A 70,509-nucleotide genomic window follows, 5' to 3' on the forward strand; every position below is an offset into this window, starting at 1 on the left:
AGTAAAAAAAAGATGATCTTACTTCTCCTTCTATCTGTAGAAAAGATGCCCAATGTGATATTCGTCCTGACCCAACACGGAGGCCACCTGGGCTTCTTTGAGGGAGCCGTGCTGTTACCTCAACCCCTCACCTGGATGGACAAGGTCATAGTGCAGTACACCAACGCCATGTGCCACTGGGAGAAGAACCTGCCGGCCTGCCAGAAGAGCAGCCACCATGACAGGAACTCATGCCTGCAGAGCACAGTGGTAACACAAAGTGGATAACATGCTATACATAGAAGTCTGGAGACAAAACAAGCGACCAAAAGTACGAAGACTTACATACTCTTCTGTATTTGCTCTACTTCAGTACTAATGGCCTTAAAGTTTAGTAAGTCATTCTGGGAACTGAGGAAGTCACTAAATGGGTTAGAAAAGGCAAATTGGAAGTTGGTACACCAAGTTGTAAATTGAAACTCACATAAGATACCTGGAAATGTAACATGACTCCATGGTGAATTGGTCCTTCCTCTTGTTCCCAGTTAACCTCCAGTGTAACACGAGTTTACCCTCTGCTGGTTTTGGCAGCTGCTGCTTCTTGAGTCTGGAAAGCGGAGTGATATAATTAGGGGGGGGTGGGATGACCTTTTACCTGCATGTGTTTTCCTACATGAATTACTGCTGAGAAATTTCCCAGATACTCAAATATTCATAAGTCAGCTTACACACAAATTAGGCAGATATATAAAAACTGGAAATGTATCTTAGTGTGAAGGACACAGTCTGAAGCCTTAAACTCTCAACCATAATATACTATATAATATACCTGTAGGCCAACATCAGTTATATTTTGAAGCATTTTATTTAAAAAGTCTTTTGGAATTTAACTTGTAAAGTTCACGACCAGATTTTAAGTGCCTTAATATAAATGTGAATCTGCAACAGATGTGGTTTCTGGCTACTCATGAGTCTATGAGCTACCTCCTGATAAGCAGCAGTATGACATGATTTACGGTTTACAGTAGTGATTTCATGTTCCTTTAACGTGTTCAGTCAAACTGTAAATTTAATTTCCTTTATTTTGATATAATCTCGTTTGTTTCCATCAAGAGAAGATTGCTGTTTTATTGTAGGAAAATTCTGTTTAATAACACCCAGTTTGGTGTTATTTCTACTGTGTGTGTATATATAGAGGCATCATTTTGCCCAATTTGACCCCGGTTTTTCACTTTGCATTTCCATTGTGTGCAGTGGACCATCAGCTGGCAATGTTGCTGCTGACCTTCAAAATAAAAGAATCAGGGAGTCAGGTTTTTAAAGAGTTATTAAAAAAACACAGACAGAAAGAAAGGCTTTTCTTTCTTTTATTGATTTTTCTAAAATTTCTTTCTGTGTTGAATGGAAATATGGGCACTTCATACAAACGTGCGTTGACATTGTACTACTCCAGGTCAGAGTGTCCCATCCCATGAATTGCTGCAACAGCATGAGGATGATCAGATGGTATAATTGTGGACTCCTAATTTATGCACTTGGACCAAAGCACTCTTCACTTTTCAATAAAAAAAGTAGCTCAACTTTGTACTTTTTAATGATTCTGCTGCATTTTGGTCACATGTAAACTTATAAAAACAGGCACATGGCTTTGGCTCAAATACAATGGAAGTCTCATGTTAGACACTTTGAACAAGGGCTAATTGTACGTTTTATAAGTGACCAATGTTTTTTGGGGTTTGTTTTAAGCTGCTTATTGCTACATGCTTGATGGGTGGAGTCTGCCATGTAAAACCAAAAAAATAATACAGTTTTTGGTACATTAAAACTCAGAAGGCGCATGAAATGTACCTCTGTTATGTCTCATGATACAGTATATTTCCATGAGAAGTGTACTGATAAAGGTCTCTAATGTTGATAAAATATGTGACGAAATCATTTGCTTTCTGTGGTTTATTCTGGGCCTTTGGTGCGAATGTTGATTTTTAGTCACAGTTTCCTGTGAGTAACATCCTGTCAGACGCTGTAAATAAATTCAGAGGACTCCACCCATGTCCATGCGAGCTTATTAATCAACATTTTAACCGTCAGAATTAATACAACTTTAAATCTCTATCTGTGATTTAAAAGTTGAATGCAACAGCACCACTATTGTGTCTGTATGTGCAATATGTCCTAATTGTTTGATATGGACTTTTTTTGCTTGCACTATTGTTCTTTATGTATCAGCATATGGGTGTAACATGTATAATCTAATCTTAAATGTGTTTTGTACTGATATAGTGCACAGTCATGACTGATTAGTCACATTTGAACTCACTCATTAATAAATATTTTCACATAAATTTTGTTTTATCTGTTTATTGCAACCGGCTCTGGGTTTTCCTTTTATAGCCATGCTATAATCACGGAAATGCCAGTTCACCACTTTGGACTGAAATATTTCAACAACTATCAGATGGATTGCAATCAAGTTTTGTACAGTCATTCATCGACCACAGAGAATGACTCCCACTGACTTTGGAGTTCCCATGAGTTTTACTCTAGCGCCATCATCAGGTCAAAATTGACATGTTCGAAATACTATACTGCAAATTGATGCAAAGACTACAACTTATATTTATATACAGTTTATTGTACATTTATTGACATTATTATTGGTGCACCAGGTAGCACGATGGGTAAAACTTCATAATATTCAAATTGAAGAAACAGCAATCTCAAAAACACATGAGAGACAGGCACTTGTTAGAATATCAGCCTTGTACTTCTAGGAGAGACAGGGAGGGGGGTGCAGAGGGTAGAAACTCAGAAAGCTGGAGCCTGCCAGTGTTCAAACTAGCTGTGTGGGTGAACTACGGTCCAAACAAAGCACAAGTGAACAGGTGAGAGACAGACGGTAAGCACTCTTATTTGGCTTAATGTGGGTCCGCCTGTGTGTTTCAATTAATAAACTATTTTTTCTTCATGAAATGACATAAAAATATAAACTTCACAGTAACGCAGATTTTTTTTCTTCCAACAGCCACTGAAATGACATCAACTTGCAAAACCTTGAAGATATGTAATCCACCACCGAGGACATTTGGTCACTGTAATTTTTTTTGATCAGTCACAGTAACAGTTGTGAGCATGAAAACTTTTCCATGTCAGCGACAATTACTAAAGATTGTGAATTTGGTCTTTTTAGAGCTTCGTTGAAGCCGCCAACAAGGCAGCATCAAAACAGCACGAGCCCAAAACTGCTTTACTGTTATGTGGCAAAAAAATAAATAAAGCCACGTACATTTTTATTGTGATGAATTGTCTATTTCAAGCTTTAAGTCTTTAAACTACGAAGGTTGATTTTCACAAGATGCTGTTGTGAAGTGAAGTCAATGGTTGCCTAAAAGGTCGAAAATCTTAAATCTTAATACACATGCATTGTTAAACAATCCGTCAGTCTGTAATTAATGATCTAAAACTCGAAAATCTCCCAGTGTCTCCAGTCCCATAATGGGTAGAGATCTGGTTTAGGTCACCAGTGCTAAATAAGAGGAACTGTAAAGTGCTTAAGGAGCAACCAAATGGTTTATACAGAGAGGGCTATAATGACTGTTAGACTGTGCTTCATCAGGAACCCTGGAAAACAACATCACTTGAACTTCTCACACACTCGTGCCTTTCATTCATAATGTTTTTTTCCCACAACCACACAGTTAGATTTGACCTTTGAGTCTCCACAGTCTGTGGGGTTTGTAATATATAATGGCTCTTCGCCTGGTTGGTGCAAATGGAGGGAGGAGGTTTAGTCGAACAGCTTGGCTGCTGTGGCATTGCCGTCGTACTTGGAACCTTTCCCATCGAACTCAGAGGGAAGGATGTCGGCGTCAAACTCTTTGTAGTAGTTTTCCAGCTCGTCTCCGTGGACAAACACCTAGAGCAAAGACATTGGCTGTTAGAGGCGTTTGAGACTGTGGGTATTTTCAGCACCCGACTGTCCAACATGTAAACAAGTGGGAATTAAAATTGAGCACCCTGTACCTGAGTCCTATAATACCACTGCATAAAGTTAATTGTAAAGTGGCATTTTGGAGTATTATGAGTATTTGGAGTACAATTGCAGGCCTGAATCAAGCTCCACCAAAAAGAAGCACTGTTACATGAAATATTTTAAACCAACACGTTAGCACTGTTACATGAAATATTTTAAACCAACACGTTATTCAAATGAAATCCAAACACATATAAATCTTCAAATTGGAATAAATCTGCATGTTACAAAATCTAAAGCCTGAATTAAGATAATTAATGCCGACAATTGTGTACTTTTAAATCTGGTACCATGTTATTTCACTACAAGGTCTGAAAGAAAAATAGTTAAAATGCCTCAGAGCTTCATGTAATGACATGTCACCCAATATTTTACATGCAGTTTCTCGATAAAATGATTAAAGCCCATGGTGTTGTCTCAGTTTCAGTCATTATATTTGTCACTCTCACTATTGACTCACTCTCTCTAGCAGCTTGCCCTTCATGAGTGGTTTGACCACATTGTAGGTGGTGGTGAAGTACCAAGGCTGGTGGATGAAGTGCACAGCTTTGAAACGGGCAGGGAATGAATCCTGGCAGAAAAACAAACAAAAAAAGTCAGATTGTTTGGTGATATAACGCTCAATAAAACCTGGCTCAAGGTGTTAGGAGAGGGAAGAGAGGTTTTCTTCACTTTTCCCAAATCTAAAAACATCTCATTCTCTTACCTGCAAACCAATCTAGTTCTACTAGTAATCTAGTATGTAGCCCTGTAGCATTTACACTCTTTAAAAGTTTGGGTATAAAGGTTCTCTGAAACTTAAACGCAAACTGGCTTTTCATCTGCAGCTTTTATTTCTACAATATCCATCTCTCCCACCTGCAACATGTCCACCATCTTCTTGAGCTCGGTGGGTTTGATTCCTGACGCCTGCTGCATGGTGAAGCCCTTAAAGTTCTCAATGATGCAGAACCCGTTGATCTGAGTCTCCTCGTTCTCCAGCAGCTTCTCCAGGATCACGCAGTAGGCACGCAGGATCTACACACACACACACACACACACACACACACACACACACACACACACATTTATTGGCCTTTTATTGATTTAAATCTTGCTGATATTTGTAGTCACATTTTGTCCTCTGTTCATGTTTGAGCAAAATGGGATGATATGAAGAAAATTATGAAGAGATCCTGTGCTGGAATGTAACTAAGTACATTTACTCAAGTACAGTATTTAAGTACAATTTCGAGGTTCTTATACTTTACTTGAGTATTTCCATTTTCTTCTACTTTAAATTTTTACTGCACTACATTTTGGAAGCCAATATTGTACTTTTTACACCACTACATTTACTTGACAACACTAGTTACTTTGCAGATTATTAATACAAAATATAAATCAACTAATAAGTGATGATATTTAATTATTTATAGCAGCATATAAAACAATTAAAATTAGCCCTGTCTTTACCAGCTGCAACATTAGTTGCATCACTAATTGTAATTCCATGAAATGGGTCATTCTGCACGAGTACTTTTACATTTTGTAATTTAGTTATATATTGACGCTGATGGTTGTGTATATTTACTTTATTATGTTTATACTTTATTCTACATTTTTACGCTGTTGTATTGCTACTTTTACTTAAATTGAAATATAAAAATATCTGAATATGTCTTCCACCCCTGACGAGATCTGATTGGTGCAACAAAGAAGTCCTTTACACACTTAAATGAAAAGTGAGATTAGGAATATCGAAATCCCAACTGTTTGCTGTCCTGGTTCCTAAATGGTGGAATGAGCTCCCTATTGACATCAGGACGGCCGAAAGCCTACGCATCTTCCGACGAAGGCTAAAAACACATCGCTTCTGACTGCACCTCGCATAAGAAAAAAAAATTAAATAAATAAATATATATATATATACATAAATATTCTTAAAACTGCATTTTCATATGGCTCTTTGTAGTTTTACTTATTTAAAGCTAATGTACTTGCACTTACTACTTGTTGTCTGGAGTTCGCACCTTCAAGGTTGAAAAGGTTGAAAGCACTTAATTGGAAGTCGCTTTGGAGAAAAGCGTCAGCTAAATGACATGTAATGTAATGTAACGAATATGCACTTCTAGGTACATTGTTGGATATGTGGTCACCCAGAAACCACCCACTTACCTCATCAAACGTGATCTCCTCGTAGTCCCAGTTCTCAATGTTGAAGAGCAGAACCACGCGGCCGTATTTGTCTCTGCTCGGCAGGATGCCGGGGTAGCCGGCCTCGATGGTGCTGCGTACGGCCTCTGGGGTCAGATTCTCAAACAGCTCGGGGTAATCCTTCCTGAAACGCACGTAGCCTGGGTGGAAACACAGGGGTAGATTCCACGGTCACACCAGGCTGTAAATTTGGCATTTTTTCGTAAGTATTGATTGGTCATGCCATCCATAACAATTATGGAATCCTAGTTTTTAATTTGACTTGTTCAATAACACTTCTGAATATTAATTAATAATTTAAAAGTCAAGTGTTTGTTTTTTATATTTATGAAAAGTTAGGTTGGGTCACAATGTCTCTAAAACTATTAATCAGTCTGGTTTTCAGTGGAGAGATTTAGTGTAACATGATGATCTAAATGCTGTTTGACAATGACACCTGTGTGGTGTAAATATAAATCACTGTAATTTTTTAGCATGAAAATGATCAGCCGTAAATTTTTTGACATTTTGTAAGTGCAAAAATATATTCATATTCAGGTATGTGCCCTCATTATGTCCTTCAAAGCTTGTTTCTGATAATATTTTTTGTAAATTAGTTATTATTAGAGAACTCTGGAGCAGTGTCTCAGTCTGTCCATCATTATATTATATTCCATATTATATTCTAAAAAAGTCACTCATACCCAGTGGTAAGTGTTAGTAACATTAACTCAAGTACTGTTTCCTAAGTACATTCATGAGGTACTTGCACTTTACTTGATTATTTCTATTTTATGCTACTTTATACTTCTACTCCACTACATTTTGGAAGCCAATATTGTACTTTTACTCCACTACTTTACCTGACAAAACTAGTTACTTTGCAAATTCAGGTTAATACAAAATATCAAATCAACTAATAAATTCTGATATATTATTATTGATTAAGCTGCCCAGCAGTGAATAAAGTTGAAGGAATGAGCTCCACCATTAGCTGCAACATTAAAGTGATGTACACATTAATGCATCAATAATTTGAATCCAGTATTATAAAGAATATGATTCTGAAATGGCCCATTCTGCATAATGAGTACTTCTACTCTTCACACTTTACGTATATTTTGATGCTTATACTTTTGTACTTTTACTTAAGTAAGTAAGTAAGTTTTGAATGCAGGACTTTTACTTGTAACAGAGTATTTTGAGACTGTGGTATTAAGTTCTTCCACCACTGCTCATATCATACAGATTAGTAGGGGTGTGCAAAAAAATCGATTCATATTCGAATCGATTCAAACTCTACCGATTCAAAATCGATTCATAGAATTCCAAAAATCGATTCATATTTATATATATATATATATATATATTATTTTTTAATTGTATGTCTACTGCAATCACATGGGAAAAGTAACTACATTTACATACTGTGAATCGTTTTTTTTTTATCGAGAATCGTTTTTGAATCGAATCGTGAGCCTAAAAATCAATATCGAATTCAATCGTGACAGTTTCTGAATCGTGCACCCCTACAGATTAGCATTGCGTATTATTGCTTTCTTATATGTTGGGTCCATGTCATACAATTATGATTTCTGGTGGGAAAAAATGCTGTCAGTATATTCATGTCTGCCATTTCAAACTGTTTCTAACGTACCCTTCATTAGGTCGAAGGCTCTGGGCACGTCGTACTTCCTGGCCCGGATGAAGCGGACCAGCAAACTGTCTGGTTTCTCTCCAAACGTGTCCTGCACACCCTTGGCCAGGTCGTCACCTGCACCTGCCTTCTCCTTAATCATTTCTCGCAGCTCCTTCACTGCCGCCTCCCGCTTCTCATCTGTCTCGTTCAGCTCGTCCTTGGCCTGTAAGGGGAGCCAGACCAGAGAGTTAGCTCACAGAACTGTCAAAAAGTAAATGATAAATGTTTACTAATGTTGCAAGTGACTGACTGTATTGTAAGAATGTGCAGGGAGAGCTGCTATGCACAGAGGAGTACTGTTTGACAATGCTATCTACTTAATTTGGTTTCGTCTGTCTCTTTAAGTGCCCTGATATTCAGTCCAACATTGCCCTTATGTTAGCCATTCCGTTAGTGAAGAACTCAAGTTTGACTTACAACTTAGCGTGTTATCCTAGCTTTCCTAGTTGGGAGCAGCAGCTGAAACGATGCATGCAATGCTAGCCAGCCGTTTACCCTCTGAGTCTGCTATTTCTTATGTTTTTAGTGCTTTCTTTCAAAGAAGAGTAACATGAGGTAAAGTACTGCAGGTGGGTTTGGACAGAAGCAAAACTGTTACTTAACAGGAACAAAAGCTGTAGCTAGTGAATACAAGTGTCAGCATAGCCCGGCTCTCTTCTGATACTGCATCATGAACTCATCTCTCTCTTAAAAAAAAAAAAAAGAGCTTAGCTTAATTTCATATATTGTGTAATACATCATGAATGATACATTGTAGAACAGTGATTAAACTGTAGCACATGAATTATGTTTTGTGTCCTTGGTAATGTGAGAACAGGTGTGCTTACCTTCTGCTTGGTGTGGTCCGGCAAGCTGGCGCAGGGTCCAAACACTGGCCCGTGGTCCTTGACGGTGAGACGTTCCAGCTTGGCCCTGAGAGCCTGCTCCTCCTCCGACACCATACGGTAAGTTCCACTCTGAAAAGAGAGTATTAATGCAAAAACAGATGACTAACTAGGACTGCGCGTCCTGGTGTATGTGTTGCTGTAACTGTCATCCTGATTAACAGCAACCTTTCGGACCTTAATGACAGCTCTGTAGTGTGTCCCAGTACGAGTCTGCACACACTACTAACCGGGCCATGCAACTGGCACAGCTAAATGAATATTAGCCCTTCACTTGTGTTTGAAAAGTCAAAATGTCCTCATGAGTTACTTAACAGGTGCATTATCTCAGGTGCAAAAACAAAGCATTTTAGTAAAAAGCAGTCTGCTATCTCGAGTACATTTTGCAGGTACAATACATCTTATTTATGCACTAGCTGATAAATCAAATATAACCAACAGTTAGAAGCTTGGTTGCTGCTCTATTTTCACAAAAGAAGTCAGAGTTTTTAAATGTTAAAAGACTGGAACACACACATGCAAACACAAGCAGCCATATAAGAACTTGGCATTCAGTAAATATCTGATTAATGAATAGAAAAGACAACAAATCTGACCAGACATTTAATTTTGACATAATTCAATAAAAAAAGAGGGCTCAGGTTTGACCCAGCCCTAATAGATGCAAGTTTGTTTCTACTCTGAAATGTGATAATTCTCTCACAAGACTTGGTAATGCCGTGAAAGGTTTAAAAACGGTCCAACTTATCTGTGAGACAAAATGCCTGATCACCAGTGTTGCAGGAGCAACAATCAATAGGCCTCAGTGTTTCATTAATCTCCTTCACATGAGTCTAGGAAAGCCTGTAAATACATGGTAAGGACTACTAGTAGACCTGAAGCAGGGATCAGACATTTGCAGCTAAGGCTACTGTAGCCGTTGACGGCATCCATAACAAGGGGCTTTGGTCTTGAGAAATGTTGAGCTGCAGCTGAGTCCATGTTACAGGAACATGAATAGGCATTTGTCTTTGGAGATTTACTCAATCACAGGCTTTTCCTCTTTTAACGCTCTTATTACAACTCAGAAAACCACGTACAATATTGGCATTGATTAGTTCTCTTTAAGCAAAATCAGACCAACACAGTTTTAAATAAGTAAAAGTGCAAATACTTACAACCACAGCCATATCTTCTGCTCTTTTATCAGCGTTGTACTGTCTGGAAGAGAAAGCAAAAAACAATTGACACACTGTACTCCACTTTAATCCCCCTTCATCCCACCCTCTCTGCTATCACAGGGTACCTTGATTCGGCTATATTTAGCACTTGCCCATCCCTGGATGATTTATCAGGAGATTTAAGGTCAACAGTCTTTTGGTTTCGTAATCAACAGGCTCACAGTTTGTTTTTTTTTCTCAAAGTTTATACTCTTTAGTATCATGCCGACAAATTCTGTATAACCATCAATTATGTGAAATTCAGTTTGTATAATTTGTAAAATCAGTAAAGTATACAACTATAAATAATGTTCCCTTAAATCTCCCATAGATTTAAAAAAAGAAGAAGAAATTGTGTTGTAGCACATGTAGTATCCGCCTGTTCTAATACTAATCTATTAATCGATTGACAGGCAATGTATGAGCAACTATTTTCAAAATAGGTTAATCATTTCTCAAGTAAAAATACAAAATACTGTACATCCAAGCTCTTTGTAGGATATGTGACAGTAAACTTAATATAGTTGACTTTAAGACAGACTCAAAGAAAACGAGCAATTTGAAGGCGTAACATTGGGCTTTTAGCAATTCTGATGGACATATTTGAATATTTTCACGACATAGTCTTGCATTTTATAGACCAAAATTAATAATAACCAGCAGATCAATAGATAATGAAAGCCATAACTTAATGTAAAATGTCACACTTAAAACAGAGTGAAAAACTCAATGTACATTTGTATTTGTATTTAAGTATACATTCTCAAATGTCTTGTGCATCAATTAACACACATTTCCATGTAATCTTTGGAAACCTTGAGAATTGTTCTCATGGGTTTGATGTGCAGACAAGTAGTCATGACCCTTTAAAGCACATGACTTCTCCATTTCTTTATATTGACTGTAAGTTACGTTCCCACACATCGGCAGGCAGAGGTTTGGAGAACATTATAACATAATATACTGTATGCCATTCAATAGACATTTAAATCCAAAGCTGCACCAGCTTTGGGATTGTTGGTTACAGTGGGAAAGCAGCCAGAGTAAGTCCCATGATGCACCTACTGAGTCTTATATTAGTCTTCATCTAATTAACTCAAGTACATCAAGATATAAGAAAAAAAAATGTCCACACTCCTTTGATTTCAAGCCACTTCATAAGAGATCATCACTGTCCCTTGTCAAAATCACTGCTCCATTAACAACAGTTAAACTACAGAGGAACCCTGAAGAGCTGCAGAGTTTGAGAGTTGTACAACATCAGAGGAAGAAAAGATAAGTGATGTAGCACATCCAGTAGAGGAGTCTCACCTTAGGCAGATGTGAAGTTGCTGGTGGGGAGTTGCAGGGAGTCTGTGTGGAGTGAGATGGATGGGACCTATAATTTGTAGCATTGGGATTAGTGGCGTCACACCAGATTACATCCAACTTTTTTTCTTTTCAATCAGCATAAAAGGCACAGAGGGTGGGAGGAAGTGATGGTGGGGGTGTTTGGCCAATGGTGAAGGTGCTCCCGTGATGAAAGGCAGTGCAAAGGGTCAGTGCACATTTTGCACAATGTAATTTTGAGTACACACTTTAGGTAAGAGGTGGTTTAAGAGGGTGGAGGGATTTGATTGCATTCCAGGAGACTTGAGTGAAAAGTGACCATTGTGACTGCTGATTCCCTGTTTGATTCTTGCATCGTGATCGAACTCGGTGAGAGGTGGAGGCCTGTATTCAAATTAAGTGCCGTATGTATGACACGCCAATTCGTATGCCAGTTTGGCGTGTTATCAAGACGCATACTTGCTTTTTAGCGTGTTTATCAACGCCGGTTGGCCTCCATTGACTTACATTATCTTGCGACTGCATGTGAATTTACGCCATAGCGAGCAGTATGAAAGGGTGAAAATCTGCATAGGGAGGTTGGTCGGGGTGGTGGATGGGTCAAACATAGGACTTTCACCCAGAACCCAACCCGTGTGTCACGTTTCCTAAACCCAACCGTAGCTTTCTTCTTTTCCTAAACCCAACCCGTCCGCTGTATACGGTGCTCAAAACGCGTACAGATAACACGCCACTTGGCTTTAGAAAGTGGCGTGTATGTTTACGTGAAGTCATGATGTGATGTTGAAGACTGCCGTCCGCTATATACAGCGTAGACATACACGCGGATAGCTCAAAATGTGTACAGATAACACGCCACTTGGCTTAAGAAAGTGGCGTGTATGTTTACACAAAGTCATGATATCACGTTGGTTTTTAACATGTTAAGAGACATGATGTAGATTGGGAGTTCAGATTGGTTCTAATGTTGTGACATTTCTAATGGGACCAGCAGCAATAGGAATGACTTCCTTTAGTTAGTCTTTAATTTATCTTTTTTTTTTTTTACTTTTCAAAGAAAGGGCTGTGATTTATAATATAGGCTGTCTCTCTATGTGACTATATTCCATATTCATCACTTAGACAATCTCAGAACCTGATTAGCAGCAACATCTAATAAATAAATCAAATCCACCACATTTCATGGTAATCTGCCAACACGTTATATACAATACATACATGTAACAGACAACGCATACACTCTATCAGCTAATGGTGAAGGATCTAAGTTTCAGTTGAGAGTGAGAACAGGTTTTGTGGAGTTGTGTGTATTTTGGTCTGGTTTGTCATCAGATTTGGTGCATATGCTCTCATTTTTGCAAAATGAACAATTCAGCGTTTGCTTTTATATTACTGTAAAATACACATCTTAAGATTTTTGCACTGTTGGATAGACAAACAAGACAATTTGAAGATGTCAAATTGGAAATTTTCCTCCTTTTTTTAACATTTCATAAACTAAACAATCAATCAAAATAATTCATAGGAGGGCTGGGCGATGTGGCCAAAATCTTCCATCCCAATATAGATCATCATTTCATATCTCAATGACAATATATTTATACATATCAGGATATAGCGATAACGATTTTCTGGTAATTTAATAAATAGTCTATATGAAATAACCACATGGTAAAGCCTATTTATGTATACTCTGTCAATGAAATACTTCACAAATGAATTGCTTATTTTGAGTAGTTTTCTCATTTTATTAAGAACTTTAATGCAAAATAAACATAGCGTGCAAGGATCATAAAGTAAAGCGTCATCCAAATGATGTAAATATTGCTGTACCTTCAGTCAGTTCAGTCGTTGGTTTTTCGACATTGTGGTACAAATTATATAGAAAAATATATACGATTGACATGGATTGACATGAGGCCCATCTCTAATTGGTAGACTAATCAAAAAATCAAAAATTAAAAATCATAGGGTTACACTTTACTTGACACTGTCATGAACGTGTCATAAACATTATAAACAAGTCATAAACGTTTATGACATAACGCTTCTTTTAGTAAGTGTCATTCGGTTTTTGTCATGACAGTTTATGGTTAGGGTTAGGGTTAGGGTTCATGTGTCATGACAGTGTCATGTGTTCATGACACTGTCATGACACTCTTATGTAGATACCTTCAAGTAAAGTGTTACCAATCATTGTAACCGGCTACAAGGGAAATATAATTAAAATCAAGAAAAACACAACAGTAAGAGGAAATTGCTATTTGGCAGTTCACCGAATATGCTCCACAGTACAAAAAATGTTTTATAAAAAGGTCTCAGAACAGTTCTATATTCTGGACAATTCACAAATCACATGAGATCTTTGCTTTAAAACTAGAAATGCATCATTCTGACCGAGGAAGCTTAAAAAATGTTAACATCTCTTCTATTTTTATAAACCGGAAATATACACACACACACACACACACACGGCACAAGGCTTTGGATTTAGACTAGGTGCATTCATATCAGTAAACACGGACCCTAAACTATATCCACAATTCCCTTTGATCAGATTAGTTCTTACATACACAATATATCAGCATTAGGAGCTGAGAGTAATGTAAAGGTTTATATAATGTGATCAATTCTGAGCACTTCATCTAATCAGACAAGTGAACTCTGAGGTTGAGTAAAATCATCTCTAGATTTAATTCATCTTAAGTAATTGAGCAACAGAGGTGTGCATGAAAACAAATTGACAAAGAGCTACTGGAGAGGAAGTACAACCAGATACTGTAATCGTAGTAGTTGAAGTGTTTTTTTGCTTTAAAGCTGCTATGACTGAAAATTATGATTTTTATTAAAAGACTGCATGCCCTTTAAACGTACAATATGTAACTTTCTGCCGCTAGGGGTCTCTCAACCAAAACAATGGATTGTAAACACAGACGTTTGATGACGTTGGGAAGTTGCGTGGAATTATGGGAGTTTTTATTACTAAACGCTATCGTCGATTAGAATGCATCTGTTCACGGACGAGTTTACCCATTGAAGTTTATTCACGTTATGTTTAATAACGTTTATTCATGTCATGTTAATAAAATAGCTGCAGTTTCCCCAACATAGTTAAGTTTTTCTTGATTAAATCTGTATTGGTAGCTAGCTGACCAGTTAGCTAGTTAGCCAGGGCTAACGTTAGCAGTATATTTACTATTTATTATTTTATATTACATGCCAATGTCACCTTTTGGATTTTACCGGGCGGACAGGGTTTATTGTAATGCTAGCTAGCCGATCTCCCCCTTCACTTTTCTGTAATCTTAACTATTCGTTTTGGTACTTAAGGAGGCAGGGAGGAGATTTTCGGTACAAACGAGGGTCTGCTATTCTCTGTTTGCCGACGCTTCATTAAACTGCCGTTAGCGTCGTTAGCACCCGGCACCGGCTGGGTCTAACGGTAACTAGCTATTGCTACATGTCCCGGCTGTGTTGTCAGCTATCATCCCGAATGAAGTCTCTTTGTGCCGGGGGGAGTGAGGCAGGCAGAGCAGGGTGTGCTAGCTGGCTAAATTGGCATTAGATTAATTGTCTATCTATACAGCTAACGTTAATGTTACTAGTGAACTTATTCGTGGGTTAGCGCAGTGCTGCTTTTATCCATGGTCAAAACAATCATACTACTAATAACTTTATGAGCGTGATGAACGATGTTGTAACCCTATAATGTTATCCACCAAGCATTAGCTAGCATTAACGTTAGCTACTTGTCAACCAGCACATACATTGTAGTAACATTAAGCTGGATTAATATTGATATGTATTACTGTTGCAAAGTGGCATGTAATTAATCACAAAATGATGCCTTTTGGCAGAAAAACCAATGTTACCCGTATTTTTTTCTGTGACATTGTATGATTTACAATTACTCTCGAACGTAGCATCTGGGTGCCCGTGTTTTGACGGAAATTACGAGTAACTAGATGGTGAAAGGTTATGACGCCACTGATGGGCGACTAAATGAACGTGACGTGTCTGAAAATAAAATAACAGATTTCTCTGGGTTTGCCATTTGGTGGAAACATTTGGGCTAGTGTAACTACACAACTCAAAAAAATATATAACATAGGTATGGTCGTTTTTAGACATTTTATAGCAGAAAAGTTACATATTGTACCTTTAATGGGTTAAGAAAAGTTTACAGCATTTGATTAGAAACATTTTTAAAAACAATGGAAACATCATTAGTGGCTTAAATCAAATCAAACTTATGTGGCCCATTTATTTTCGGTTGTTTAATCTTTAACAGACCAAAACCATAAACACCTCTGTGCATTAATTTACTGCATAATCCTCAACATATCCTAAGTTGGACTCATGATGTTCAGGTGCCACTGAACATTCGAACATTTTCTCCTCATTAGATCCCATTCAAAGTTAAATTCTAGAGAGGACAATTAGTTTAGGCCGGCACAGGGAAAACCCACACACACTTCCCTTAAGTCTTTCAGTTCATAAGATGATGTTGCATCAGTGGCTGTATGTCAAATTGTCATTTGCTTGTGGGTTTGTTTACTGTATTTTAAACACCCAAAGCAATTAATCAAAAGCAATAGCCGATGGGTTTGGAGATTGCATTTCGGCCAATGCGTTGCACGTCTTTTGCTCTCCACAAAACAACACTGTTTACCTGCATGCATTAGACAATACTACTTGGATTTCAAACTGAAACTAGAACACTTCCGATAACACTATCTTGTCCTGTTGCCTGCACGTACAGATTCTGCATTGATATGCACATATCTGTTTAGGCCATAGGCTAAAAATAAATGCTGTTTTTTTTTAAGTGGGTTCTTTCATTTTTCTTTGCAACAAAGGTCACCAGCTGGACCTGAATTGGGGTCTTATATCCAGACAGGTTTCTGTACACTCGACAGTCTACTATGGACACACCGATGCAGCCGGTTGTTCTTTTGTGTGGTTGATGTTTGGAAGTTTCTCTGACCCCTGGCAATGCTAACGTCACCAACACACGTTTTCCTTCTGATGTAACGATGAAAAAGCAGGCAGCGACTAGTAATCTGCTAAATCATACCAGATTTTGCTCACTAAAGAGATTTGGGGAACAAAAGTAGATGGATAGAGAAAAACAATGCTACTTTCTGTTCTCTCCCTTCAGCCTGAGCTGTGGGGCCAAGTTCAGGCTTTAAATGTGAGTGTGAGCTATTTAGAGATCCATGGAGCATAACAAAATGTGCAGCTCCACCTGCCGCTCACGATGTTTCATGTTTAGATAGTGTTAGTGTAATTATATACAATATATCATAATCTAGTGTTAATCTAGTCTAGCTCAAATCTTTAGACCCTTACAAACTGTTAGGCTACATCAAGCTGTGCCACATTTCAACTCAATGACTCACATGGATGTTAAGTATCAGTCACTGGAAATTAACTGGGAATGCTGGAAGAGAAGAAAAAAAGAACACTAGTTAAAAGTGAACATTTTGTTCGAATACATTTCTTTCAACTGTAGAGACATTGTTTCTAGGGTCAGCCACATTTACTGCAGTGGATTTTGCAACCTATTTGGACATTGTGCCATTAGTCAATGTCAGACTCCGTTTCCCAACACACTTAATAGGCTGCTGCTGCTGCTAACAATGCTGCTTTTAATGCTAATCTGGCACTGGATCAAGTAGGACGACTGTGATGCCATAGTTGTGGAGTGGAATTTTTCCTCTGCACTTAGTGTTATCAATAACCTAATGATCCAACCCACAGACATAGCAATTATCATTCATTTGGATGTTTCTGTCCACCTGATGAATGGCTCTCTTTGAGTTCTTTTTCATCTCCACCAACTTTGGGGGGGAAATAGTGTTCTCTTTAGCTGCTAAATGCTCCATTTTATATTTATTTCATTGCCATACAGGGACAAAGACATGCTCTTCAGTCTCAGTGATTTTCCCTGTAACATCAAGTCTGTATATCAATCATTCTAATTACAAAGGGTTATATTTTTTTGTACAAAAAGAATGAAGCTCAGAGCCAAGCAGAGGATGTCCTGTACTGATGAGCCTCTCAGCAGCACTGCATCCATCTGCAAACTCAAGTTAAACCTGAGCACAAGACACTTTAAAGTCACAAAAATAAAAGGCACAGCGATAAAGAAAAACAGTGTAATTAGGTTTCAGTTTTTAGTGTTGTCACATTCAGTCACTGAAAGCAAACAAAGTGTTTCATTTTAATGGGATGCCATTTTATTAGGACATTTAAGAGCAGCTTATGAGAGGTAAATATACCACTATTACAATTTACAATTGTTACAATATAAAACCTTTAAGGCCACATATACATGGAGGACCAGTTTAAACCTGAAAATACAACAGTTTAAACTAGTTTCTAAAAATGTGTTTCCCGTTTGCCTTTTAGACGGTGAAAAACATTTTAAAAGCTGCAACTTGAGTATAATCAGCTGCCACATTTCCATGTTCTCATGTGAAAAAACAAACTCAACTGAAAAAAACAGTTGTTTTCCAAAATAGCAGTATCTGTGGCAAGATCAGTTCCATGTCCAATAATAGTTACATTTTACCTTTCAAGTAAGAGCAAATACTGTTCCAGAACTCCAAACTCTTCATATCATAAGTTAATATAACACCTAACTTTAAGAGCACCAACATTTGTCACCCTATAAACATGATCAAGTCTGTTACAACTAACAACTCTGCAGGCAAATATCTGGTATCACAGCTAAACATATGCTGTTGGGAACTCCAATCATGTTTAAAAGTAATAAGTTAGCGTTTTCATTTCAAGCTATAAAGTTGTTTCCCCCAAAATTCGTACAGTACATCTTCTCATGTAAGACAATGCAGATAATCTTTTACATATTCCATCCAAAAATTACCCATTTTGAAATTACTTTTCATCCAGACTTAATTTACTAGGTGTGCAAAAAAACAACAATCGATTCACATTTGAATCGCGATTCAAGCTCTACCGATTCAAAATCGATTCCTAGAATTCCAAAAATCGATTTTTTTTTTTTTTTTTTTTAAATTGTATTTCTACTGCAATCAAATGGGAAAAGTAACTACATTTACATAATGTGAATCGTTTTTAAATCGAGAATCGTTTTTGAATGAAAATCGATTTTGAATCGAATCTTGAGCCTAAAAATCGAATCTTGACATTTTCTGAATCGTGCACCCCTATAATTTACCATTGAGAGTTTATGAATTCACATTATTTATAGTTATCTGAATCTGCTGTGATGACTGTACATCATCATGTTATGTAAATCTGTCGAGGTATTTCCCACTACACATGTCATGAATACCCTCCTCTCATTGGCTGTCAGCTATGACATCATCTGGCCAGTACTCGTCCTGCATGTAGTGGTTTGAGGAGGCGAAGCTGGGCTCGTGTGACGCGTCGTCTCCCCTCAGTTTGTTCTGCAGCTCCTGCTCCCACTCGCCCTCCACCAGTTTGTAGAGGTCGAGGGCGGCCAGAGCGTCCTCCACCGAGCAGTGACCCCTCCTCCCCACCTGGGCAGGTAAACCCAGACAGGGTCAGCGTGGTTAACAACAAACCAAACTGCTTTTCATACTGGAGGCAGACTTCAAAAACACAGACTACACTGTGGTTATGCCGTAAAGAAGATCCGCCATTATAACGGCTTCGCCTTTTTTCTCTCCACTTAACTAAACAATGCCGGTATAATTCTGCCCCAGACTCCACCTCTAAGTATACAGTATAATATGTGAGATAATATACAATTTTAACTGGACAGTTGTCCACAAAAACAAAATCGTAATTTTTAATTTCTAGTACAAATAAAAATCACACATTTACAGTGTCTGAAGATGCCCACCTGAATCCTCCTGTTCAGCAGCTTACTGGCCAAGATTTTGAGGGAGGGGCAGCGTTCGCGGCAGAAACCGGCCAACCGGCTGAGGTAGCGCGTCGTGCAGGTGTCCCTGACCATGTGACCTGGATGGGCAATGTCCAGCGCCTCAAAGTCATTGTAGATGGAGTGGCCGACGACCACTTTGCCCTCAAGTATACTGAGGATCTACAGGAGAGAAGCCACGCAAGTGCAGAAGAGGATACATATAAATTTACCTGGCATCAATGATTTGGAGTGTCAGCTAGGTTTAAGCATGACAGTTCAAACCACTTTGACCTGTATATAATGGAGCCTTATATAGGTTTTAAAATTTAGAGACAGCACAGAAGGTTATCTTAAATATTTGCCAGCCCCCATCTCAAGCCGGGCTGGATTTGTACTTTAATGTGTGACTTGTTTTCCTGCAGTACAGTTTCAGTTTTTCTCAGCAATTCCTAACATATCTACATTCTTATTTATTGAAATTGTTAATGGTGATACATGTGCTTTCTGCATTAACAAAAAGCTGAAAATGGCTCATTAGTTTTGTGAAAAATACAACTTCTGGTTAATAACCTTTTTATTTTTAGCTCAGCGTACTGTAACATTAATTCAAAAGCTACTTCTGATCGATGAAATAGCTCTGCAACGTGGCAGTGTAGTAATTGTACTGTATATGGATTACGGTTTAATCCAAATGTTAAAGTCACTAAACCAACCAACTACGCCTTTACGCAACCTTGGACATTAGACGTATACTCCCTGCCTAAGCTGACGTATTCATTGTAAACTGAGGAAACATAAGCATCTAGAGGGAGGAGATAATTAAAGAACCAATAGACCTTTTTCACGGCAGACATGTTGACATGTCATAGTAGGAAAAGCACAGGTGTATTCAAAACCATTAATGATGGCTGCATTTCACTTAGGAGAGGCCCTGGTAGTGTGCATGCTGACTCACTGAAATAGCTTATTGGGACACTTAAGTTATCAGTTTGAGCTGTGCTTTTCCTACTATGACAAGTCAAAATGTCTGCTGTGAAAAAGGTCCATCGGTAGATCTCATATCCAAAAGTGAAGTGGGCCTCACCTCCTCCCTGGCCTGAATGAAGGGCATGGCGTTGTGCAGGTGATGTCTCCGGATGCCACTCCAGCGAGTCCTGTAGTCTGTGACGGGCTGACATGGTCGGACATATTTATCATACAATACGTTGCCATGATAGTCCAGGATGCTGCAGCGGGCCAGCTCGCTGCAGTTCCCGCCAGGCCCCGTCCCAACCATCTCACAGTCCAACGCCACCACTGTGGTCGAGCACAAGCTGAGGCACGGCGAGCTCCGCCCACTGACCGGAGGACTCGTCTCAGAGGAGAAACCACTGTCCACCTCCCAAATGTCTTTGAGGGCTGTGACTAAACTGTGGTGCTCAGAAGCTTTAGGCTCAAGGTGTTCAGGTCCAGAAACATGAGTGCTCTTGCCTTCAGAGTCCAGAGTGCTTTGACTTTCCTGGTTTGTATTGTTAAATTTTGTTTTTTTGACCAGTTTATTTTTATCCAGTGGTTCATTGTGGTTGTCCATCGTTTTCCTTTTAATGTTGGCAATGATTATCTTCTGCTGGCATTTTTTCCTAGATCTTGCATTCTCCATGGCACGAAGCATCATCGATTTTTTGCACAAATATCGGTAGTTGCTGAAAAGCCCCCAAGAGGCAGCTTTACTCCTTTTTGACGCCTCTGCCATCATCAACACATGAAACTGGCATTGCAGTCATTTTCTAAGGAAATAAAATAATACAAAACACCCTGATTATTAACAGGAAAGAAATTCAGTAGGTGATCAGTACTATTCAGGATTCTCTCTTTTAAATCTACCCATTTGCTCTGATAAAAGGTAGCATTGTACCTTTAGTTACTGGGCCTGTTGCTTAACCTTGGTTCGTGTGTGTGTGTGTGTGTGTGTGTGTGTGTGTGTGTGTGTGTGTGTGTGTGTGTACAAATACAAAAAAAAACGTGTATTGCCTATAAGACAGACTGAACAGACTGACACTGACATTAGGGAAAATAAATATCAATATTTTTATAACTCCTTTACGTTACAGTCCACACAGTTTTCGCAGACTTGGCCATGCAGAAATATCACTGACTTTAAGGGGTAGGTGACTGACAGCAACAAATGACAACACGCCAATTCTGAAGAAACAAACTGTGGGACTCTTTGTTTGCTTGATAAATGTACCAGTCAAATTAGCCAATTAAAAGTGCTCTAATAAAATTAATTATGAGAGTGTGAGAACTGTCAAAGGGTAATTATTCCCTGATATATACATAAGTGACGACAACTTGGTTTACAGACATCCATCCATCTTCTTCCGCTTATCCGGTAACGGGTCGCGGGGGTAGCAGCTCCAGCAGACAGGTTTACAGACAGTGCCACCAAAACAACATTCTGGCAGTTTAATGCTTCGCTCGTAAAGCCTGACTGAAAATGGGTTTAATCATTGCTAGACTAGCTAAACCAGCATAGTGTAAATCTAGTATAACGTTCGCTGTATATATGTACTATCCACCAAATTGTCTTTACAGAAAACGTGTCTCCTCAAGCAGGCCGTGATGGACAGTAACTTAGCTCTAACTATCGTTATAAAAAGCTTACACTTATTTACAAAGACGTTCGTGGTGAGCTGAAATTAAGCTGCATTAAACCCTTAAAGGGTTCACAAACTGTAATTCCCTCATATTTAGCGTTCAGTTAGCTAGCTTGCTAAGTTATGTAAACCCGAGTTAACGTTAGCTAGTTTACGTTAGCTAAAGAAGCCACGTCAAACAAGACATTAAACATTCCTCGAAGAAAAATACAACGTACGACTAATGCGAAGAGATAAACTTGTTGACAAAGAAAACACAAGAGTACGACATGACATTAAAACAGATTTCATTATTTCTATATTACCTTTTGAGGTAGCTAGCACGTGTACGGCCTGTCAGGTTTAGAACATGCCTGGACATGAACATGCCATGTCCTTCGCTCTTCGTCTGATTGGCTCCTTCTCTTCTTCGTTTGTTGTTTCACAGGAAGCGTTCAACTGTCAAAGATCAACGGAGTCGCCGCCTACTGGTTAAATGCGCTTTTGCCCCAAATAGTTATGTTTCACAAGTGCAGTCCTCAGGGATGTGGTGAGCAGGATTGATGAATTTGGGTGTTACATTTCCGAAACATTGTTTCCAAAATTCTCAAACATTCAAGGCTTTCCCTGAGTGTTACATTTTATAAGTTAAATATGACAATAATAATTTCAAATAATATTGTGACAACGGACATTAAGTCACACATTAAGTCCCTGAGGCCTAGTGCGTTCATAAACACAGAAATAGAAGTGTGGTGTCCCATTTTCGGAAACTCGGCTGCACCTTTCACCTGTTGGATCATCAAAAAAACCCAAATACTATAAAATGAAAGAAAAGCAAAGTCTTCTGACTTACTTGGTGCCAATTTTAACAGTTTTCTTCAAAAAGCAAGTTTGACTTAAATGTACTTAGGTCTTATATTCTGCCTAAAATCTTAACAGAGTTGTTTAGCATGACATGTTGGTCGCAATTAATCTGCAATTTATTATGTTGTAGAGAAAGGCCTTACTGTACATAGGTGACATTTAATACTGTAGAAAATCAACAGTCTTTCTAGTCGGTTATGATGGGAATACTTGTTTTCCCCTTTCATCCCAAATTGTTTGTGTAATTTACAGACCAAAACAAATTCAATTCAATGTAGTTTTTATATCCATAACCAAATTTAAGACTAAAGCTAAAATATCAAACAGATTTGTCGATTGACAAAATCATCACCAATTTTACTGAATAATTGTTAAATGAATATATCAAGGGAATAAAATACCAAATATGTCAAGCTTCTAAAATGTGAGGATTTTCTACTTTTCTCTGTTTGATATAATAAATTAAACATATTTAGGTTTTGGACTGTTGGTAAAATAGAACAAGACAAGACATTCTCTCTCAAATCACAGCATGCAATATTAGATTACAAAAATTTTGAATTACAAGAAGGTTTTAACCAAGGCTTAAAATAAATAATCTGCAACAGTTTTAGGCAGTATGATAAAACATTTTCTGTTCATGAATGAAAATCATAGTTAGTTTTGGTTTTGTGGGCCTTTTTATTTCACAATCCTTCCAAATGTACAAAAACAAAGACAAAAAAAAAAAAAAGAAGAATTCACCATTAGCATTATCCCCTGTGACGACGACAACAAAAACCAAAGCGACAGATGACTGGAGATGGGTGTCAAACCAAAGTGCATCAGCCTGAGGTGAAGTAGACAGACCAGGGGAAATAAAAATCTCAATTTTCAAAAGCTGTCCCCTCTTCCCTAAAATTTTTTTTTGTTTTTAAACAGCGGGCAGGCCCTGGCCACCACCTCTCCACTGATTCCCCAGAGCAGTGGAGGACCTAAAGGGAGGGCCGCGTCTTTTCGACTTGGCCTCAGAGCATTCGGTAGTTCACTAAGAGAGTGGAATATAATTTAGTTCTTTCTTTGCATGGATTTCCCCAATCCTCCTTCCTCCTGTTGTGTTGGGGATGTTGAGTTCCTGTTTGGAGCTTTTATAGCTCTGTCTTGTCATCGTCCTTCTTCTTCTTCTTCTTCTTGGTCTCCTCCTGCACTGCCAAGGGGTTGGTGGCCTCCCTCTTCAGGTAGGAGATGAAGTCACTCACCTCGCGACCTCCCTGCAACATGAGCAGTGAGACGGGACCATTAGCAGAGTGTATATAAACAGGAATTCACTTTGTTTTAATCATCACTTCAAGCGGATTCTCACCTCGTATTTCTTTGGGCTCATCTTACGTCCAGCTGGGGCAAAGTACAATGTTGGGAAACTAAAAAATAAAAAACAACAAAAAGGTTAAGGAGATAGGACTAACTTTATAGCTCAATCGACACAGGATTATCGAGGCAGACAACGATATCTTGATATATTTAAAAAATCCCAACACACACAAGCCAAAATCTTGATAAGTATCCCTTAAGGTCGAGACACACCGACCAGACGGCCGACTCTCGGCAGAAAAGGCAGTTGGACTGATCAGTCTCCCCGAGTTGGTCAAAAAAGTGCTTCGGAACACACCAAAGCGACGAGACGTAATACGTCTCCATAACAGCAGGCGGAACTAATCTGTATTGTCGCCCAAAAATGAAAACCGGCAGCTGATCGGACGAACGCGTCACGTGGGTCTTGTTTCTCCGGAAATTCAAAGACAGACTGTCATGGCGGCTCGTTCAGAATACGATCTCATATCGTACTAAAATAGTTCACCGAAACGTGTTTCTGAAAACATTTTAAGCGAGAAATAGGCCATGCAGTTGCTGAATCTGTCTTCATTTCAGATCGACAAAGGTCAGTTTAAAAGATTTGTCAGATTTTGAGAGACTCTAGTCACGCTCATTCCGCTCCCTGTTTCCGGGTTAGCACTCTACCAATCAGATGGGTCATTTGAGTCCGACTGCCGGCAGTGCCCGCCCCACCGATTATACATGTCAAATCGGCCAAAATGAAGGCCGACGGCCCCTCGGACGGACGACGGCACGGAACACACCAAATAGACTGAAGTCAGTGACCTCGCCAGACTGTCCAACGGCCGATTATCGGCTTCGTGGGTCTGAACCTTTAGATTTGTGACCAATATACATACTGCGCCGCACATCTTAGAATTGAAAAATCTACTTGTCAGTGTTCTCTGGTGGAGGAACTATGTGATGGCCTCACTGTTTTCTAAATGACTTGATTTATATACTGAAATGTCTTGATACTTATCGGCTGACATATTAACCAATACCGATATATCTGCAATGCACTGATATGTCTGCCTGGATGTTTAACTTCCAGAACATTTAATGACTCTATTGAAATCAAAGACCTAAAACAAAAGGTTTTTGGTGCCATGATCGGGAAGTATATAGTATTTTTTGCCCTTGTGATCCAGTCGAGTGAATTAAGCATCAAAGCATATCTCCACCATACAGTTTCTCAGGGATGTGGTAAGCAGGATTGATGAATTTGGGTGTTACATTTCCAAAATATTATGTTTCCAAAATTCTCAAACATTCAAGGCTTTCCCTGAGTATTACATTGACGGAACTCATGACTCACCCGCTGACTTCATATGGAGATGGCACATCGTTTGCTGTGGCGTCCATCTTGGCAATGACAACATTGGGATCACCGGCAAGCTTTAAGAGCAGAGGAGAGAAACTGTTAACGGTTTGCAAGCTAGTTCACAAAATCTACTTTCGAGAGTCTGCCAGTTTTGTTTAGACCATGCTTGCCAGACAACAACTAATCCAACAGTACTCTCATAAAGGGGTTTCTATGGGTAAGAGTACCTAAGGTCATTAAACTGCAGCTTTTATTCAGAGTACTATCTCCGTTCCCTCACCTTCTCTCCCAGCTCATTGAATTTGGGCTCCAGGCTCTTGCAGTGTCCGCACCACGGAGCGTAGAACTCGATCAGCACGTCTTTGCTGTCGTCGTTGACGATGGAGTCAAAGTTCTCGGCCACAACAACCTCAAATGACAGAATTCACAAGTTTACTCATTATGGATTGATAGTAGTGCAGTTAAAATGTTAAAGTCATGATAGTTGCTTAAGACAATCAGCCTTAGTCCAATAATGTTATTGGACTATGATGAGATGGATTCATCATGTGTACATCACTATAATGTGGCAACAGTGGGGCCAATTTTAATTACTTTATATACACCACCAGGTGGCTTAATCTATATTAATATATCATAATGTATTAGTTGATTTATATTTTGTATTGTTAATCTAAATCTGCAAAGTAACTAAAACGTATTATACTCATGCTGTAGAGTAAAAAGTACAATATTTGCCTCCAAAATGTAGTGGAGTAGAATGAAAATACTCAAGTAAAGTACATCAAACAACAACTGATTTACTAGCCTATAATCACAGTACATAACATGTATTATTGTACTGTAGATTTTTATACCTTTTTTGAAGTTCTACAGAGCTTCAAATTTATTAAACAATCATTCCACTGAACCATTTTAGTATATACTTAGAATACATTATATAAAGACCCTGGTGGAAGCTCTAAATAATTTAAATATATGTTTTGTAGCAACCCCTTACAAAACATGACACACAACAAATGCAATCTAAACACCAAATATCTGGCTGTATTGAAGGATGAAGCATCTATGTATATTTTCCTTTCAAACTAGTAAAATTGCAGAAGTCAGAATATTTAAAAAAAAAGCCAGAATTTGAAGTAGGATCTCTCTCTCATATTACGGAAGTTTTGCCCAATGACGCCAAAAATAGGTTTAATAAAAAAAAAAAAAAACGCCTACCACAGCTTTAAGTTTAAGTTGTAAATATTACACATGGTGTAAGAAAATGTGGGAGCAACATGCAGAAACATTGTCTATTAAAAAAACCAAGAGGTCACATTTATAACAAATAAACAATACAAAAAACACAAACACACGACACATGTTAGGAAGAAATGAAGAATCTTCCTGGACGTTTCATCTCACCTTGACCGGTCCATCGTTGTTCTCTGGGATGGGCTCTGATTTGAGGTAACGCTTCAACTTGCCATCAAAGTAATCCTGAAGGAAACGCTCCAGAGCTTTCCCATCACGACTGTTGGAACAAAAACAGAACTTGTTTAGGGAATCAGAAAGGAAATGGAAGTGTTTGGGAAACACAAAATCAATACATCTCCAAGTTTTCACATGGATTGCAAGGCGCTGATCAGACTTTAATGTACAACTTCTACATAATTACGCTGCTCCTGCAGGCAAATGAAAATGGGTGACTTGTGCCGTTATTTCCGTTTATCTAGTGGTCTAATACTAGAGACAAGAACCTCCTCACTGTGTTAAATATGCATTTACTGAGTAACACAGTGGCACTTTCTGTAGAAACACCATTAGTTCAACATTCTTTTAAAGTCTAGCCAAAGGGAGGGTGTGTGTGTGTGTGTATATTTAAATAATTCACAATGTGCATGCTTTGTGTAGTAATGCACTTGTGGCAAACAAGAAAAATAACATTTGATTTGACTTACGAGAACTCCTCGGTCATGACGTATTTGTCTCCCTTTCCGGTGCGGATGGCCACCAGAGGCAGCTCTCCCGAGCTGCCATCCATGCCGAACTCGGACACATCTTGGCTGAACGCGTTCTTGCTGGCCACGGCAAAGTTCAGCTTCTTGCCCTGATCCAGGAAGCCCTTGGCCACCTTCATCACCCTGTGAAATGTTAAAGTTTGGTCTGTTGAAAATGAGGATGAAAGTGGCATCTCAAGTCAAAAGGTTGTATTCAGGGCTAAATCCAACTATGAGGGCACACACGAGTTCGCTAAGCATTCTCAGGGTGCAATGGGTTAAAAATTGTGGAAGACGAAGTGAAAAACAAGTGTTGCTTTGATTTCAATAGTGTTTATTAGAACCTGGTGATTAACGGCCGCAGAGGAGACACACGGTCTCCTTGTGTTTAAAGAAATGAAAAGAAACCGCTGAGATTGGAGCTCAAAGTGAGAAAGCCAATAGCTACTGCATGGTGCCGAGGTGCTACTGGGGTGAGTTTAGAGACACATACCTGTTCCTCCAGTAGTTGGAGCCTTTGGGGTTTTTTTCATAATCAACATCATAATAAGCCACCAGCAGGTCTTTCCCCTTCAGCTGGTCTTTGTTGTCGTCCGTCATGTGGGGGCAGATTCCAAAGCTGAGTTGAAAAGAGAAAGTAAGAATGAATCGGTTTACAAAGGAATGTCAACCAACAAGCTATACTCTTTTAGCCAGTTATGGACAACCACATAAGCCAGTGATAGTGATGGTCTACAGCAGTGTACCAAATGCAATAATTTAGTTTGTTTAAAGCAGTGTTTCTCAAATGGGGGTCCGTGTACCCCTAGGGGTACTTTGGAGTACTGCAGGGGGTACGTGAGATTCCTTTTTGAAATGTTAATTTCAAATATATCAGTCATGCATAATTCATAAAATTAATTTGGTTATGGATTCTAAACATTTGAAGTAACATTTAAGTGTGCTTGTTGAGTAAATCAAACACTAATGGTGCAGAGCTGTAACGTACCTCTTTATATAGCCTTTTTTTCTACCAAAAATGCTTTGCACTCTTCAGGGGGTACTAGGCTAAAAAAAAATAGTTCAAAAGGGGGGTACATTATTGAAAAAAGTTTGAGAACCACTGGTTAAAAGGTTGAGATCTAACCACACTGTTCACACCTTTCAGAAAAGGCAAAACGCAGACTAGTTCTCATGTTCAGTAAGTGTTTTAGACAAGAGGCGAGGCAAAGTGAAAGTAAAAGTAAATTTTGAGTCATGTGTACAAAAAAAAATACAGGACGCTGCTCTGTAATCTTTGTCACAACATTGTTACATGTGTACTACTTTAATTTTTTTTGTTACAGTTTTATCAATATGTGTGTTGGAAATTCAAAATAAAAAGCTAAACATGTTCAATAGCCACCTTTAAATTAAGAAAATGTAAAAATAAAAAAAAGGCACTTATCACATACATACTGGGCAAAATACTGGGGGGGGAGAGAAGAGATAAAATAACGGTTTCACACTTAAGAGTCCTTACTAAACCACGTGTTCACACAAACACGTTAAAAGCTCTATCAAACAGACTGGGCACATCAACTTAAAAATGACATTACACAACTAAAATGACCAGACATAACTGGGAAAGATAAACGGGCCAGCTGATTGTAATCACAAATACCCAAGTGTCTACAATGGTAATACTTTTTCAGACTGCAAATACCAATAATTTGTTGTTTTTCTTCTTAATCACTCAATTATCTTATCTAGCCTCCAAAATGTAAATGACACCAGATAATAAAGTCCAGTATTTGTTCATCACAAGTACCAAACACATCCTAAATGTATGCATTTCCCAGAGTTCAGTGAGAGCTGACTGTGTTTGCAGAGTGGACACCTCACCTACTACACAAAGTCCTGTTGGCACTGGGCCATCAATGTAAATATGTGCCGTTATTATGCAAGATGACTTTACTACTGCCAACAAGACAAACTACTGTAAATGTATTGTAAAAGAAAAAGGTATCAGCTCTGCTGCCAAAACTGGAACATGAGTATTTGTATGTTAGATGATGTATGTGAGATAACTGTCTCCACTAAAGAGAATCAAGACTCACATGTTGTCCTGGATGAACTTCTTTATTTTGTTGCTGGTATATTTGTCCTCGCTGTATTTTACGGAGCTGTCTTCGAACTTGTTGTTGAGTCTTGGTGGGCGGAACAGGACGATTCCCCTGTAAAACAAAACAGGAAATGTCACTGTAGTCTTGCTGCACCAACAACAGCTACACTGGTAATATAAAAGGTGTAAGGACGCAAGTCATTTTCACTTTATTACTAATATCCGCTCCCAAGGACTCAAAGCACAAACTGGCACAGACTGGGCCAAAGGCAGAAAGAGCTACTTACTCTCCGTCAATGCCGTGGCTCTGGAGGAGAGCCTCAGAGTTGGTGTGGGCGAAGCGGTAGTTGTCCCTCAAGGCGCTGGCTGCCTTCAGGAACTCTGTCTTTGCTGTGCTTTTGTCATCAGAAAAGAACCCTGGGAAGGAAAAGTGAATCATGTTCAGATCAGGATGTAATAACCATGGTCCAATTGTTCCCAACTTTCACCAACAGTGACTGAAATTCAAACAGTAACTCACCAACAACACTTGCATCCTGGTCTGAAGTGTACTTTGCCAAGTCTGTGTCAGCCTTAAGCTCCACAGAAGCTGGTCCAGCCTGCTTCTTAAGGAAACTGACAATCCCATCTACAGAGAGCAAGAGGAAAGCAGACAAACAACACAGAGAGAAGAAAAGATAGAGGCAGGAAAAATAAAGATGACCATGAGGTGACAGAAATAAGCATATATAAAAAGGAGTACTTGTGCAAATGTGAGAGCATTTAAGCCATTTTAAAACACACAAAATCACATCAGACGCAAATACCTGCGGTTCTGGGACCATCATAGGGACCAGTTTCCTCTCCATCCCTAAAGATCTTCAGAGTCGGGTAGCCACTGACACCATATTTGCTGCATGTGTTGCTGTTGGATGTGCAGTCAACCTAAGGGGGGAAAAAGCATTCACTTTCTGAAGAGATACAGAGAGTACTATAGTACAGAGTGCACAGAGGCATTGTTAAGTGGACAAAGTTAAGTGAACTGCATTATGTAATACCTTGGCCAGAGCGACAGTGCCTTTCAGACGTGTGGCGGCTGCTTCATACTCGGGTGCTAGCCGTTTACAATGGCCGCACCTAATGGACAGAGGATATGGATCAGTCAAACAAGAGAACAAGTTACACTAAAGCTGTATTCAAGTTTCAGCATGGCGAAGACCCTGAGGGAGATCTAGTGATCTCAGTGTGGAATTTGATATCTGAGGTAATTCAATTGGATTTGTAAAATACATAAAAGGTTGTTAAGTGTGGAAAATGACTCACAAGATTTAAAATCATTTAACTTTAATTAGCTTGTAAAATGATTAGGGAATGCAAGTAACTATTATTATTTACTTACTATTATATATTTAATTAATTACTCTGTTGATCATTCGATGAATCATTTGGTCCATAAAATGTAAGAAAATAATAACATAAATGACCATCGCAATTTCCCAAAACCCAATATATATTGGATATTGCTTATTTTTCTGTGCAATAGTGTGAAACCATAAGAGATGTGGTTGCTTATCATAGACAATTAAGACAACAGCTAATATTCACATTCGATCAACTGGAACCAGTGTATTTTTTGCAAAAAAAAAAAAAATTCTATTTCTGCTCTACAAATTACGTTTTAATATATAGCATCCTGCTTAACTTCAAGTTTGGCACAGTTGAAACACGTCACAGTTTCTCTGGACCAATCAGAGGTGGACACCAAAACTTCCCTGGCCAATCACAACGTTACAACAGCGAAAGGACACACCCCTAACTTCCTCATAGCCTCATTAGCACGACGCATTTTACATTGAAAATGATTCACAGCAGTTAAAAATGCAAGTCAGGACTAATTGTCTTTTATTGTTACAGTTTAATGTTTAATGTACTGTCAAATTGTGGCAGTCTTGGAATCTCAGATCCACTTAAAGTCTATGAATACAGCTAGTTGGCTAGCAACTCCACACATAAAGGCCCTGCTCGAACCGGGTATCGAACCCAGTACTCAGCAGTGTCTACTTGCTGTGAGGCATCTAGCATATTTAACGTTTGCAAACAGAATTGCTCATATAGTCTTTACAAAGCGTGAACATACTCACCAAGGGGCAAAAAATTCCACAAGAGCGAGTTCATGGTCTCCAATCTTGCTTTCGAAATCATCATCCGTGTAATCAAGCACATCACTGCCCCAGGTGAAGCCGGTGAGAGCGGCCAAAAAGATCACCCTCAACATCGCACACCGCGGTAGTTTAAAAATATATTTAACTTTGTTTAACAAAAAATAGTTTGAATTGCAAAATGTGTCCGCGGCAGCCCCCTCTTCGGTAAAGTGAAAGCCAAGGCTGCAAGCTCCTCGGACAGGGCCAAATGCAGACTAGTCGATAGAGAAAGAGAAAGGGATGGAGGCGGTGAGGATGTTCAGGCAAACAGCGAGACCTCTCCTAACCACAGTGTGGCAACCTCCCATTGGTCCATGCGATGCGTCACTCTGCCTCGGTTAGCCAATGAGAGGCAGGCAAACGGGATATCATCGTCTCAGAACCAATCACAACTCTTCGCATCACACCAAGGGAAACAGACGCGGCAGTATATACAGTCTACGGTTAATAGTTTGCTGCTTGATAACATGGCTTTTAATGAACTGCAAACAACTCTAAAATGTGTCGATTACAGTATGTTGTTTAATATGTCATGTGCATACAAGTGATCAATCCATGGATTTATTAGACACCAAAAATACAGTTGCAGTGGTGAAATAAGAACACAACTTCTCTCATATTGCAACAATCACGTTTTTTATTGTCATAATCATGCACAACAATTACAGAGAAGCAGTTGTTGGCAACGAAAATCTTGGATCTCAGGCTCCCTCCAACAATGCTCATTTAAATATATATTTAAAAAAAAAGAAAACCATGCAAATAAAAAAATGAGAATCTAAGACATAAATAAGATGATTAAGATAATGACAAAAAAGCACAATGTGTCCATTATGATTAAGGATGATGATTGATAATTAATGGAGTTTCACCTATGTGTGCAATTGTCAGTTGTTTCTTGCACTAAATAAGTAAAATATTAACTAAGGTAAGCCCAGCATAATTACTTAATCTTGAGGCCCTGTCTTGTAGAGGTGCCCTGTTTCTAAAATCTAGTTTTAATACCATTATCCTTTTAGTTTGTATTGTGCTCACATCTGTGCATCTTCCCAAATAAAGTTGTGATTAATCAGAATTACTACAAAGTAACTGATACACAGAAGAGAAAAAGGTCATGTGTGCTGAACCTGGAGGCAACAGTGCATACTCAATGCACTGAATGTGGGAGGACGGAGGGGAGGCAACAGTTCTTGCCCTGGGGTCCACTAACAGGTTCATCTGGCTGTGATTAGGAGACAACTATGTAGGTGGCCAGCTTTATACAATTCCTTTGGGGTATCCAATTTAAAACATGTGCAATAAATATCTATCTTAAATTAATGTAATGCCAAGAGCCTCTGATGACTTTTATGACTCTTGTGATTGTTTGTATTAATTATTGGTCGATTGTGGTTGTCTGGTTTAATTTGTGTTGTTTTGTTTGCTGGTTAGTTGTCTGACTATGAATGTTTCTTGATCTCAACCTCAACAATGCAACATGATTAAATATCAGTTTGAATCTGCTCTGGTAGATGGACACTGTCTGACTTTCATAACAAAGCCCCTTAAGCATATTTCATTATCAACAACATAACAATGTCACATACAGTGTGTGCTAAACATTTTCCTTCTTCATAAAGCTGCAGTTATATTATTGGTCCAGCAGAGGGAGCTCTCTGACAGCACAGAGTGCTCCTCAATCACTATACTCTGTTCTCTAGTGTATCTATCTCTCCACCGTTACATATTCCATATGTACGGGGATGATCCAGTGGTGTAGTCTACGTGATACGCAGGTATACGCAGTATACCCACAAAAGAAAACTCCAGGATTTCCATATACCCACTTAAAATGTCCAATGACACGCAACAACATACTTTCCATTATATTTTTTATATATTTTTCTTCGTATAGGCTAAATAAAGGTATATTTCCACCGTAAATTGGTGCAATAAAGTGTATCCAAATGCAGAAAATTAAGTTGTTGATGCTCAAAACTTCCCTGGGGGAGGACACCCAGACCCCCCACTATGATATGCCCCCCCTTCCCCAAAGGCAGATTCTGGCCCATATATATAGGCCAATATAGCCTATATATACAGTAGCCTACAGCAGGGGTGTCGGACTGGGGGGGAAAAGGGGACTGAGTACCCAGGGCCCTCATGTGAGGAGGGCCCAAAAAGATGCTAGAATAAATAGCTGTTGGATGCGGGGAAGGGCCCATAGAAAATGCCTTTCTACAGGGCCTAGAATTTTGTGCTAGGCCCCTGACCTACAGTATACATACTACAATACATTCGACTACACCACTGGGATGATCCCCCTGAGGTCAGGTACGTGGATACTTCTTCAAGACACACCGGCTTGCCCAGCCACGCCCTATGCTATTTCCTATAAAGCACCTGTGCTGGCGTGGAATCACTGATAGTTTGATCGGAACCGTCTCCGAGCAGCCTACAGCTGGAGAGATAGTCTCTTCACTCAGGGAACCAAGGTTACAACGTAACCGAGCGTTCATAGTCAGGTATGTTATAACAAACATATATTCCATCACTGTTACACAAGTCATACAACACCTCCGTAGGTTCTTTTAGGTTTTTCCTTATAGAGTTTGGGATTCTCAGTAATCCTTTACTTTTTTTCGCAAGTATTTGTACCCCGACTATTTTACAATATTACAATTACTATCACAAGCTGTAGATTTACATGCTACTTTGATGTCCAGTGAGATGTCCCAAAACCAAAAGTAACAAGTCTGGTGCTTGCAAAATCCAAATATCCCTATGTAACCTGTCTAGTGTCTTTCAGCAGTGTTTCCTTTAAAGCTTAGGCCTTCATCACCTTTTCATTAGAATCATGTTTTTTCTCTTCAAACTGCAGTTGTAGTGTGAATGTGTAAATGTTAAAGTGTTTTCAATTCTGACATTCACCCATATAACTTCAAATTACATTGCCTTTTTGAGGAGGATAGTTACAGACTAGTAGTGAAAATCTTGAACATATAAGGGATATAAAAAGTAATGAAATCAGGAGGACTAAAAATTTAAGTTTTAAACAACTCAAAATCTCTATTGTGCCACATTTGTTTTATAAAGACAGAACCCTTGCCACTGCTCAAATAGCTGTCTGATGTTATTGTAGGGAAAGAATATAATAAATAAGATGTCAGTAATAAACAATGCTCTCCACTCATGCAGATAAGCTAAAGGAAAATAGATAAATCAGATAAGGTTATTCAAGAAAAATATAGTATTTGATCATATAGTAAAGTCTTTATAATACATTGTGCATTCAGTATGTATTATTTGCCTGCCCTGTTAAACAAGAAAACCACATTCTGCAATCCCAGAGTACTTCTTGCTTGGTTAAAAAGTTTACATGATTATTTATGCACTAACGGACTCATGACTTTCAAATAAAGGTCCACTGTTTCCATCTAAAATGTGTGTCCTTTCATTATTATTATAAACCTTGCTTCCTAAACAGACAAGTTTCTTTTAGCAACACCTCATAAGCCCCGTCATCTCCGTGCCGCCTGCCGAGCCGTGCTAATCCAGAGCTCTTTCTTCCAGACCAGCCACCGTTTACTGTAAACTCACAGCTGATATGGGAATGGCAGAATTAGATGGAAATCATTTAGGGACCAAATGAGGTTAGAGGCTTGAGTTGTGTTTTCATGACATGTAATGTGGAGCTGCGAACAGTATTGCACTGCACAGCATTTTGTAAAACATCTGTACGCCCAAAGGCATCTCAGCATATCGCCTTTACACCTTACACTTAATACTGTAAAGCCTTTTTTTTTATTATCATTTAATCAACATTTTATCGCAAAGTCTGTTAGTTACAGTATTGACGTCACTGTTCAACCACCATTTTATCTCAGGAACCTGTTTCATGTGTGTGTGGCTGTGCACTCTGCTGCACTCTTCTGCACTGTAGAGATTTGTCTTTCTGTTTCCCCCACAAAGCCCCTTCCCTCTCAAATCAAAGCCCCCATTGCCTCTGTGAAGTGGTTGCCACAGCAACCCACTTGCTCCTCAGCCATATCTGGAACAAGGAGGAGGAGAGAAGTCTGCAGCATTATGCTGGTGACATGCTCCGAGTACTGTGAGCGATTGAGAGGGAGGGAGGAGGAGGATGTATTCAGGACATTAGAACCGTCCTCCAAATCCTTGAAGTGAGGGAAACAGAACACCAACACTTGACGTCTCAGCTGTGTCTTGTCCGAACACTGAACGCCTTGTTGTCCTGTCAGCGTCCAGACCAAAACACTGGGGAAATTGTTGCCTGTTTCATCACTGGAGACAATAAAAATCTATTCATTCTGCAAGGGACAAAGCACTTGTTACATACTCCCTGCACTGCAGAGAACGTCTTTGCGCTCACCTTTAAACAAAAGACGGACACATATTTGGGTTCATATTCACTCTTGAAGGCACACAATTAATTTCGCACATTTCCCACCATGGTTGTATACTGGGTGTTTGCACTATACTACATGTTCACAGTTAGATTTAATAGTAATTCATCATGGAGCTTAAATGATAAGCCTGGCAATATTCTATATTTTTGTTTACATCAACATCCCATGAAAATAGATAAAAATAACAATGTGTTCTATCTTTCAATACTTTCTCAGTGCGTCTGTGACACTCAGCCCCCAAACCACTGGTTCCTACTAAAGACATTTAAAAACAGGTCACAAATTAAAAAATATATAGAATATTACCTGCCTTGTGCTTTGACTGGTGCACAGACAAGACTGCCTTTGCAGTATAAGTGAGGGGCCTAAAATGTTTAATAAAGTCAGGAAAAGTCTTGGCTCTGTGCGAAAACAAGAACCCTGACTAAACATTGTCACATGACACTATGCAACCACGCTGATCGCAACCATGCACCTCAAGCTTGGTTACCATGGTTACTTAAAGCTTGGGATTTATGCTCTGGCAATACCAAAGAATGACGTCCGGCTCATGTAGAAGAAGAAGAAAAAATGCAGCGCTCTATCAACAAATGACAGACAGAGAAACTGCTGTTAAATAGATGATTTCTTTAATAAAAGACATTACAGTGCAACATTTCATGGTGAGCTGGAATGATATTGCTTCAGGAGCTTACAGTACAGAACCAAGCCCGGCCAGTGTGTTATAACATTACATTTGGACACCAGTGTGTCAACAAACCTCTGGAGAACACGAGTATCTTCAATCTTACACTGTGAATCTACATCCAAATCCACTCAAAATGGTGAAAAGAAACTGTGTACACACAATCCATGATGGAAAGTAGAGCACAAATGGATGGACAAAACAAGTACCAGATAATAGGGATGACCAATCAACACACGGGAATGAGGGGAAGAGTATATAGGACATGCGGTGGGAGGGGACCGAGGCAAGGTAAAGCCAGGTTTGGTGGGCTTTGGGAGCAGAGCCATAGATACTGTTTGGCCATGCAGACACGGGCAAACGGGTGGCCATCTTTGCTACGTTACAACAGCCTACAGTTTGTGCATCCTTGATTAATGTTTGCTGCCGTTAAATTTGAGTTTAATATAGAAACCCATCTGAAACACACTAAAGCCCAATGCAGTATGCTGGGACTCTGGTTTGGTTTAGCCAGACAGCTGCGTATAATATATGTAGATTATATTATAGAGAGGTATACTATGGGACAGGGAGAGGTGGTTAGATAAGTAGTGGAAATAAATGAGGCAATGACATAGATATTTATAATATCTATGGGCACTGAGCAAGGGGTTTGTGCATGTGTGTGCCCAGAGGTTTGTTGGCTGGGGTCAGGGATCAGTGTCTACTTGAAATACTTAAGGGGTGGCGGCACCTTGATGTCCTGGCCTTTCTCCAGTCTCTTCTCACACTCGATTAGGTAGTTGACGCCATCAACAACTGTCTGCACCAGCTGGACCTGAGGGAGAGACGCATCACATTTTAGTGCTTTTATCTATTTTTGCATAGAAAATGATCAGCTAGCCTATCGGACACAAATTATTATTACAAGCAGTATATCAGAGTATTTTTAAGTCTTAAAACATGGAGGTTATCTTTCATATATTTTATTTATTTTTATTATTATTATTTATATTTATTTACCATCTTTTAGCTCTAATTAAAGGTGCTGTAGGTAGGATTGCGAAGATCCAGGACTTAGCCAAAAAATTTGAACATCGACAACTTCTCAGTCCCTCCCCCCTTTCTGTTAAAGCCCAAGCAGTCTCCTAAGCCCCTCCCCCCACAAGGGAGAATGAATGCGTGTGCATGAGCAGTGATTGGCACGCAGTTAGACAACCCCCCTGGCCCTGATTGGTGCATCTGAACAGGGAGCGGTGGATTTTTGTAAATCGCACTACAGGCTGTAGGTGGTGCCAGAGGAGCAGGATTTTTTTTTTTAATTACTTGCTTCATGCAGTTCTACTCGAACATGGTCAGTTTCAGCAAATAAGACAAAGTTAGTTTTATTATTAAGGGTACAGGTAGCAGAGCTAGAGTAACTACAGACACAGAGTGGTCTCAGACCTAACATCTGCAAACCCCTCTCTACCAAAGCGTGGCCATTACAGACACCACCAAATATAAACACAAGCATTCTGCACTCTTAACTGAGCTGTGAGACAGCTTCAACTAGAGGCCAGTAACCTTTTTAAGGAATGCCTTCTCCAAACTATAGTCAAAAGCAAAACCTACCTCCAAAACAGACTTGCCTGCAGCTCTCATTTACAACAACATTTGGTGTGTTAGCTCTAAGGTTTATAAACTATAGTTGCACAGTTTGAATATGGAAGGCAGAACCCCAGGATGTTTTGTACTCACAGAGAAACATCAAATCTTTCAAGTCTTTAACTAACATGTTTTCCACATCCAGATTTAGATACTATTCATTTAATGCAACATGTTGAAAGGTATACTATGCATGATTTTCCTAAAAAACAATGGATAGACTCATACAAAAGTAATCCCTCTCAATCATCACTTATGACCCATTAGAAGTGTGTGGCGGTGTCTGTATCTGCAGGGACCCTGCCCTCTACCTGTATTTTCTTTTTTTCTTCTTATTATGCTGTTAATTTGACGTTTATGGGCATCAGCATAAAGCCATGTGAGTTTGCACCCCCCAGTTGAAAACTGAGTGCACAGGGTGTGGGGGCCTGTTCACATCCCCAAATTGAGCCTTTCTTGCTCTCTCTCTTTCTCTCTGGCTCATTGAGCAGGACCAACTTCGAATGTTGTGTGTCCACAAACACCATTGAACAAATCCTGCACAGTATACTTTTAATGTGTTTGATGCAAACAATACTAAACCATGGAACCAAGTTGCCTGAGATAGGCTGTACATTGTGATTTTGAGAACCACATTTACTAAGTAGTTTAATTTAAGCTGAATACTGAGTTAAACTCAGACATTTTGAAAGCCTTTTTTCCTATGTTTTCCCAGAAATTTAAGATTTTTGTTTTGCACATCCAGGATACTGTCTTTGCTCTGATTGGAAACTTCTTATTGTTCTCCTGCACTTTGCTCCAGCTGTCCCTTCCTCCATCTATTAACTTGTTGACTCCACCCTCAGAGTGCTCCTCTCATCAGTCTGAATGATGGAGGACCAAACAGCAGTGAGCAGCCCACGCTCTCAAAAAACAGAAGTGGATATTGGAGTCAGACGGCCATAATGCTCCACTTATCTTCCAACTCCTAAACCTCTTTATGTCACAGTCCTGGATTTATTTTTGCACAGATGCAATGGGCAGTCTATGTTCAGTCAATCACAAAGAGTCACATCTTCAAGTTATGGAACAGTAAGAAAATTAGAATTAAAATAATTGAGCGCTAATCAGTACAATGCACTCCACCCAGAAACAGCGAAGAGCCATCTCCTCTCTTTGTGTAATCAGAATAAATTAAGCGACCACACGTTCACAACAATAGAGAACAGCTCCATTGTAAAGTATGACTCCGTCAGGCGTAACAACATGGACAAGTACATCATAAAGACAAAGTACATGTACAGTCTGGACAAGAACACTCCTCTCTTCTTCCTCTCCTGTCCGCTCCTCTATTCTTCCTCTCACTCCTCTCCTCTTGCAATTGTGGAAAACAGCTTTAGCAACAACAGTCTGTCCGTTTTGTGCCATAATTGAGTTGCTATTTTTTGCTCCACAAAATCCAACTTGTTATCACAGATTTCTTTTTTGGCAATGGTCCAGTTGCTGTCTCCAAGGTGACATGGTAAATGCTACACTGACAACACTGTGACGCAATAACTATTCATTTTGAATCTTTGGTTATACGGGGAGGATTTACTGAGCAATGGTCCCGCAAAGTCCTAGCTTATATGTGTCCACACGTTCACCCACTACAGTCATGCAACACGAAAAGTCTTTCAGTCTTTTCTATTAAAAAAGACTGAACCAGCGCTTCTCCTCCGGTTGTCGGCGCCACTCCTTCTCTTTCCCCTTCCTCAGCACATAGCCCGCTCACGACGCTACGGCTACCCAATTTGTGATTTGAAGAATTACAAAATAGGGATATACACTACAGTGCGCTGATTATCGACTATGCACGGGAAACCTCTGTGACTTCCCTGGCCCAATATTGTTCATGGTTGCGGTGCAAATATATAGGCTAATATCATAATTTATGATATTAGCCTATATTTAAACTTTTTTCATGTCTCATGAGGCCCCTAGAGGCCCGTGCGTTAAGGCGCCATTGCTCACCGTCTTTGTCTTCACTCAGCCACCATCTCTGTGCATTTCTACAGATGTTTCCCTACCTCAGACAGTCCCAGGCGGTCCAGGTTGGAGATGTCGAACACTCCGCCCACAGCAGCGGTGTCCACACCACCGGTCCCTCGCTTCTGCAGACGCAGGTTGTTCAGGATTGTATTGAGGCGGGGATCCTTGGGGTAGGGGGAGAGGAGTTATTCTACTTTCAAAGCACTTTAATCACCATATTACTCAATGTGAAAGTATTACTTGATTTACATTCAGACCTTTTGAGCTCACAACCACCAACATTTAATTAATAATCTTATGAACAGCTCATTTCCAGGTGAACATGACCAATAAAACCTCTGAAAATGTTATTTGGCAGTTTTAACTGTTGCACATCATTTTTTAAAGTTTAATAAAACAGATGCAATAAAATAATAACTTATTTGGCATTTTGTAATAGCCCTACACGGTACAAATATTGTAGTTGACATGCATGTGGGTCCAAAATCTGCAAATAATGTAATAAAAAATAAAACAGAACTAAGTCTGCTTCTTTTGCAATTCTCATTTATTCTGGCGAAAATACTAAATAGCCCACATTAAGAACACAAGATAATTTTGTTTTTTTGAGGCCTCAGCTTTTATAATTCAATACTTTGATGTTTTCCAGGCCATGCAGACACTCTTGGTTTTCAATGTGTGACACACAAATAGAATAGTGGCACAAAAGATCCCCCATTATCTACTCAAGCATGAGTATCAAATTAGTTTCTTTCTATCACAACTATTGTGTTACCTTGCTCAGCCGGGGCAGTTTGACGTGGACCCCGGCCCTGAGTCCTGTGCCCAGGTTGGAGGGGCAGGTGAGGATGTAACCGAGCTTCTCGCTCCACATGAACTCCCAGCCTCTCTCCTGGATCAGACGCTCCACCTTAGAGAGATAGAATCAGTCGCAACACAATGAGTGTGTGTTTCAATCATACAATCTCTGACCTCTGGTAGATGGATGTGATGATGATTTTGGTTTGATGGTTATGTACATACTGTTCAAATTGTTAGTGGCTGTTTTCATTTTTCAGCGCTAACAAGTGAAGAATGGAGAGCTGTTGACTTGTAGGACTGTTGAATGAACTTTGGTGGGAGTGGACTGGCACACACACTGGCATACTGTTGGAGTTAAAATGATGCTCGTGTAGCACTGTTTTTTGTCACACCCTCAGTGCAACAGTGCAGCACCTGATGTTGCATTGCTTGTCCTTTTTCTCGAATGAGAAACTTGGACAGCTTAGATAAATAATTTATGTTTGCACGGCCGTGTTTGGACAGTGTGTTTTTGTGCGTCTGTCTACGGGCTTTATTTTCATGGACTATATCTGGCAAAGACTATACAAGCAGTTTTTTTTTGCTTTTGCAAGCATACACCAGATGCTTTTACACTGTATTAATGCCCTCCCCTTTGGCTGATGAAACCCCTACAGCCATCTGATGACAGCAGGATAGATATGTCCGTTACAGCTGCCAACGTAAAGATGCTCTGCCCAAGTGCACAATGGTCTACTGTGATCCAGTAACTTGGTTAAATCACCCACAACTGACACAAGGCTGCTGCAAAATAACCACCCAAGTGTATGTGCTTCTGTGCACATCAAACTGGTCGGTGGTAATTCACTGTAGTCCTTGTTTATATGACATCCTGAGATGACATGGAAACATGGTGCATCCAGATCAGAGTGAAAAATCTGAAGACCGTCAAAGTTCAGTCTCCTCTTTGTCATTCCTAGCCATAGTCTCTCTCTCATCTCAACATCTTAAACAATCCACACAGGTATACAAGCACAGCCTTACCTCCTTGAGGCCTTTGCAGAACCTCTCAAAGACTCTCTTCATGTTCCCTCCCTTCTCCATGGAGATGACCCTGGTGTGATCCTCCTCATTGATCCAAATCAGGAATGTCTTGTCGTTGTTGTGCCTGCACAGAGAGAAGTTATATTACATTTGAGTTATAGAGTACTGATCGCAGTGGATAAGGCTTATTTGTCCTCTGTGTTTGCCCCATCATTGCTATCAAGATAGCAGTGGACAGACACAATGCACCACCCAGGGAGGGGTCATTTATTCCGATGCAGTAACCAGTAAACAGTTGAACACAGAGCTGATATACCTTTTTTATCCATAGCTTATAACCATGTCTTTATTTCTTACATGATCAACAACTTCAAATATGTTTACTGATTCCAAATACGAATATACAGTATGTCATACATAAATCAATATTTGAATAATTTTTCCCAGACTGAATCAATAGATAAGTGGTATTTTGGAAGCATATTGGCAGAAAGTGTGTAGGATAAGTTAATAAGTAGAGATTGGTGATGGGTTTTCTCTATTAAGGGAGCCATATCACATTAGTGAGTAGAGAGAAGGCCATTAAACATCAGTCACTGAGGAGAATGCTTGTTTTTGCCACACGTCACTGACTGTTGTGTTTCTCAGTGTTTCACTGTGCTTACAGGGCTTTGTAATGTCCGTCGTATTGATTTATGACATACTTAAAAGAAAGTAGACAGCTTATAAAACATAACGTAAAGTTAAATCTGTCGGATGGAAACCTCACAACTCATGAACAGTTTGTCAGCAATAGAGAAAAGCTTACAAGAAAGGCATGCATTTTCTCTGACATTGTTATTGAAAATCTATCTATCTATCTTTAGCCACACTAGCGATGGGGCTCTATGAATAGTGATGTCAGTAGGTTTGTTTGTACATTAGAACTATCACATGGCTTGAATGGTACAGACATTCATGGTCTTCAGAGTATAAATCCAAACGACAACATTCCTGACTTTTTATCTATTGCCCTTAGCAGGTAAAAACAAATCACTTGCCGTACACAGATAACGCTCACATAACCTCCCATTGAGATTAAGATCTCATTTTCTATGGAGACTTGAGTACACATACATGTACTTAGATAAGAGTCAGATAGCAAGATACTTCAAAAGCGACTGACCGAATTCCCATGAGTTTTGCTCTAAATATTAATGGCATGCAGTATATTAATCATTACGATTTTAGTCACCCTCTGACCTTCCCTCAAGTGCCACAGTGGAGCTAACAATTCCACTTGTAAATATTATAATTAAAACATCTGTAAAGTAAAGTACTGTAATGTACATTGATATTTGCTGAACACATCCATGCTCCCCAGGGGAAGCATGGATCTGGCATCAATGACCCCTCCTACCACTAATCTCAGGGAAAATTGTCAACTTTTACACATGACATTTCATTTCATTTTTAAAGTGCACCTATACACTGTCACTACAAAGGCTTTTAGTCCAAACTGACCTCCTTAATATTGTTAGAGATTTAATAAGGTAATGGATATGTTAAGGAGACAGCAGGTTGGAGAGAGGAAAAGAGAGAGCGATAGAGGAGTTAGAAGAGAATACAGTAGTGCAGGATACTTGAATGACAGAAAAAAAGAACATGAGGGGGGAGTAAAACAAAAAAAGAAGTATTTAAGGGTGTGGGATGAAAAACAAAAATGAGAGAAAGTAGAGCATGACACATGATAAGCGAAAAAATGAAAGGAGAGAGGAGGAGAATGAGCCAGAGAGGGAAAGAGAAAGCTGCCAGTGGACCTGAAAAAAGAGATGAGGAGGGATGAAGTGAAGGTGAATTATTAAGGAGAGGAGAGGCTGATACGGCTGGCAGAGGGAGAGAGGAGGGAGGCTGGTGATTGATTTTGTCTGGCTGATGCGTTGCATTTGGCTATTCCTGGGCACAAGCTGAAACTCAGGGCTGAGGGAGGATTGTCCGCATTGCTAATGCACCTCCACCACAGCTCAGCAATGGGGAAATGATATTACTGGAGCAACCATGCCAACTCAGAAATTAATTGTAAAGTTGGTAAGATGCCTGTAAAGTTAAATATTAGGGGACATGTAATTAAGCATTTAAAAGATTGGCCTGATTTGGGACAGAGGGAAGATTACAGTTTTGAGATTGTTTGTATGACCTACTGCCAGTTTCCAGCAATGGAGGAAAACGTTCATACAAATCCTAGCGAATCAAACTGATTGTTAATTTGTCAAGATGCCAGAATTAACCCCCTAAAATAAATGAATGACAATCCCAAACATCTGATAAAAACTGGCAAAAAAAAACTGTTGTTCCAGTATATATATATATATCCACATAATGGTTATATGGATGACTTACACCACCTTAAAGAAATGATGTAGAGAGTGAGGATGCCAAAGAGAATCTCATGGAGGGCTGAACATGAATGGTGCAAAACCAACCTACAAGTTGACTTAGTATATAAACATATTCTATAAGTATCATGAATAAATGAAATCAGTAAGTCAGTCAGCAGACAATCAGCAAGTGCCAAAACTGATCAATTCTATCAAATCAATTAGGTTTTCCATTACATTTAAAATAATATGACCCAGTCTTGTCTTGCCTTGAATAAAGAAGTTTGCTCAATCGGCCAGAAAGTTGTATCATCAGGTTTTATCACTTACCATATACCACGGGCATCTGGCCAATCACGGGCCATGCCTGCACATGTCAGGAGGGGTGACACAGGCTTGTCAAACAGGAAGTGGTCCTATTGTAAATACAGAGAAAAGACATTTTATACTCAAAGTGCCAACAATGGCTAACTTGGATTGGACAGTATTGTCACAGGGAGACAGAAAAAATGAGGGTGTGAGACTTGAGAATTCAATAATCTGGTCAATCTTTCTCATTGTGGGTAGAAGAAAAATGCCATGGCAGGCTCGACTCAAACCCATTTCTGATAACAAGATAAAATTGTCTACTCCTTATTTTGTTTCCTCTGCTAAAACTTGTGGCAAGTTTCAACCACATCCACAGTAGACTCAACATCTTTACCATGAGTGCATATGTTTTCACATCAGTAACCTCATTGGGAATCAGATCCGTACACTAGGCATTATCACTTTGCACTTTGCAGGTGCTTTGTGTATTTTACGATTCAAAAAGTGATCTAGCACGGTCCACAGATGATATACAACCACTGCTGCTACTGTATTAAAATGAAGTTGAATGAAGTTTAGACAATTGTTCGCAACAGAGTTGAGGGACATGAAATAAAAAAATAAACTGTTCTGGTGTTATAGTTCACTAGAATTTTAGTTCTAAATGTGATGAAGCTGTGAAAAGATTCTGTTTCTACAAAAACAAAGCAAGCATGAAATAGCCATGTTTGGATTACCCAATAATATATATATATATATATATATATATATATATATATATATATATATATATATATATATATATATATATATATATGATTTTTGTGAGGCCCTTTAATAAACGTGACCTCTGTCTGAAATCTAAACAAACTGGAATTGTTAAATGACTGTTTAGCACCGCAAGTCAAAAGTGGTACCTCAATAATGTACAACATCTTCGTATGCATACAGCACCACTGCATCACTCACATCAATGAGCTGTTGCTGCTCCTCGTCTGTCATCTGGGTGAGACTGAAGTACCTCCCGGCCAGGTCATCCTTCAGGCCGGCGAGGGCTTCCACCACCACCCTCTCCACCTCCCTGCGCTCTGCCCGGGTGCAGGCGGGAGGCAGGCTCAGCCCACGGATACTGCGGCCCGTTCTCACCCTGGACGACAGCACATAATTTGGGTCAAAGTTGCCCGAATGGATCTGAAACAAAGGCAGGTAGGGAAATATTTCTACATATATTTTGCACATTGCTGATTTGAGTTCTCTGAAAAGAATAAGCTCTGTATTGTCATTGAGAGTATTACCTTGCTGGAGTCCAGGTCGGTGGGATGCTTCATGGTGCAGGGGTCGTAGCCATTGTGCCTTTCTTTGATGACAGGGTTCAGCAGGTCTGCAAATACCTGAGACAGACCCACAATTTAGGAATATAAAAATACAGGACATTTATGGATTAATTCATTTATGTGCTACAATCTGGACATAATATGATGTGACATCAGACATTATCCCAACAGGCAAAGGGTGTTTCTGGACCACAAGACTGTCCAGTAGAATCAGATCATTTATGTCATATATAATATATCCTTTATAATAGATTATCAGTGTGCACTTTAACTTTACTACTTTAACACTACCACTGAATGGTGACTCCCGATTCATATCAGATTAAAAAAAAACATACTGACAGGAAGAAGTCCGAGATATTTTTGGGGCCTCTAAAGGAAGTACTAGATTAAAATGGAAATATAGTTTGACCCTCACTATAGATAGACTGACACATCCCAAAAGAGGTGTCCTGGCCTAAAACTCTCCCTCTCCTGTGCTGTAATACTCCTTCCTACAACAAGACACATTTCCAAATCATTTCTGATGATTAAAGTGGGTTCACATCTGTAGAAATTGTCTTAATAGTAAAAACAAGTTGGGTTAGACAATTTCTTAAGTCATACCAATACCAATTTGCAGTACTTTGAAGTACTATGTAATTTTCTGCCGTGTGGACTTTGTCAATGTTGTACTTGCCACTGCAAAGTGAGGAGCTTGCATGTGTGTATTTGTGTGTTTGAAAAAGTACAATGATATCTGACCTCGTAAGACTCCTCGTCTCCTGCCACCATACCAACAGTCTTGATGAATGGGTGCCCAGGGTTGTCCACGCCTGTCTGAATGGCCTGGTCCAGCGTGTACCCGTTGGGAGTGGCCTTATCACACAGCTTGGCATAGATGGCAGGTGTCAGGTGACTGGCCATGCAGTTGTTGTGTTTGCGCAAGTCAGGGTACTCCGCACTGCACAAATACAAATTCAAGATAACATAATGCTGCATTGATATTTAAGAAAAAAAGCAGTGTGGCCACAGGTTAACCCTGGAGCTGTGCCATAGGAGCAGGTGCAGAGTGAGTGACTCACTCAAGGACACTTCCAAATGGCACGTACAGTACAGGTAACTGGGGTTTAAACCTGTGACCTAATGTCTATGGGACACCCTGCTGCAAAATGTGTCTACTAATTGTATTATAGTTGAGGATAATAATGTAGGATATGCTGGGACATTGTGAATAATAACTAAAGCTAAATGACATATGTTGAAGACAACGCCTCATGGTCAAGACTGAAAAATGGCAAATTGACAGAAAGAACAGCTAGTGTACAGTGCTTCATATAGGATAACAAACATAACATAAGTGCCATTAATTTGATGGAGATGGAGAAGAAAGCCTTTACATTTACTTTGTTTCAATAAAATAATGCTGCTGAATTAATACAAGGCTAATGACTAATTCACCTCTATCTGTTATTAATTATTTAGGTTTTTGGGCAAGCTAGTATGGAAACAAAAAGAACCTGCTGTTAAAGACTGGCTTTTATTGAAACAAAATACTTTCTGGATGGAATGAGACTAAAATTGCAAAAGCAGCACAGACTAAGTAGCTCATGGGTTCCTGTTTCCTGCTGTCTGTCAAAGATAAGGAAGGCTATGTTATTTAAATTTAAAATTATACAAAACCTGTATTTAATAATTGCTCCCTGAACCATGTGACAAAATAACAAGCATCACTGATGATGATAATATAGGTATCCAACATTTTTGTCACAGAGAAACTTGGCTTGGTATAATTCTACCTTTCCTAGTCTACTACACAAAGGCACAAATCCCCCTTTCCTCCACAACAATGAGTTGAGAAGGCGGTTAATGTTATCAGTGCTTGCCTTGCACAAACTTGTCTGCTATTACGATGTTGCTATTTTTCTTATTATTATCCATTTTCGGGGCATTTTATGCCTTTATTAGATAGCACCAGTAGAGGGATGGCAGGGAATGAGGGAGAGAGGCAACAAAAGCTGCAGTCTACGGTCGGCGTCCCAACACCTAAGCCATGGGGGCAGTGCAATACAACCTTTTCAGAGCCAGGAAAACAAGGGTGGCCGCAGACAGAAAATGTGGGTCCAGATATTAGTATCATACCACTGAATATGCTCCAATAATATGTGCACATTGTACAATATGCATTGGTATCTGTTCTTATTGCAGGATGTAATAATGCCAGCAAGCTTCCTGTTCAGAGTCCCTGGGCACATTTGTCCAAAAGGAACGATTGATAAAACCATGAAGTCCACAGTTTTTGTTAGCCTTACCTTTCCTCTAACATTACACAACTTTTAAAGATTCATAATTGATAAGAGTTGGGCGGCTATCCGGCTGGCAGGATTCAGGGTATGATGTTAGATTACGATTATGTCTGTTAATTGTGGCTTGATAAGAAAAAGCCATCAAAGACTGTGTTACAGGGTATCCTGTTGCACTGCTTATTCACCAACTGTTTGGTTACTCCAGCCACTGAAACACAACAGAGATGACCTCAGACCAACAGAGAGCGATGGCTGAGCCCACATACTAATCTCCAAACCAATGTCAACACCTTTACAGTCAGCAGAGAAATGTAACTCTACATTTACTCAAGTAGCCTACTGTGCCAATTAGTGCAAATTTGAGGTAGTTGCTTAGAGGTTGTTACTTTACTTGAGTATTTCTATTTTAGTTACATTTATCCGACAGCTATAGTTACTTATACGATTTTAAATGATATATACCATATATATATATATATATATCATTTAAAATCGTATATATATATATATATATAAATACAATAATAAATATATAATAAAATTTTGAATGGAGCTATTTTGCATAATGAGTACTTTTACTTGTGGTACTTCAAGCTGCTTATGCATTTTTACCTAAGTAAGATTTTGAACGCAGGACTTTCACTTGTAATAGTAACATTTGTCGAGTAATATATTAACCTACTTTTTGTGTAAAGACTCATTGTATGTGCTCTTTCGGTGTGACTGGCGTCTGACCGGTGTATCACCGTTCTGTAACACTCTGGGCAGGGTTTTATATCTGAGCAGCAGATAAGGTTTTGTTAATATTTATATAGACTATGCACTGCTTTATGATGCGGCGTGTAGTTGGACACGTATGCACCATCTCCCCAGCCTCTCCGAGTCTTATTTATATTCACACCCCATTCAGCAGGCTATGTCATCATACAGCACAAATTAATTATGAGGCAAACAACTGCTTTTTCCAATGTTATATGTGTCTAAAATATGAGCCAGATTTAATCTATAAATTAGCTCTATATTACTACTTCACAATTTCCCATTAAAGGCTATATATGTTACTATGTTGAATCTGTATTTTAGAAGCAGGTTTGTGTAGCCTAGTAGGCTGACGTTATGCCTCTTGTGCCTTAATTTTGGTCGCTATGATTAACAATTAAAATACACATTTAAGCCTCATAAGCCTAATAAATCACAATAAAAATCCTATTATATTGAACAAGAGACATAATGGCAGATAAGGTGGTGTTTAAAGTGACTGTTTTTGTTAGTGTCCTTAAAGGCATCTCTATGGGTCGGGGTGGTAAAATTGTTGTTAACTGTAGCTAACAAGGTTACTTTGATGTTTCACACCCCGCCTTTTTTCATTAACTCTTTACTGTAGAACATACTTATGCTTAATTTACGTCGATGACATGACATTATAACTAAATAGGACTTCTTAATTAATGAACATAATGACATACATGGTGTTGTTTTTAAAGCCATTTCACACACACCGGCGGGGTACCGTTACCTGGCGGGGTAGCTCCTGCGCACAGGCACTCCTCCAGCGCTGACATGATCCCGGTGCAGTAGATATCCAGCCGTTACAGAGCCCCCCACCAACGACAGGATCTGGATTTTTCGTTTGGAGGACAGGATTCTTGAGAAGCTGCTTGCCATTTTTTTGTTTTCTGCAGGGAGGGAGCGACAGGTGGACGGAAGCGTCGGTGATGAAGCGCCTCTGATGGAATGAAAGCAGGGAGGAGAAAGTTTAACCGGAGCGACGTAAAGATGGACGGAGAAACACAGAACGAGACCGGAAATGTAGTTCTAGCTTCAAAATAAAAGTGTAAAATGTACACAATTCCCAGTGTCTGGCACACTCAGACTCTCTCACCACTCCCTCTTCATTCACTCTCTGTTGGCTTTATTTATATTCTTTGCAATAATACACCTATATTAAACTAGACTACTATTCACATATACCATATTACATACATTGATATTCAATGTTATACTGCTATGCTAGACAGTATAGTAGTAGTATTATATTAGTAGCCTACTACTATTATATTGCACCTATACTATATCTTATGTTATGGTTATGTTAATATGTTATACTGTCTTACCACATCGTATACTAGATTGTATTTCTGGTGTACACTGTTTACATATATATTCTAGACTCGCTGCTAATAATAGAAGTGATAATAACATGTCACTTCACCTCGTCCCTTTAACTTGTCACTTTAACATATCCCTTACCTCGTAACCGTAGACTGTATAGCGCATAACTTGTCTTTAATTGCTCTGAAATAGTTTATTTACTTTTACTCGTTTGCTAGTTGTATATACCGTTTATATATTTATTTTATTAATTCTTATTTATTATTTTATTTTGTACTTGTACTTCTCTATCTTTACTCATTTCTGTCTTGTGCTGCTGCAACACCTGAATTTCTCCTCTGGGGATCAATAAAGAACTACTTACTTGTAGCCTACTTTACTTGAGTATTACAGCAACTTTCCTTAGGATACATACAGTTCTATCTTATCTTCCATTCTCGTTTGTGTACTTTATTCTATTCCAGAGGTAAATTCTATTCTGCACTACATTTATTTGCCAACTACTCATTCATTCATGATGATGATTCATATGATCATCTTATAAAATATGAGAAATTGCTATTACATTTGTTCCACCTTGGCAGCTGCAGGATTAAGATGTTTACAGTTAAATGCATTAGTAAGAATAATCCAAGAATATATTATATAATAGTAACAACAACACGGTGTGTATGCATGTGAAAGGAAAGGAAGTCACATATCTTATTTTGGCTATCTTGACAGTGGTGGTGAAGTGCGTGGTGTGAATACTAAAGGACAGTGAATGGGGCTGCAGCACTGAAGGGTTTCACATCACGATGCCTGGGCTCCCTCACAGCCCAAAACACGTAATGCAGTCACTCCTTTCCTTTTCCCACACAGACGAGGATAAGTGAGCTTTTTCTGCATTAAAATTTATCACAAGGTTAATCCAGTCATTCATACCATAAAACAGCTGCAACTTCCTCATAACGATGCGTCACGGCTGCAAGGGAAAATTACTGGTACTCGGGTTTCTTTGTCTAATGATACAAGTGCATATCACTAAAGGTAACACTGACCTCCAAGAAACCTTTAGCAATAACATCAATATTTATGGAAAAGATGTGGTGCCACATTTTTGTGAAATGATTCTTTATAATAAAGTTTTTTTTTTTAAATAGTTAAGATGTACCGAAGTAATAAGTAAAGAAAACCCGACAACACCTTAAACTCAAACCTTGGCATCACAGACTTCAGATCAGTTTTCCACTTCTAGACTGTGACCTCATGTGACTTATCCAGACTTTACTTTCACGTTTGGTGCATAGTGTTTATGCATGTCGATATGTGAACTTTCCCAGCTGCATGGTGATATCAAGATTTAATGTATCTTATTTTTGTCAAAACAACTCATAATTTGAAATATTTTGGAAGGAGTCAGTAATAGGATCTGTGCACTGTGGCCTGCATGTCCACTTTACAATGTCCCCTACAGTCTCTAGTTTCCAGACAGAGGCCATACTGTTTCTTATTCAGGGCCTGAGCTCCTTATAGAGGATCATTTAGTAATCTGTGGATTAAAGAGGAAAGTTCACATTGCATTTCTGCAGGACATGGAATTAGTTTGCAACACAGCAGGATGTATTTGAACAAATAATGTAGGACTCTGCTAAAATTCAACCATCCACCAGCATGATCAAAGAAAAATATATGATAGTAAGTGTTACTGGAAAAAACTTGCTGTGGTGAATTTACAGCGCCTATAAAATGAATTAACTTAACCTGGACTTGCTTTATTATAAAAACTGGGGAATGTAATAAAAAAAATGTACATTGATAAACATAAGTAACCTTTCTACCTATATTTAAATACAAATATAAATCACATGTATTGATAGCAAAAATATTTACACCCTTTACTATAACCCAAATCATATTTGTGAAGTAAATTGCAACATAATGACTCACCCATGTGTAATCAGGGTGTGACAAATGATAAGGGTCAAATACACTGTACCTGGAAGCTGATATACTGAATATCATTCAGAATACTGTAAGGTCCACCTTAACATTAGTGGGGGAGGCCATTAAGAGGCCTGTGTCCCCAACATCCACACCATGAATTTGGGATTAGCAGCTTTATGCTATGGAAAAGGTCCTGGAAGTCTTCTGGAAGTACACTAAAGTACAAAACAACAATTTTAATGCAGTGTGGAGAAATCAAGTCAGAGTACACACCATAATATGAAAACATAAACATCATTTGTGGCAGGATTTGAAAGCTGCTGTTCAGTGACTAAAGGCCCCAACATCACAGAGCTTGAGAAGTTTTGTAAGAGTGGGGTAAAAGTATCAAAGTACTGAAAGTACTCATTTTGCCACGTCCCATTTCAGAATTTAAGCTTGTTGCACTTATGCGTTTGTAGTACTATATTTCCTCAAGACATCAAGATATTCTATTTTTCACACTTGTAGAGGAACCCACTGCCCACTGTCACACCCAATCTGGGTTCAATCCGAGCTTGCATTAAGAAAATGACTTCAATTTAATTTATTTTTCAATTTTATTTATAGTATCAAATCATAACAAGAGTTAACAAGTTAACAAGAGTTACTTGAGCTCAGGTGTATCATATCTCATTTGGCCTGGCTTTATTTTGCACTTGTATTCATGGGGTATATCACAATATCTGTCAGTTTACCTACTTTGCAGTAAAATATTTTATACAAGAATCAATTTCATATGTGGGAGACCTATGAATATGAAAAACATTGTGCTTTGTTCTCCATTAGGGGTATCTCAAGATTTTTAATGCCTTCCCACTAGGCCTAAAAGGACATGGACTTCAAGAGAGTGAATACTTCTGCTGCATGGAATTCATTTTGTTCTATTCGTAAAAATCTGTTGGCACTCCATTTCATCAGTATCAAAAAAACCTTAATAGCTTATATACTTATTATGATTCAACAGGCCTTTCTACAGCAGATGTCTTTTATTTGTTATAGTATGAAAACCACTGTTACTATTAACAATAACAATGGCTCTGTTGTATTCTAGAGTAAGCCAAAACATTAACAGTTAGCCAGCATGCACAATACCAAGACCTTAAAGCCAGCTAAATAGAATTCAGCTATGATTACATATATTCCACACCTAAGAAATGGTTCACCTTATCTGACTTCACATTAAGCAACTGGTGCTTGATGCCAAGCTAAACTCGTGAGTAATAATGACCAATGATATTCAAAGAATTATCCCCCCATAACAACTAGCAGTTCTGATGAAAACAATGAAATCTAATTCCTGATCAGATATCATAATCATGGCTATAAAATTTGGGGTTATCGGCAGCTATTGAAATGTAATTTCCTGTGTGAAAGAAATCATTGATGAACTTCCTACTGAAAGCACACAAAGAATTTCATAGTTTTAGAGAACTGACCTTTGAACAGGAGGGTGATTACAGGGCATAAGTATCAGGTTTCATTTTATTTGCTGGCAGTTGATAAACTTGAATTATAAAAGTCACTCAGAAAGAAGGAAGTATGTGCAGTGAAACGTTTAAGTTTGCATTACTGTACAGGTTTTTTTTTGTCTTTCCCTGCTTTATCAAATGTTCAAAAACAAGTGTGAATCCTGACAAAGCAGGGAGAGTATAGGATAAAAACGATTTTCAATCCTTAATTAAGAAAACTGACTTTTATTTACATGAGACTTGCAGACATAACAACATAAGATATTTACAATATGAAATAATTAGGCCCTTCCCTTTCACTTAAAAGCAAGTTTATAACAAAAAAAAAACTAATAAATAAACATGAATAGTATTTATATCAACACATTTAGGCTTTAGACTTGATTGTAAAATTGCTTATTACAATTTAGAAAAACAATGACCATTTTCCAATGTTTTAGCTTCAGAGAGGCCCGTGCAGAAAACATGGCATTTGTTGAATGCTAAAATCATTAATAGGAACAGTTTTTAAACATCTTGGCAGAACTGCATAGCTTTTCAACTATGTGCTAAACTTACCTTTCTTAAAATGTCCTGATTAAAACAAAAGTTAGAACACAAAATGTCAGGGTCGAAAGTGTTGGTGGAGACTGAAAGGGACATTCATTTATCTGCAAAGCCTTTCAAGTGGTGCTTGAAAGACATCTTTCAGTTCTGCCATCAAAAGCACTCCTGACAAAATATGGCTAAGAAAGGCTCACAACTTCACAGTGAAACACAGAATGGACAATCTTTTTGCTTTGTTGCCAGATGATTTCCTTGATTCAGTGAAGCAGCCTCTTTCTGCTGTAGGTCTTTTCTGATGAGCGTCTGATTGGCTGGGGCGAGACGTCCACTCCATCAACTTCTATCCTCCTCCTTGATGCAGCGTCATCTACAAAGTTTAGGCAAATAATGAGGATTGTTAGTTAACTAGCATCAAGGGTAATCGATACATATGCTTGTTCATTTCTGGCTATCAGGCCAGTGAAAGAATGCTAGTGTGCTGACCTACTGGCTCACCTGGAGAAGTAGAAAATACACTACATGGCCAAGAGTTCTACTTTTACTAATTTTTATGCTCGCTTTCCATTTCCCTGCGCATTAAGTCAGAAGGGCTTTAAAGCATGTTAACACCACCAAGAAATCAGGAAGACCTGACGTTATCAGGTCTGGGTTCCAAACTGTGTTCTACCATGGATGTACAGGTGATGACCAACTAGCGCCGGTATCCACAATGATATTTAACCTGTCACTGGCTCAATCTGTCATACCCATGAGCTTCAAGAAGTCCACCAGTATTCCTGTGCCCAAGAAAACAAGACCAGCCTGCCTGAATGACTACTGCCCAGTGGCACTCTACATACTTTGAACGACTGGTCAAGGATTACATCTGCTCCTCACTACCCAGCAAAGTGGACCCATTACAGTTTGCCTACCGTCATAACCAATAGGGCTGGGCAATATATCGATATCGAAAAACAGATAACTGTAAAACACAAGCACTGTACATCTTACCTTTAAAATGTGGCGTTCTCTTACTAGCAGAGCCTGTTTTGCCCTTGAACAACAATGGAGAGTGAGTGAGGGCCAAAATCCCAGTCGCTGTCACCGGCTTCCTCACCTTTGAGCTGGGAGGAGTCGCAACTGTCAAAATGTAGAAAGAAGCAACGATAAAATTAGTTTTGTTCTGTAACTTAATGAAATTTCAACATATTTAATATCTCATAAACTACTGTTTTAGTTGGACAAACACCATATCCATTTTTTAAATGGTTGCTCAACTCTAGCTCTAAAAATGAGTCTAATATTTGATAGGTCAATTGTCACAAATAACAGATTTATCATAACATTTAATTTTAGTCATTTATCAAGCAAAACTACAAAACATTCACTCGTCACATTTGTCACGTATATCGTTGCACACTAAATATTTGGTCAGAATACAGAAGCTATTTTAAGTCAACAATAAAAAGTATCTTAGCTGTAATTTGTGAACCATAGCTTACTTGACTTGACATCTCCATTTCCAGCGGCCCAGATGATGTCTTCTTCTTCTCTCTGAGGATCTGCACAGTCAGCCTGCTCCGCCAGCTTCTCCATCCAGTACAAGCCTTCCAGTGGGGAAAGAGGAGATGCATCTGCTTTAACTGGGGGTGACCGTTTGGAAGTCAAAGCTAATAATGCAGTTTTGTTGTCTGAGAGCTCATCTGTGTCCTCAACATCCTGCAATTTGCTAACTCCAAGCTCAGCTTCCTCCAGCAACTCCACCAAAAAAGGCTCCCCCTTCAGACCACGATCTTTGCCTCCAACCACTCCAGTCTGAGCTCTCTTCCTCCGAGGCCAGCTGTTGAAGTTGTCTGGGGTCACCTTACCTACACTCTGAGGTGAAGGAGTCAGGGGAATGATGTCTGCAGTTGCCACTGGAGACATTGTTCCTGCATGATGGTGTGTAGGGGTGTAAGACTGGCAGATGTAAGTTTGGACGCTTCCACCTTTTCCAGGGGTGCTCTTGGCCGGGGTGACATGAGTACAGACAGATGGTGAGACGCATCCTGGATCTCTGTGCTTGGAGAACAACGCCAAGGGGCTTTCCAGCTGAGAAGGTTTCACAACAACTAAAGGGCTCCGAGCTCCTGATCGAGAACCTCCATCTGAGGCCAAATCACCCGCATTCATGGAATCTGTACGTCTGATTTTGAGCTTGGGAAGTCCTGACGTTTGCATTTCCATTTCTACTTGGTAAGTCAGAGGGTTCGGAGTGCCCATGCTTTTCTGCCGACTAAGTCTTGCTGGGCCTCTAGGAGTTGAAAATCGAGGGGATTTATTTCCGTAGCCCAAACGAGCAGCAGCTTCTCTCTGTTGGCGGTCAGGTGTCTGCCGGAAGCCGTAGCTCCGGCTAGGTGTGCCTTGGGGTGGCTCACGTGATTTAGGAGACACTGCGTTCAACAAAAAGTCTTCACTGGACATTGAGGGCTTCCGTGAAAAGCTAATGTTCATCTTGATACCTCCACTAAGCTGGGTCTTTACAACTGCAGCATCTACAATGTCCATACTATCATCGTCTGTGGATGCAGAGTTAAAACATGAAGAGTCAAACGGCTGTGAATCTGTGTGGGAACTAGAGTCAGTTTCAGAGGATCGGGAAGGTTTAGCTTGTACCTCGTCTTTTGATTCTGACTGCATGTTCTTTTCCACAAGATTACATTTCTCAGCAGATTCTGTCTTTAGTTGGGAGGGAACATTCTCACTAGACTGAGACCTTAATATATGTCTGGTGGTTCCAGCCCCTTGACTAGACCTCGGTTTTGTCAGGGACTTTGCTGGAGACTTTACTGAAGTATTTGGTCCTTCTGAATTAGTAGTACCTCCTACTGTTGTAAATACCGGCTTACATGGGGATGCAATGCTTGAATTCTTGCCTGGAGTTTGTCCAGAGCGAGTAATCCTTTTGTCAGTAGGAATAGGGGTCTTGGATTGAGTTCTAGTGTTGGGTTTAGGTGGTGTGGATTGTGGAGGATGCATTTCCAGTAGACTAACAGTGTCACCTTTTTCAGCTGTTTTCATCTCGTTGTGAAGTTTTTCAGAGTGCTTCTGATTTTTTTCCTGCGTAAAAGCAACACTATTTGCAGTCTTTTCTGGGGTCTTGAAAATGTCTATTTTAGTGATTGTGCTTTTGACAGGACTACTGAACTCATTGGGTGTTTTTGCCAGTCTCGGCGAAGTACGTGATGCAGTACGAGGCGACTCTGGCACCTTGAAAGTAACACTGCCCTCTGCCCTACATTTTCGAGGGGATGGAGACCACGTGACACTCTTCTTGGGAGTCTTGGAAATTGGGCTATTGAGAAGATATAATCCAGAAGAGATGTGGCATTCAACCAAGGCCTTGACCGGAGTCCTGAGAATACCCTTCAGTGGACTCCTCACAGGGCTCTCCTTAGTAGGTGTCTCTACCAAAGGAGTCTTTCTGGCTGGAGATCTGAAAGGACTGCCTCTCAGACCCATGCCATGTTCACGAGAGCTGCCTGCTACAGGGCTCTCTGCAACAGAGAAAACACACATCTTGGATGGAGGTGGGGTTTTGGGGGACTCTGGGGTTCGATGGGTCTTGGGCGTCTTGGGCGTCCTGGGTGTCGTGATCCCATGCATGGCCCTCCCACGTTTGCCAGGTGACTTTGTTGGAGTTTTATTTGGACTCTAATACAAACACACATACACAAAAAAAAAAGAAATTATTAAACCTGCAATAACTTTTTTTGGCTATTTGGGGGCAGCGGAAACAAGTTGTGAACACAAAATTGACACAGATATAGTGAACTTGTTATAAACAGTTCCTTATTACACACCTAGCAGTTACAGAGCAACATTGTTATTTACCCGAGTAGTGTTTATGGCCACTTAGTGAATGCAAGTTCAATATTCAATGTTTTTGGTCTCTACCTATTCCTGAGGGAAATATCTGGCTCTTTAGCTGCTAAATGCTGCACAATGTTCACCACCTGGTTGCCAACTGTGTCTGTCTGCTATTTGTTGCTGAGCAGGTAGTGTACAGTGGGTTTTTAGAGCTTTTTTTTTTTTAATTTATAAACAGCTGCTGCTAAAAACTGCGCTATAAGAACGGTAAAAGTGAATCAAAACATTAAAGTTGAGGGACGGAGAGCTAAACAATAATATGAAACTCGCTACAAAGCTACGTAAAGTTGAGAAAAGCTGCAGATTCAGGTGATAATTATCTGTAGGTCCATCACTAAAAGCAATACCGTTCACATTGTCACTTGATACATTGTTATTATAAAAATATTGCTAACAGCCGCTTTAAATCAGATTTAAGAGTTACGCAATCACACAATTTCAGAATTTACCCTTATACCCCATTAACACTTAATGTAGTTTTTTGAAGTACTTATTCTGAAAAATCACTACTCAGTAAAGGGATAGTTCAGCATATTGATGAGAGGAGAATGGGAAGATGGCTGAATGAATATATAGATACTGTAGTTAAATGGATTTCTTCAAATATTTATTGAACAAGCAGTGCTATACAAAATTAAAATGAAAATATATTTCTAAGGCGTATGCAGGAAAACAATGATGTGTAAAGGAAATAAGGCTGGGTATCGTTCAAAGCATTTCGATACGGATACCAATACCGTGACTTTGATACGGGTTTCTAAACAATACTTTATTCAATTCCAATTTTGTAAAATCAATTTTAACAAAAAAAAGAAATTACATTACACAATACGGCACAAATCTAAGTTTTTCCTGCGCGTCTCTACGACGTGTGACGTTAGACAGCCAATCACCAACTTTGTTAGATCTTGGTAGAAGCATGCTGCATGCTTATTGGCTCACTGACGCTGATGAGATTCACTATTAAGGTATTGAAAGACGAGGCATTTTTCGATACTCAATACTTTAGAGGCAATGCGGTCGGTGCCTAAAAAGTATTGAATTCGCTACCCAGCCCTAAAAGTAAAAGAATGTTTTTTTTTAATTTTGATGATACTTTTATAAAAAAGTGTAGGAATCTTATCACAAATCTGTCAGTAAATTGAACTATTTGCAGACGTTAAGTCTTTAGGTAGTACAGCTACTAATGCATGTGATGTGTTTTGGTGAACCTTATTATTAAAGAAAGAGCTTACCTCAAAGACAGAAGAGTCTGTGGACAGCCGTGACCTGGTGGCCCTGGTTGCACAAGACTGGTCAGAGGGCCGACTGGGGGAATTAGCAGCCCCGAAAAGGAGACGCATGGGAGATCGAACTGTCTTTATGTTAACCCCACTGATTTTGCCATCGCTGAGAGTAAGCTGGGATGCAGAGAGAGCCCTGTCCAGGTTGCGGGAGCGAGGTTGAGAACTCGAGTAGAAGACGTTTGAGTGTCTTCGAGCAAACTTCTTTATCCTTGGGCTCCTTCTTAGGTCTGATACAAAACCAAAGCACACAAGATTAAGTTATGGGTAGTGCTCCAATGAAACAAAATAATTATTACAAGCAGTCAACCCAGGAAAAAGATTGATCTCTGATTCTTTCCTCGATTTTAAAAGACAACAAACACTTCTGTTGTGTACTTAAACCAAAGACAAATACTGACTATAATTCTGTCATACATAAATGTAATTATATATTTTGTGTGGAAAAGCAACATGGTGGTATGAGTTAAATACCTTCTGAAGGTTTTACTGGTGATTCTTCCACAATGCACTCCTCAGTTGGGACAGATCTCCTGAAAAAAAGAATAGTAAAAAAATGAAATCAGTAAACATTTTTAGTTCACAATAATAAGCAACTGCAGATAATGTTTGGGTTATACAATACATATAGTTACTCAGTAAATCTCAATAAGGCAAAGATAAAGCAACCATACCTTCCCATTTTCTGCCTGTATAGGAGGCGACTTGACACTTGCTTGTGGTGCGGTGTTTCACACACTTTCTTTGTTAAAAGTGTGTGCCTCTCTGAAAAGGAAGAATTTCTTTTGAGATAAATTGCTCAAAAACAATCCAGTTAATTGAAATGAACATGCTGTGGGACAATCTCCTATCACTAAAAAATCACTAAAAAAAAATACACTTAACTTCTTTCTTACCATCATTGAGCATCTGAATATCAAGATTGCATGGCTATATACTGGAAAGTAAAAGGGTCTCCTCTCATGCATACAAAGGTCATTTACAACAGTTTTTTCCTTTCAATTCATTTGCAATAATGAATTTGTTTACCTTCAGATTCATCAGATCGCTTGCGTTTCAGGCCTTCCACAGCGGACACAGACTGGCTCCTCGGCAGTTTGGCTCTCTTTGAGGGGGATACAATCTCTTGGTTGAACAGATTTCTTCTCACCTTTGTCACCTCTGTGGACAATCCGAACACGGTCTGTATTTAGGACTCTCATTTCAACGTGGTGATGGTCAAAGGTAACACTACTCCCAAAATCTGTCTTTAGAGTTTAAAACAATCTCCCCCTCCCCCCCAGCTTGAAAAAAGGATGTAAAGAGTTTTTAGTTTGCTTCTTTGTGGGAAAAAAACAGATGCTTAATTCAGGTTGAATTACATTTTTTACAACATACTGAAAAAACTAATGGACAGCAGATTAAAAGATTATTCTGTAGATGTGGTTTGAGATTTCTGAGGATGTTTGAATTAATTTATAATATAGATAAGATTTAGGGTTGAGTAAGCAAGTGGCGCTGGATGTGTTTAAGTGAAATGTCAAATAAAACATACCTTGTGTTTCTTGTTTCTGAGGTTTAGGTGGTGGTTCTGCAACAGGTTTCTTCAAAGCAACGCAGACCTTTGATTTGGACTAATTAATGCACAAAAGTCGGTAAAGTAACCTGGATTAGACAGCTGAAATATACATTAAACAGGTGCAAATGTCAGCTCAGCTCTCTTAGTTAGATGATGGTCTTCACACAGAACAAAACAGTAAGCATTTCAGAAATTAGACAATGCATTTAAAACTTATATGATATGCCTTTGGATGACGCTAAGCTGGTTAAAACCCAACAATTAGTGTTATTATGAAAGTACTAGTTGATCAAGGTTTCATAAAACTCCAATAAAAATATCAGCAGTGATTCATTATCTATGGTCATCTTACAGCTCTTGTAGTCTTTTTGGGGATTTCTATTTGGCGAAGACTCTGTGATGATTCAGTCATACTGCGATGACGAGTCAGCATCCCACTCCTAAAAAAAAAAAAAGAAAGAAAATCCTGGACATATATCTTACAAAATACATATATCATGGCTTAATCATTAAAATTGTTACTGGAAATGACAATGATTCCAATCCAGTGACATTCAAAGAGCAACATCATCATCTTCAATCACGTCTTCTGTGATGTTTTTTTAATTCCATTAATACAGCCTCCCTCACCTCCTGTTGCTGGCCGAGCGATTTCGCAGGTCCTGCAGGCGATCTCTGCCATCTGAAACCAGGCTGTGTGTGGAGAAGGGAGGTGAGGAGGCTGAAGGAGAAATGCTGTCTTTGGCAACTGACTCGTCGCTGAAGAAGTCAGCAGGCAGGGCAGCCACCAAAGCCTCAGGGAGCTGGGTGCCCAGACTATGGTAGATGTCTGCCAGCACTCTGGGGACTGCAGTCAGGAACCTGCCACAGAAAGACCATAGACTTAGTATATAACAACTTTAGATGAGAAGATTTGGCTCATTTATTTTTTATCAGTTTTGTTTTTAAAAACTAAATATTTATGGCAATCAAGAAGCAAAAGCATGTTAGCGAAATAAGTGCAATGAGTACAGGATATTGAAAATAATGAATTTCTAACTAAATATATAGTAACTAACTATTGACTCCCAACAAATGTCATCAATAACTACTGCTTCCATATTGTCCTTTACTTAAATTTTTACTTTGTTTTCAAACAAATCAGCTTCATAGCATTAAAATGCTAGGCTTTCATTATTCTTGATTAATCTGGGCAAATACACACACACAACAATCACATTCCTGCAGCCCCATACACTTACCCTGGGAGGACTTCATCTCCAAGAAACCTTGCTAGGCAAACTGGGTCTTTTGTTAAAGAGATTATTCTGAGCATTTCAGCCACCTGAGAAGAAGGAGAGATAAGAATTTTCTTTTTTACATTTGCTTTATTGTGCAATTAATGACATACATAAAGGCATAAACTCTGCTGGTCAAAATGGTTTCAGGCTGTTGATAAATATATATATTAAATGTGGGAATATGTCAATTCAATCGGATATCTTATCATTGTGGTAATTAATGAAGGCAATCAGTTAAATAAGGCCTACTAATCGATTAATCGAGAAAATAATCAACAGATTAATTGACAATATAAATAATTGTTAGTTGCAGCCCTGGGCAGTGTTACTCTTCTGCCCTTTCATAAAGAAAGAATATTTAACTGCACCAGTGACACAATAGTGAGCATCTCACCTCCTCTGCCATCTGATCCACATCCAGTAAGTCAGACTGCTCCACGGAGAAAAGTCTGCACAACTCCAGCCTCAGCAACGCCTGAAGCTTGCACCTAGAGGAGACAACCTGTGTTACTGATGCATAAATATAATTAATTTGACTCCAAAAAAGAATTGCTTTATTAAACCTCGAAGGCACTCACTCTCTGACTTTGCTATCAACATCAGCAGCCGTGCCGTAGAGCTGTCTGATTGATTTGCTGGTCTTGAGGAGGTGTTGCTGGACAAACAGGGAGGTCTTTACCTGCAAAGAAGACAACATTTTAGATATGCAAATTAATCCCAGTCCAACTGTTCACTTTGATGTACTTTGTGATGCACTGAATGCTTTCATTAACTCGATAAGAAAAGTTTCTGCATCTTATATCACCATTGTTATTAGAGATGCACCGATTGACCGGCCGGTGACTGGAATTGGACGATTTTCACGTGACTGGCCATGACAGGAGACCGGCAGGTCAGTCTGACATATACTGATTTTATGCCAGTCAAATGCACTCGGGCGCCGCTTGATAAACATCGCGCAACTGCACACGCACCGCCGCTCCATCAGCTGTTTATGAAATATCATAAAGTCGTAATTATACTCTCTCTCTCTCTCTCTCTCTCTCTCTCTCTCTCTCTCTCTCTCTCTCTCTCTCCTCTCCTCTCTCTCTCTCCTCTCTCTCGTCTCTCTCTCTCTCCTCTCCTCTCTCTCTCTCTCTCTCTCCTCTCTCTCTCTCTCCTCCTCTCTCCTCCTCTCTCTCTCTCTCTCTCTCCTCTCGTCTCTCTCTCTCTCTCTCTCTCTCTCTCTCTCTCTCTCTCTCTCTCTCTCTCTCTCTCTCTCTCTCTCTCTCTCTCAACCAGAAAACCGCACTCACAGCTACAGTTTATCGGAAAATAGCGTTGGGCACACTGACTTTGATGAATTTACTGTTTATCAGACCCCAGATGAGACAAGAAGCTAATATTGGCAAACGCTGCGGTGATTGTCCCTGTCTCTGATGCCCCGCTGCAGGAGATTATATTATATATATTATTAGACTGTATTAACGTTACTGTTTTAAAACGCTTTCCAGGTTAGTGGGGGTGCATACCGCTCCAAACCAACATTAAAAACGTAGTAATCGGGGCAGCCTCTAGCTCACCCAGTTAGAGCGTTCGCCCCATGTTGGCTGAGTCCTGCAGCGGCCGGGGTTCGAATCCGACCTGCGGCCCTTTGCTGCGTGTCTTCCCCCATCTCTCTCCCCCCTTTCATGTCTATCCACTGTCAGTTAATAAAAGGGAAAAGCCCCAAAAAATAATTCTTTAAAAAAAAAACGTAGTAATCTTCCCTCAGCGTTTAGTTTTGTTGCTAAACTGTGTGTAAAATGAGCGGTGACGTTAAATCATCTGTTTCAGGTAACAGAACTCTAGAGTACCGTCTATTTGCTGGATTGTTCCGAGGTTTTTTTTTTTTTAGATTAGATTCAACTTTATTGTCATTGTGCAGAGTACAAAGACAGCGAAATGCAGTGAATTTCCCACACCAGGAGTAATTTATATAGTTCTATTTTATAGCGATAAAATGTTTTATGTTCTATGCAAAATGTAAAATGTTCTATTAAAGAAAAGATAGAAAATAAGTATTTGTGTGTGCTGTAAGGTGGTTAGAAAATATGAAATTGGAATCGGCCACAATCGGTATCGGCAGTCAAACTCAATGAAACAACTGGCAATGTACCAAAAATGTACTAACTAACAAAACAAATGAAATCACAGTGTATGATTATCCACAATTGTGCAGCACAACAATCTATCAATTCATCCACCAACAAATAATAATAACCAGTCTGCTGTAAAGATGAAAGTGGGTCAGGTCAGGATTGAAGTGCATTTAAAGCTGCCACGTGTCTCACCTGCAGGTCTGATTCTGTAACGAGGAATGTTTTCACAGCAAACAGGAGCTGCTGGACACTAGTGAGGAGGGACTCTCTCTCTGCCATGGTCTTCTCATAACTGCACTTTAGATAGGACAGCAGATCTTCCTCACTAGTGAAACCTGGGCAAAGAAAGCTCAAGATACATTACTTGATAGGGGTATGCAAAAAAAAAAAAATCAATTCCCATTCGAATCGCGATTCAAGCTCTACAGATTCAAAATCGATTCATAGCATTCCAAAAATCGATTCATATTTTTGAATTTTTTTATTGAATGTCTACTGCAATCACATGGGAAAAGTAACTACATTTACATACTGTGAATCGTTTTTGAATCGAGAATCGATTTTGAATCGAATCTTGAGCCTGAAAATCGATATTGAATCGTGACATTTTCTGAACCCTTATTACTTGAGTTATTATTTTACCAAAAAGGTAGTTTGATAATATGCTTATATTAAAAGGACAATTCTGGCGCAAAACGAACATAGGGGTTAATAACAGATGTGTACCCACTCGATCGCTCTCTGGGACATGTTTTCATGCTAATCGAATGTGTTTGTAGTTTGAAAGAACCTAGCGTGGACTGCTGATTAGCTTGCAACGCTAGTATTCGGGGCACAGGGAAAGTAAAAACAAACCGCTATTTATACCACCAAAAAGGCTCAAAATATCACCAAACTTCAACGTAGCATAATGAGGGTCCCTAAATGTTAACTGAAGCATTGAGAACTTTCTAAGTGTACAGACAGTTTATTAAAAAGATAGTTTAGAAAGGCCGTAGCTCCCAAGACGGCGGCCGCCTGTGTACGAGAACGTGACAGTCTTATTTTGAGCCTTTTTGGTGGTATAAATAGTACTTATTATTATAATATTACTTTCCCTGTGCCCCGAATACTAGCATTGTAAGCTAATCAGTGGTCCGCGCTAGCTTCTTTCAAGCTCCAAACTCATTCGATTAGCATTAAAACATGTTGCAGAGAGCGATCGAGTGGGTACACATCTGTTAATAACCCCTAGGTTCGTTTTGCGCCGGAATTGTCCTTTATATATATATTTTTTTTTTTTTTTTTTTTTTTTATTAAAAGTGATACTCACTAATGGTGTTCGCTCCGCCAGATTTGTTCCTGTCACTTGAAAGTCTCTTCCCCTGTCTGTCTGGGCCTCTGCCCTCAGCCACCAGCTGCTCAGCCTCTGCCTGGTTCTTTTGGGCTTTGACATTCAGCCGTGCCACGTTCAGCATCTGCAGAGAGCGGCTCATGGTCTTCATCTTCTGTTTCACCGGTGTGCGCTGGGCGCCACCTGTAGATCAAAGATGGTAAATGATAGAGAAATATTTTGTGCAGCTTTCCCTCAGGTCAAAATCTTGATAAGCTAATACTGGAAACTGAACATTTTTCTTCCATTTCCTCACAATTTTAAACTTAACTTAACGTTTAAAAGGATAATTGGTTATTCCCAATATCTTAAATGTAACTTCTATACTTTTACAAATTTCACAACCTTCATAGAAACCCTGGAATATGCATAACAATTAAGATGAGGCTTTCTCACGTTTCTTGCCCCTCTTGGCATCTGCACCCCGGGATGTTTGATACAATTCAGCCAGACCACTGATCAGCTCCTGCTGTAGGACAGACAACTCCTCCTCTTCTCTCTGCTCTGGCACTGCATGCAGCAACCTGTTCAAAGAAGGTAAAACATCAGGACCAGCTGTCACTTTCTGTGCCAAAAAGTTTATTTTTGTGTTTAAATTTTTATATAATTCTTGCTTCAAAAGCACTGTATACAAATTCTACCTTAAAATGTCAATCTTACCTCATTGACTCCATTAAATGGGAACTCACTCCTGACTGGTCCGACTGAGGGAACCAACTCTCCAACATGCCTGCTGTAAGCTGGCAATGGCTGACTTCCTGCTGAGCCCACTCAGGAACCTGTTGATCTTTTCGTTGGTCTGAGGAAAAAAATAAAAATAAAAAACCCAGCAATAACCAGCTAGAAATAATACAACATAACATGCATTGAAAATAAAACTCAGGGTTCATACGCATTTTAACCAATACTTTTCCATGACTTTTTGGCAAATGTCCATGACTATGTTTTCCTGAAAATGTCAGTCGACATTATACAACAAGAACACAAATCTGTGTTAAAGTTTTCCCCTTAGAGGTTTTAACAATAAAATGAATGACAATTTATGTTGCTCATAGTGGGATTCGTAATATCGCGCCCCGAATAGAACTTTGACGTTAGGACGACGTGAAATACATTTATTAATCACATATTATTATGCTGCGTTAAAAATAAATTCCATGACTTTTCCTAAACTTTCTGGGTTTTTTTATGTTTCCAAAACCTTTCCAGGCCTGGAATTTGCATTTTTCAAATTCCATAACTTTTCCAATTTTTTCAAAACGTATGAACCCTGAAAGCTATTATAACAAAAATTAGAACATTATACCATCTTGTTCAAGTATATTAACTGTAACAAGTGAACTGTATACTTTTAACAGCTAAAAGTTAACACCAACTTTTCGGTAACATACTTTTATTTTTGGTGACTTGTGTGCTTATTGATAAATTCAGGCAGAAATGTTTCCCAAGATACACACGTTCAATGTTTTGAACCCTGGATATTACTGTTCTATCCTCACCTTTAACAGTGTCACCATCATCCTCCATGATGTCATACACTACTCCCAGAACACTGCTCACAACATCTGGCAATTCAGCTGAGGTTTCTTCTGTGGCAGGGGCAATTATTTCGGTAGTTAGGAACTGATCATGCTGAGTGACTCCAGACTGGAGAATAGTGAGCAGAGCTGTAGTGTGTGACAATGGGGAGAGGACAGCCGAGCACACCAGGCCGCTGTCATTCACCTCAGAAAGCTGGGAGAACAAGCATAAAAAGGGAAAGAGGAGGAGAAGTGAATCAGTAAATGCACAGAGAGAACAGGGACATTTCTATGTCAGTATGTGTGTGTGTGTGTGTGTGTATATATATATATATATATATATATATATATATATATATATATATATATGATAATGGCTAGTTCTTGTTCCAACTGACTCTCTATTTGACTGAGCAATTGGCATGTGACTTATACTGTACAATCCCCAGATCTCTATACACTGTTTAAGTGTTAACAGGAAAAATCCACAACTAGACACACAATGAATATTATTAAATCATAAATCTAAAAATCAAAGACATCCAGTTCATTAAGAGTTACGGTGGCATTAAGTGTTAATATCCATTTTTTTGGTTTGCCATCTGTCCTTCAACTTGACTTGTCTGCTTGCCATGTTTGATACAGAGTGCTGTGTGTTCTTCCAATTGAGATAATGTTCAACTGGAAATGTATCTCTGCAATGTATTTCTCGCTCAACTTTGCTCCTAGACTCTCAGGGACTGACATGAAAACCTGATTGCTGTTGAGATGTTGATAATGTTTTTCTGTTAAATTATTGCAAAAATAGGGAGTGCAGTCATGAGACCAGAAAATATTAAATTTACCCCAAAGGAAAACACAGGACTATTGATTTACAAAGCAGATATGTATGATGTAGCAGTAGCCCTTAACTGGGTCAGCTGTACTGTGTAACTGAAATGCAATTTGCACATGAGCACCTTGGGAAAAACAGCACTGTTGTGTTTGGATGTCTCACCATGTGCAGAGCGTGAGCGGACAGCTCCATCAGGAGATGCTGGAAGGCAGCAGCAGCTCCCTGGTTACTGCTGCTGGAACAATGTAGCACCCATGACTCTGTGGAGGTCTGTGTTAGTGAAGAATCATCCCAGTCCTGCAGCACTCCCTTCAGACACACTTCCACCGACTCTGGGAGAAGCCTCTGTCTACGAGACACTGGCTCAACCTTGATGCTACAACTCTGTGTCATGTCACCTGGGTGGGTGAAGAACAACACAACACACATAAATAATGGCAGTTCATTTTCAACTTCATGTTTAATGTGCTTAATTTCCCTTGTCTGACACTTATGCATTTCATATCATTTCTGCTGTTGTGTTTGGTTCTTGTTCAGATACCTACCCATCTAACAAATATTCGGATCCAGCCCTATTTTGTATCTGTATTTAAACTACAGATCACATGAATAGTTTTAACTGCTGCACTATTTCAGCCATATTTGAATCATAACAGATGATGATAAGAGTTTACTTCCAAGTTACCAACCTTGCTCCCACCGCAGAACACCGCTAATGACAGGAAAAGCCAGGTTGTGGAGCCTTTCAGAAGACAGCAGGTATCCAATGCTGGACTTGAATGCAAAACTCTTTCTCCTGTAGCCGGAGTCTGGCTTTTGAGTGAAGCAAAGATTCAGCAGTGCAACCACAGGGATCACTCTGCCACCCAGCTGAGCTAGAACCTCTGACAGCTTGTCAAAGCTGAGGTGATCCTCACACCTCATGACCTGCAAGAAGACAAAACATCAAAGTTGCTTATGTTAGTGAAAAAGGAAATTTGTTTTAACAGTCACTTCTGTAAGTAGCGATCTATGTTTATAGCCATTCTACGACTGGTTAAACAGAGTATGAGGTTAGTTTAGGTTAATGCCTTGATCAATCATGCAGTTTTTTAAATATTTACCAATGTATTGCCTCATTTGGTGTTGTTGATGATAATGGGTATTTTCCTAAGTTCTGTATTTGTCATTTTATTTTATGTTTTTTTTGTTGTAGTTTTTTTGTTTGTTTTATGTTTGTGTAACATTGTTGCTTGCTAGTTTGTTAGTTATTTGGAATTGCCTGATGGGTTGCCTGTATAAGATAAAAACTATTGCTGTTCTGTCTGTTTTATCTTTTGTATTTGTAAAAAAAAAAAAAAAAAAAAAAATAAAAATAAATGATGATGATAAATGGTGAAAAGAGTGCTGTCCAACACATCATTCAAAAACTCTCCCAGGTGCTCAACTGAGTATTTGATGACCGAAAAGGCCAAAGCATATACTAAAATTGTCACCCATCACTATCTCAAAAGGCCAAAAAATGTGATACACAGTAGCCTAAATGTCTAAATGTCCTAAAGGCTGCTTTACAGTTGAAATGATATTAACTTCTACGACTGCATTAGCTACCTAAAAAAGTGAGTGACACTTACCTGCTAATTACCATTTACAATATTTATGATTTTCTTCTGATTTCACCACTTATTTACACAGGAAAGCAACACTATTTACATCCATATGATTTGTTATGAACTTACCGGTTCATAGATATTGTGATTTTGTCAAAACTGTCCAGTTGTTTTTGTACTCAGTATTCTTTGCTGTACTCACCTGGACATGTGATCTACTGTCAATCCAGTGCAGCACAACTTGTCGCTGAGCCAGCATGTCGTGAAGGCCCCTGGGTATGATGTGTTCCGTCACATCTGTAGGCAGATCACGGTTTCCCAAGGAAAGATAGTCCACAAGTTGTGACCTGGAACGTGGACACTCCGAGACAATAAACACCACATTCTTCCCGTTGTTTGACATGTCATCCTCCTGTGAAACACTGGGCTTTCCAGCTCGGGTCGACCTCCGCGGCCTCAAGCACTGTTTAGTGGGAGAGGTGATGTCTGGTCTGTCCCATTGGAAGTCCAGCAGGGTTTCTTTAAGTGCATTTTGAACTGAGACAGAATGCTTGG

At 39.2% G+C, this 70,509-nt stretch overlaps 6 protein-coding genes across 12 annotated transcripts in view; 1 reads left to right on the top strand and 5 right to left on the bottom strand.

Annotated features, from left to right (window-relative positions):
* LOC116046794 (monoacylglycerol lipase ABHD2-like) overlaps positions 1-2,321 on the top strand; it is a 12,322-nt gene extending 10,001 nt beyond the window's left edge. For all 3 annotated transcript variants that reach the window (XM_036003074.1, XM_036003073.1, XM_036003075.1), the window contains one exon: positions 41-2,321. In XM_036003074.1, the coding sequence (XP_035858967.1) occupies positions 41-267 (227 nt within the window). In that variant the 3' untranslated portion in view covers positions 268-2,321. The remainder of the gene's footprint in view (positions 1-40) is intronic.
* Positions 2,322-3,634: 1,313 nt separating this feature from the next.
* On the bottom strand, positions 3,635-11,493 carry rlbp1b (retinaldehyde binding protein 1b). Its single transcript, XM_031295194.2, has 8 exons — positions 11,278-11,493; positions 9,925-9,967; positions 8,711-8,839; positions 7,842-8,046; positions 6,167-6,345; positions 4,868-5,026; positions 4,470-4,580; positions 3,635-3,892 (listed from the first exon to the last, which is right to left on the bottom strand). Exons 1-8 carry the CDS (start codon positions 11,358-11,360, stop codon positions 3,764-3,766), a joined length of 1,038 nt encoding a protein of 345 aa, XP_031151054.1. The 5' UTR covers positions 11,361-11,493; the 3' UTR covers positions 3,635-3,763.
* Positions 11,494-17,514: 6,021 nt separating this feature from the next.
* Positions 17,515-22,267, bottom strand: isg20 (interferon stimulated exonuclease gene). Of its 3 annotated transcripts, none has more exons than XM_036003345.1 (5): positions 22,116-22,267; positions 20,259-20,940; positions 19,154-19,354; positions 18,503-18,827; positions 17,515-18,224 (listed from the first exon to the last, which is right to left on the bottom strand). In XM_036003345.1, the coding sequence occupies exons 2-4, from the start codon at positions 20,907-20,909 to the stop codon at positions 18,627-18,629; spliced, it is 1,053 nt and encodes a 350-aa protein (XP_035859238.1). In that variant the 5' UTR covers positions 20,910-20,940; positions 22,116-22,267; the 3' UTR covers positions 17,515-18,224; positions 18,503-18,626. The 3 variants fall into 3 exon arrangements, with proteins under 3 accessions (XP_035859238.1, XP_031151056.1, XP_031151057.1); XM_031295196.2 differs by having other exon boundaries at positions 17,515-18,214; positions 18,490-18,827; XM_031295197.2 differs by having other exon boundaries at positions 17,515-18,214; positions 18,490-18,827; positions 20,259-20,946; positions 22,080-22,232.
* Positions 22,268-23,317: 1,050 nt separating this feature from the next.
* Positions 23,318-31,827, bottom strand: pdia3 (protein disulfide isomerase family A, member 3). The gene is made up of 13 exons (XM_031295195.2): positions 31,519-31,827; positions 30,436-30,514; positions 30,205-30,322; positions 29,919-30,026; positions 29,686-29,815; positions 29,394-29,510; positions 27,809-27,934; positions 27,277-27,459; positions 26,741-26,849; positions 25,614-25,742; positions 25,328-25,407; positions 23,999-24,056; positions 23,318-23,906 (listed from the first exon to the last, which is right to left on the bottom strand). Exons 1-13 carry the CDS (start codon positions 31,650-31,652, stop codon positions 23,784-23,786), a joined length of 1,494 nt encoding a protein of 497 aa, XP_031151055.1. The 5' UTR covers positions 31,653-31,827; the 3' UTR covers positions 23,318-23,783.
* A 4,769-nt stretch (positions 31,828-36,596) lies between these two features.
* ckmt1 (creatine kinase, mitochondrial 1) lies at positions 36,597-50,200 on the bottom strand. Its single transcript, XM_031295199.2, has 9 exons — positions 49,931-50,200; positions 46,874-47,072; positions 46,091-46,186; positions 45,765-45,986; positions 44,817-44,902; positions 42,130-42,253; positions 41,081-41,215; positions 40,344-40,469; positions 36,597-37,486 (listed from the first exon to the last, which is right to left on the bottom strand). Exons 1-9 carry the CDS (start codon positions 50,077-50,079, stop codon positions 37,373-37,375), a joined length of 1,251 nt encoding a protein of 416 aa, XP_031151059.1. The 5' UTR covers positions 50,080-50,200; the 3' UTR covers positions 36,597-37,372.
* A 3,968-nt stretch (positions 50,201-54,168) lies between these two features.
* The window catches only part of ticrr (TopBP1-interacting, checkpoint, and replication regulator), a 17,165-nt gene continuing 824 nt past the window's right edge, over positions 54,169-70,509 (bottom strand). Inside the window, exons 1-22 of one of the 3 annotated variants that reach the window (XR_004897900.1) lie at positions 70,157-70,509; positions 69,055-69,292; positions 68,528-68,763; positions 67,510-67,744; positions 66,671-66,809; positions 66,407-66,534; positions 65,951-66,154; positions 64,831-64,973; positions 63,097-63,197; positions 62,913-63,006; positions 62,480-62,562; positions 61,869-62,099; positions 61,591-61,678; positions 61,215-61,293; positions 60,710-60,841; positions 60,355-60,445; positions 60,155-60,213; positions 59,633-59,910; positions 55,991-58,181; positions 55,500-55,628; positions 54,555-54,876; positions 54,169-54,439 (exon numbers count right to left, since the gene is read on the bottom strand). The exon at positions 70,157-70,509 is cut by the window's right edge and continues 322 nt beyond it. Coding sequence is in view for 2 of the 3 variants with exons in the window: in XM_031295200.2 (XP_031151060.1) it covers positions 54,767-54,876; positions 55,500-55,628; positions 55,991-58,181; positions 59,633-59,910; positions 60,155-60,213; positions 60,355-60,445; positions 60,710-60,841; positions 61,215-61,293; positions 61,591-61,678; positions 61,869-62,099; positions 62,480-62,562; positions 62,913-63,006; positions 63,097-63,197; positions 64,831-64,973; positions 65,951-66,154; positions 66,407-66,534; positions 66,671-66,809; positions 67,510-67,744; positions 68,528-68,763; positions 69,055-69,292; positions 70,157-70,509 (5,342 nt within the window). In the remaining variant the exon portion in view is untranslated. Of the gene's footprint in view, positions 54,877-55,499; positions 55,629-55,990; positions 58,182-59,632; positions 59,911-60,154; positions 60,214-60,354; positions 60,446-60,709; positions 60,842-61,214; positions 61,294-61,590; positions 61,679-61,868; positions 62,100-62,479; positions 62,563-62,912; positions 63,007-63,096; positions 63,198-64,830; positions 64,974-65,950; positions 66,155-66,406; positions 66,535-66,670; positions 66,810-67,509; positions 67,745-68,527; positions 68,764-69,054; positions 69,293-70,156 lie in introns of all 3 variants that reach the window. The other 2 variants (XM_031295201.2, XM_031295200.2) reach the window with 2 other exon arrangements.

This window comes from Sander lucioperca, chromosome 7, assembly GCF_008315115.2.
Source record: "Sander lucioperca isolate FBNREF2018 chromosome 7, SLUC_FBN_1.2, whole genome shotgun sequence".
Taxonomy (NCBI): Eukaryota; Metazoa; Chordata; class Actinopteri; order Perciformes; family Percidae; genus Sander; species Sander lucioperca.

What these genes read in the sequence shown, in the direction of transcription:
- rlbp1b (XM_031295194.2), bottom strand. Translation starts at nt 11,360, where the DNA reads ATGCTACAAATTATAGGTCCCATCCATCTCACTCCACACAGACTCCCT. An exon ending in CAACTTCACATCTGCCTAAG is followed by an intron (nt 9,968 to 11,277) that starts GTGAGACTCCTC and finishes TTTCTCTTCCAG; the next exon opens with ACAGTACAACGCTGATAAAA. An exon ending in AGGGCAAGCTGCTAGAGAGA is followed by an intron (nt 3,893 to 4,469) that starts GTGAGTCAATAG and finishes TCTTTGCTCTAG; the next exon opens with GTGTTTGTCCACGGAGACGA.
- ckmt1 (XM_031295199.2), bottom strand. Translation starts at nt 50,079, where the DNA reads ATGGCAAGCAGCTTCTCAAGAATCCTGTCCTCCAAACGAAAAATCCAG. An exon ending in CGCAGGAGCTACCCCGCCAG is followed by an intron (nt 47,073 to 49,930) that starts GTAACGGTACCC and finishes GTATTTGTGCAG; the next exon opens with TGCGGAGTACCCTGACTTGC. An exon ending in CCAGATGCCCGTGGTATATG is followed by an intron (nt 42,254 to 44,816) that starts GTAAGTGATAAA and finishes CTCTCTGTGCAG; the next exon opens with GCACAACAACGACAAGACAT.
- isg20 (XM_036003345.1), bottom strand. Translation starts at nt 20,909, where the DNA reads ATGATGGCAGAGGCGTCAAAAAGGAGTAAAGCTGCCTCTTGGGGGCTT. An exon ending in TCATTCAGGCCAGGGAGGAG is followed by an intron (nt 19,355 to 20,258) that starts GTGAGGCCCACT and finishes TCTCTCCTGTAG; the next exon opens with ATCCTCAGTATACTTGAGGG. An exon ending in TGCTGAACAGGAGGATTCAG is followed by an intron (nt 18,828 to 19,153) that starts GTGGGCATCTTC and finishes TTACCTGCCCAG; the next exon opens with GTGGGGAGGAGGGGTCACTG.
- pdia3 (XM_031295195.2), bottom strand. Translation starts at nt 31,652, where the DNA reads ATGTTGAGGGTGATCTTTTTGGCCGCTCTCACCGGCTTCACCTGGGGC. An exon ending in TCAATGAGCTGGGAGAGAAG is followed by an intron (nt 25,408 to 25,613) that starts GTGAGGGAACGG and finishes CTGCTCTTAAAG; the next exon opens with CTTGCCGGTGATCCCAATGT. An exon ending in TCTCCATATGAAGTCAGCGG is followed by an intron (nt 24,057 to 25,327) that starts GTGAGTCATGAG and finishes TTTATTTTTTAG; the next exon opens with TTTCCCAACATTGTACTTTG.